This window comes from Lolium rigidum, chromosome 2, assembly GCF_022539505.1.
Source record: "Lolium rigidum isolate FL_2022 chromosome 2, APGP_CSIRO_Lrig_0.1, whole genome shotgun sequence".
Lineage (NCBI taxonomy): Eukaryota > Viridiplantae > Streptophyta > Magnoliopsida > Poales > Poaceae > Lolium > Lolium rigidum.
The window spans coordinates 245659433-245731521 of NC_061509.1; the positions used below are offsets into that span (position 1 = coordinate 245659433).

General features: G+C 42.5%; 2 protein-coding genes and 1 pseudogene across 3 annotated transcripts; 2 read left to right on the forward strand and 1 right to left on the reverse strand.

The window, feature by feature from the left end:
- Positions 1–24500: 24500 nt before the first annotated feature.
- On the forward strand, positions 24501–30640 carry LOC124688459 (DEAD-box ATP-dependent RNA helicase 52A-like). Of its 2 annotated transcripts, none has more exons than XM_047222138.1 (6): positions 24501–24886; positions 27434–27517; positions 27790–28035; positions 28364–28531; positions 28625–28744; positions 29426–30640. In XM_047222138.1, the coding sequence occupies exons 1-6, from the start codon at positions 24596–24598 to the stop codon at positions 30308–30310; spliced, it is 1794 nt and encodes a 597-aa protein (XP_047078094.1). In that variant the 5' UTR covers positions 24501–24595; the 3' UTR covers positions 30311–30640. The 2 variants fall into 2 exon arrangements, with proteins under 2 accessions (XP_047078094.1, XP_047078095.1); XM_047222139.1 differs by having other exon boundaries at positions 27793–28035.
- A 733-nt stretch (positions 30641–31373) lies between these two features.
- On the forward strand, positions 31374–39711 carry LOC124693217 (annotated as a pseudogene).
- On the reverse strand, positions 32386–35068 carry LOC124693215 (putative receptor protein kinase ZmPK1). The gene has a single exon (XM_047226681.1). The coding sequence runs from the start codon at positions 35053–35055 to the stop codon at positions 32614–32616; it is 2442 nt and encodes an 813-aa protein (XP_047082637.1). The 5' UTR covers positions 35056–35068; the 3' UTR covers positions 32386–32613.
- Positions 39712–72089: the final 32378 nt, after the last annotated feature.

Genomic DNA, 72089 nt, shown 5'->3' on the forward strand with positions numbered 1-72089 from the left:
GGTGGCGTCGATGGAGAAGCCTTCCGAGGGCACTTCCCCGTCCCGGCGGCGTGCCGGAACAGAGATTCTGTCCCCCGAAACGGAGTTTCGCGATGGCGGCGGCGCCCCTGGAGTCTTTCTGGAGTATGATTGATTGATATAGGGTTTTCGCGTCGCGAGAAATATATAGGCGAAAGGGCGGCGTCGGAGGGGTCCCGAGGGGCCCACCCCATACCTGGGCGCACCCCCCTCCTAGGCCGCGCCGCCAGGTGGTGTGGGGCCCCCTCGGCCCCTCTCCGTCTCTCCTTCGGTGTTCTGGGTCCGTCTCGGTAAAATAGGAGGTTTGGCTTTTGTTTCGTCGAATTCCGAGAATATTTCTCGAACAGCTTTTCTGGAACCAAAAACAGCAGAAAACACGAACTGGCACCTTGGCATCTCGTTAATAGGTTAGTGCCGGAAAATGCATAAAAATGATATAAAGTGTATATAAAACATGTGAGTATTTGATACGTCTCAAACGTATCTATAATTTCTTATGTTTCATGCTAGTTTTATGATAATACTCACATGTTTTATACACACTTCACATCATTTATACGCATTTTCCGGCACTAACCTATTAACGAGATGCCGAAGCGCCAGTTCCTGTTTTGTGCTGTTTTTGGTTTCAGAAATCCTACACAGGAAATATTCTCGGAATTGGACGAAACGAACGCCCAGGGTCTTATTTTTCCACGGAGCTTCCAGAAGACCGAAGAGGATACGAAGTGGGGCCACGAGGTGCCCTAACCATAGGGCGGCGTGATGGCGTTTAACTCACACGTTCGTTGGGAGATGAATCCCCTCTCCGGCAGGGTGCCGGAGGAGATCTCCAGAATCCCCCGAGATGGGATTGGCGGCGGCGGCGTCTCTGGAAGGTTTTCCGTATCGTGGTTTTTCGCCTCAGGGGTTTCGCGACGGAGGCTTTAAGTAGGCGGAAGGGCAACGTGGGGGGCCACACGGGGCCCCACACCACAGGTCGGCGCGGCCAAGGGCCGGGCCGCACCGCCTATGGTGGCAGCCCCTCGTGGCCCCACTTTGTATCCCTTTCGGTCTTCCGGAAGGTTCGTGGCAAAATAGGGCCCCGGGTCTTGATTTCGTCCAATTCGAGAATATTTCGTTACTAGAATTTCTGAAACCAAAAACAGCAGAAAACAGACAGCGGCACTTCGGCATCTTGTTAATAGGTTAGTTCCGGAAAATGCACGAATATGACATAAAGTGTGCATAAAACATGTAGGTATCATCAATAATATGGCATGGATCATAAGAAATTATCGATACGTCGGAGACGTATCAAGCATCCCCAAGCTTAGTTACTGCTCGTCCCGAGCGAGTAAAACGATAACAAAGATAATTTCTGAAGTGACATGCCATCATAAACTTGATCATACTATTTGTAAACATATGTAATGAATGCAGCGATCAAAACAATGGTAATGACATGAGTAAACAAGTGAATCATAAAGCAAAGACTTTTCATGAATAGTACTTCAAGACAAGCATCAATAAGTCTTGCATAAGAGTTAACTCATAAAGCAATAAATCAAAGTAAAGGTATTGAAGCAACACAAAGGAAGATTAAGTTTCAGCGGTTGCTTTCAACTTGTAACATGTATATCTCATGGATAATTGTCAACATAGAGTAATATAACAAGTACAATATGCAAGTATGTAGGAATCAATGCACAGTTCACACAAGTGTTTGCTTCTTGAGGTGGAGAGAGATAGGTGAACTGACTCAACATAAAAATAAAAGAATGGTCCTTCAAAGAGGAAAGCATCGATTGCTATATTTGTGCTAGAGCTTTTATTTTGAAAACATGAAACAATTTTATCAACGGTAGTAATAAAGCATATGAGTTATGTAAATTATATCTTACAAGTTACAAGCCTCATGCATAGTATACTAATAGTGCCCGCACCTTGTCCTAATTAGCTTGGACTACCGGATCTTTGCAATGCACATGTTTTAACCAAGTGTCACAATGGGGTACCTCCATGCCGCCTGTACAAAGGTCTAAGGAGAAAGCTCGCATTTTGGATTTCTCGCTTTTGATTATTCTCAACTTAGACATCCATACCGGGACAACATGGACAACGAGATAATGGACTCCTCTTTAATGCATAAGCATGTGGCAACAATTATTATTCTCATATGAGATTGAGGATATGTGTCCAAAACTGAAACTTCCACCATGATTCATGGCTTTAGTTAGCGGCCCAATGTTCTTCTCTAACAATATGCATGCTCCAACCATAAAGGTGGTAGATCTCTCTTACTTCAGACAAGACGGACATGCATAGCAACTCACATGATATTCAACAAAGAATAGTTGATGGCGTCCCCAGAAGCATGGTTATCGCACAACAAGCAACTTAATAATAGATAAAGTGCATAAGTACATATTCAATACCACAATAGTTTTTAAGCTATTTGTCCCATGAGCTATATATTGCAAAGGTGAATGATGGAATTTTAAAGGTAGCACTCAAGCAATTTACTTTGGAATGGCGGATAAATACCATGTAGTAGGTAGGTATGGTGGACACAAATGGCATAGTGGTTGGCTCAAGTATTTTGGATGCATGAGAAGTATTCCCTCTCGATACAAGGTTTAGGCTAGCAAGGTTATTTGAAACAAACACAAGGATGAACGGTGCAGCAAAACTCACATAAAAGACATATTGTAAACATTATAAGATTCTATACCGTCTTCCTTGTTGTTCAAAACTCAATACTAGATATTATCTAGACTCTAGAGAAACCAAATATGCAAACCAAATTAGCAAGCTCTAAGTGTTTCTTCATTAATGGGTGCAAAGTATATGATGCAAGAGCTTAAACATGAGCACAACAATTGCTAAGTATCAAATTATCCAAGACATTTTAGAATTACTACATGTAGTATTTTCCAATTCCAACCATATAACAATTTAACGAAGAAGAAACTTCGCCATGAATACTATGAGTAGAGCCTAAGGACATACTTGTCCATATGCTACAGCGGAGCGTGTCTCTCTCCCACAAAGTGAATGCTAGGATCCATTTTATTCAAACAAAACAAAAAACAAAAACAAACCGACGCTCCAAGCAAAGTGCATAAGATGTGACGGAATAAAAATATAGTTTCAGGGGAGGAACCTGATAATGTTGTCGATGAAGAAGGGGATGCCTTGGGCATCCCCAAGCTTAGACGCTTGAGTCTTCTTAGAATATGCAGGGGTGAACCACCGGGGCATCCCCAAGCTTAGAGCTTTCACTCTCCTTGATCATATTGCATCATACTCCTCTCTTGATCCTTGAAAACTTCCTCCACACCAAACTCGAAACAACTCATTAGAGGGTTAGTGCACAATAAAAATTCACATGTTCAGAGGTGATACAATCATTTTTAACACTTCTGGACATTGCATAAAGCTACTGGACATTAATGGATCAAAGAAATTCATCCAACATAGCAAAAGAGGCAATGCGAAATAAAAGGGCAGAATCTGTCAAAACAGAACAGTCCGTAAAGATGGATTTTATTAGGCCACCGGACTTGCTCAAATGAAAATGCTCAAATTGAATGAAAGTTGCGTACATATCTGAGGATCATGCACGTAAATTGGCTTAATTTTCTGATCTACCTACAGGGAGGTAGACCCAGATTCGTGACAGACAAAGAAATCTGGAACTGCGCAGTAATCCAAATCTAGTACTTACTTTACTATCAAAGACTTTACTTGGCACAACAAAACTCAAAACTAAGATAAGGAGAGGTTGCTACAGTAGTAAACAACTTCCAAGACTCAAATATAAAACAAAAAATACTGTAGTAAAAACATGGGTTGTCTCCCATAAGCGCTTTTCTTTAACGCCTTTCAGCTAGGCGCAGAATGTGTGTATCAAGTGTTATCGAAGGGTGGTGCACCTACAGCGGAGTTTGGAGTTTTCTCAATCATGCATAGTATATTGGATACATAAGTTTCAGCGTCTCCCTTTTCATTAGTCTTGGGCTTGCTACTCTCATCGAACAAATTTTCAGGAACAAGCCAAGCATAGTTATGTTCTAGTGCATCATTCATAGCTAGGAGTTTACATGGTATTGGTGCTTTGATCTCCCCACCATCATTAATATTATTAGTGTACCTTATTCTATCCATGTCCATTTTTTCAAAGAGACCAACAAAATTAGTATGAGAACCAAGCATATTAAATTTAGCAAAGACCTTTCTAGCCTCTCTTGCTAGACCACCAAATTCTCTAAGAAGGGTTTCTAAAACAAAATCTTTCTTTTCCCCCTCTTCCAAATCACCAAGTGTAAGAAACATGTGTTGGATTATAGGATTGAGATTAACAAATTTAGTTTCCAACATGGGAACTAAAGCAGCAGCAGCAATTTCATAAGTAGGAGCAAGTTCTACCAAGTGTCTATCTTCAAAATCTTCAACGGTACTAACATGACTAAAAAATTCTTCTATATTGTTTCTCCCAATTATAGACCCTTGTCCTACCGGTATGTTTTTTGTGGTAAAATTAAAGGGAAACATGATGAATCAAGTAAAGTAAATGCAAGTAACTAATTTTTTTGTGTTTTCGATATAGCAAACAAGATAGTAAATAAAGTAAAACTAGCAACTAATTTTTTTTGTGTTTTGATATAATGCAGCAAACAAAGTAGTAAATAAAATAAAGCAAGACAAAAACAAAGTAAAGAGATTGAGAAGTGGAGACTCCCCTTGCAGCGTGTCTTGATCTCCCAGGCAACGGCGCCAGAAAAAGAGCTTGATGGCGTGTAACTCACACGTTCGTTGGGAACCCCAAGAGGAAGGTATGATGCGCACAGCAGCAAGTTTTCCCTCAGAAAGAAACCAAGGTTTATCGAACCAGGAGGAGCCAAGAAGCACGTTGAAGGTTGATGGCGGCGGGATGTAGTGCGGCGCAACACCGGAGATTCCGGCGCCAACGTGGAACCTGCACAACACAACCAAAGTACTTTGCCCCAACGAAACAGTGAGGTTGTCAATCTCACCGGCTTGTTGTAACAAAGGATTAACGAGTATTGTGTGGAAGATGATTGTTTGCAAGAAAACGAGTAAAGAACAAGTATTGCGAGCAGATTTGTATTTCGAGTATTAAAGAATGGACCGGGGTCCACAGTTCACTAGAGGTGTCTCTCCCATAAGATAAAAGCATGTTGGGTGAACAAATTACAGGTCGGGCAATTGACAAATAGAGAGAGCATAACAATGCACATACATGACATGATAAGTATAGTGAGATTTAATTGGGCATTACGACAAAGTACATAGACCGCCATCCAACCGCATCTATGCCTAAAAAGTCCACCTTCAGGTTATCGTCCGAACCCCTTCCAGTATTAAGTTGCAAAGAAACAGGACAATTGCATTAAGTATGGTGCGTAATGTAATCAACAACTACATCCTCGGACATAGCGCCAATATTTTATCCCTAGTGGCAACGAGCACAACACAACCTTAGAACTTTCGTCACTCGTCCCGGGTGTCAATGCAGGCATGAACCCACTATCGAGCATAAATACTCCCTCTTGGAGTTAAGAACAAAAACTTGGCCGGAGCCTCTACTAATAACGGAGAGCATGCAAGATCATAAACAACACATATGTAATAACTTGATAATTAACATAACATGGTATTCTCTATCCATCGGATCCCGACAAACACAACATAGAGTATTACAGATAGATGATCTTGATCATGTTAGGCAGCTCACAAGATCCAACAATGAAGCACAATGAGGAGAAGACAACCATCTAGCTACTGCTATGGACCCATAGTCCGGGGGTGAACTACTCACTCATCACTCCGGAGGCGACCATGGCGGTGTAGAGTCCTCCGGGAGATGAATCCCCTCTCCGGCAGGGTGCCGGAGGAGATCTCCAGAATCACCCAAGATGGGATTGGCGGCGGCGGCGTCTCTGGAAGGTTTTCCGTATCGTGGTTTTTCGCCTCAGGGGTTTCGCGACGGAGGCTTTAAGTAGGCGGAAGGGCAACGTGGGGGGCCACACGGGGGCCCCACACCACAGGTCGGCGCGGCCAAGGGCTGGGCCGCGCCGCCCTATGGTGGCAGCCCCTCGTGGCCCCACTTCGTATCCCTTTCGGTCTTCTGGAAGGTTCGTGGCAAAATAGGGCCCTGGGTCTTGATTTCGTCCAATTCCGAGAATATTTCGTTACTAGGATTTCGAAACCAAAAACAGCAGAAAACAAAGAATCGGCACTTCGGCATCTTGTTAATAGGTTAGTTCCGAGAAAATGCACGAATATGACATAAAGTGTGCATAAAACATGTAGGTATCATCAATAATATGGCATGGATCATAAGAAATTATCGATACGTCGGAGACGTATCACGCGCGCGACCAGCATGGGGCCCGCGCCGGGCTATGGTGTGGGGCCCCCGTGCCTCCTCCGACTTTGCCCTTCCGCCTACTTATACTCTCCGTCGCGAAAACCCTATTACCGAGAGCCACGATACGGAAAAAGTTCCAGAGACGCCGCCGCCGCCAATCCCATCTCGGGGGATTCAGGAGATCGCCTCCGGCACCCTGTCGGAGAGGGGAATCATCACCCGGAGGACTCTACATCACCATGATCGCCTCCGGACTAATGTGTGAGTAGTTCATGCTTGGACTATGGGTCCATAGCAGTAGCTAGATGGTTGTCTTGTCCTCTTGTGCTATCATGTTTAGATCTTGTGAGCTGCCTATCATGATCAAGATCATCTATTTGTAATGCTACATGTTGTGTTTGTTGGGATCCGATGAATATGGAATACTATGTCAAGTTGATTATTGATGTCCCACAAGTATAGGGGATCATGTGTAGCCTTTTCGATAAGTAAGAGTGTCGAACCCAACGAGGAGCTAAAGGTAGGATAAGTATTCTCTCAAGTTCTATCAACCACTGATACAACTCTACGCGCACTACACGTTTGCATTATCTGGGAAATAAAACTACGGTAGCAATACGGGTATGAGAGATAGCTTTGCAAGATAATAAATACATGAAAGTAAATGTTAGTGCTGCAGCAATAAAGTACACTAAGTAACCATATACTAACAGTACCATGAGTGTGGAAAAGTGGTGGTAATTGTGGTGGCTTTGTCCAGGATTAATTAGTGAAGACATTTAGTTCATTGTCTTTGATGTAGTTTTCAATGTGGGAGAGGCTAAATATACAAGCGTTCCACTACTTGGGATTACAAGTACTATATGATTGGCTTGCTAGCAAACATCCGTAAATACTAGCAAGCATTAATGTTTCCCCAACCATAGCCTTAAGTAAATGGTCCTCTTACTCCCATACATGCAACTATCCGGTTCGCGTCCTTAGGTTTCTGTCACTCCGGCAGAACTTCCCCTTCTAGTATACAAGTACTACCAACCCTATGGTGCTTGATCCATGCGCGCACAAATATAATGGGCACCAAGGACGGTAACATATCAACATACAACTCTAATGAACCAAAGAGAAACAACCAATCAATCAAAGAACAAATAAACTATGGCAACATGACATAGATCATAGGATTATAACTTATAGCATCAAACACCATGTTTACATAGGGCGGTACAGAGGTTTGTGAGAGGATGGACCATTGAATACAATGAGGAGTTGGTGATGGAAATGGCGGTGAAGACGTTGGAGGGCTCAGCGAGGAGCGCCGGGAGGCGGAGGCGTGGGCGGCGGCGCGGGGGACTCCTTCCCCGCCGCCGGCATCATGGGGGAGCGCCGCCCCTTATCCTTATTCTTCCTTGAGTTGGTGCTGGTGTAGATGAGTGTTTCCCCCTCCTTGGCTGCTGCTGCCAAGGAGGAGGATTTTCGTGACAATGCTTGGGGGCCTCCAAAAATAGAGTTTTCCATCAATATATAGTGTTGGAGATGCAATCTAGGCCATGGGATGGATGCCCCTTTGATCCAAGGGCTCTTGGGCACCTCTAGAACCTTCCTAGGACTCCTATCTGTCCTTCATGAGCCTCACAACTCGTGGCTGGGCCGAAATATCCAGGTATAAAAAAAGTTTGTGTCAAATACGTCACCAACTTTCGGAGTCCCGAGACTGCACGAACCTCCGCAGTAATTCTGCTCTGCCGGATGCATCCGTTGTCCGTTCTGGACGAATAAGATGTCCAAATTATTCGGCTTGAAATTCTCTAGAACTTTGTAGTTTACGACTTTTCCATTGGACGTCGGTTTGATGGAGTTTCGAAGCGATCTTTGAAAAGTGTTCAGCAGGGACAGATTCCGGAAAATTCCAGATTTCACCATAATGAGCTATTTCCTTCCATATTTGCCTATTTCCTGCACAACAAAGTTGAAACCCAGAACTTGTGCACTTTTGCAACTATTAATAGGTTAGTCCCTTAAAACATATAGTAATTGGTGTAAAACAAGCATGGAACATCAAAAATTATAGATACGTTTGCGACGTATCAATTATCAATCTATCATATATGTGTTGTTTATGATCTTGCAAGCTCTCCGTTGCTAGTAGAGGTTCTGGCCAAGTTGATACTTGTGACTCCAAGAGGGAGTATTTATGCTCGATATTGGGTTCATGCCTCCATTGAATCTGGGACAGTGACAGAAAGTTCTAAGGTTGTGGATGTGCTGTTGCCACTAGGGATAAAACATCAATGCTTTGTCTAAGGATATTTGTGTTGATTACATTACGCACCATATTTAATGAAATTTTCTGTTGTTTGCAACTTAATACTGGAAGGGGTGCGGATGCTAACCCGAAGGTGGACTTTTTAGGCATAGATGCATGCTGGATAGCGGTCTATGTACTTTATCGTAATGCCCTAAGTAAATCTCATAGTAGTCATCATGATATGTATGTGCATTGTTATGCCCTCTATATTTGTCAATTGCTCAACTGTAATTTGTTCACCCAACATGCTATTTATCTTATTGGAGAGACACCACTAGTGAACTGTGGACCCCGGTCCATTCTTTTACATCTGAATACAATCTACTGCAATCATTGTTCTCTGCTGCTCATTGCAAACAAACATCATTTTCCACACCATACGTTTAATCCTTTGTTTACAGCAAGCCGGTGAGATTGACAACCTCACTGTTAAGTTGGGCAAAGTATTTTGATTGTGTTGTGCAGGTTCCACGTTGGCGCCGGAATCCCTGGTGTTGCGCCGCACTACACTCCTTCACCAACAACCTTCACGTGGCCTTCATCTCCTACTGGTTCGATAACCTTGGTTTCTTACTGAGGGAAAACTTGCTGCTGTACGCATCACACCTTCCTCTTGGGGTTCCCAACGGACGTGTGCTTCACGCGTTATCAAGACTGTTTTCTGGCGCCGTTGCCGGGGAGATCAAGACACGCTGCTAGGGGAGTCTCCCACATCCAATCTCTTTACTTTGTTATTGTCTTGCTTTGCTTTATTTTATTTTATTTTCTGTTTGGTTTGCTTTTCTTTACATCAAAAACACAAAAAAATTAGTTACTTGCTTTACTTTATTTCATTTGTCTTGTTTGCTTTCTCTATATCAAAAACACACAAAAATTAGTTACTAGTTTTACTTTATTTAATTTTGTTCTGCTTAGTTTATCTTTATTACTATTAAAATGAATACTCCTGAGAACACTAAGTTGTGTGACTTCACAAGCACAAATAATAATGATTTCTTATGCACACCTATTGCTCCACCTGCTACTACAGCAGAATTTTATGAAATTAAACCTGCTTTACTAAATCTTGTTATGAGAGAGCAATTTTCTGGTGTTGGTTCTGATGATGCTACTGCCCATCTTAATAATTTTGTTGAACTTTGTGAAATGCAAAAGTACAAGGATGTAGATGGTGACATTATAAAACTGAAATTGTTTCCTTTCTCCCTAAGAGGAAGAGCTAAAGATTGGTTGCTATCTTTGCCTAAAAATAGTATTGATTCATGAACTAACTGTAAGGATGCTTTCATTGGTAGATATTATCCTCCTGCTAAAATTATATCTTTGAGAAGTAGCATAATGAATTTTAAGCAATTGGATAATGAACATGTTGCCCAAGCATGGGAAAGAATGAAATCTTTGGTAAAGAATTGCCCTACCCATGGACTAACTACTTGGATGATCATCCAAACCTTCTATGCATGATTGAATTTTTCTTCACGGAACCTATTGGATTCAGCTGCTGGAGGTACTTTTATGTCCATCACTTTGGGGGCGGCAACAAAGCTTCTTGATGATATGATGATCAATTACTCTGAATGGCACACTGAAAGGACTCCACAAGGTAAGAAGGTAAATTCTGTTGAAGAAACCTCCTCCTTGAGCGATAAGATCGATGTTATTATGTCTATTCTTGTTAATGGTAGATCTAATGTTGATCCTAATAATATTCCTTTAGCTTCATTGGTTGCTCAAGAAGAGCATGTTGATGTGAACTTCATTAAAAATAATAATTTCAACAACAATGCTTATAGGAATAATTCTGGTAACAACTATAGGCCATATCCTGCTAGTGGTAATCCTTATGGTAATTCTTATGGCAGATCTGTTTTGCCTAATGAGGAAAAGATGCTAGAAATTGAAAGAGCTACTAAGATCTTTATGCAATCACAATATGAGCAAAATCAATTGTTTACTAAAACTATGAATGAACAATCTACCTTGTTGAAAAATATAGGGAATCAACTTGAAAATTTGAATATGGAGATTTCTGGTTTGCAAACTAAGCTTTCAAATGCTGAAAACCGAATCTCATACATGTCTGAGTCACAATCTTCTTCAATTAATAAAATGGCTGCTAAACCTTAGGATAATGATAACAAAATTGTTACTACAGCAAACGCTATACAAGTTCGAATTAATGAAAATATTAGATTGATGGCTGAATTGCATGCTAGGTGGGAAAGAGAAGAAAAATTTGCTAAAAAGAATAATGTAGCTAAAGTTTGGACTATTACCACCACTAGTAATGATGATGTTTCACATGTTGCTAAACCTCCTACTATCAATGGTAAAGTAATTGGTGTTGGCAATGTTTCTACTCCTAGTGCAAAGCGTGCAAAATTGCCTGAAACTGCTTGTGATAAAAGTGCTGAAATTTTTCAGAATATTGGGGACAATGATCCCATTGCTGTAGATCATAATGGTTTAGATTTTGATGATTGTCATATCTCTGAAGTTATTAAGTTCTTACAAAAACTTGCTAGAAGTCCTAATGCTAGTGCTATAAATTTGGCCTTTACAAAACATATTACAAATGCTCTCATAAAAGCTAGAGAAGATAAATTAAAACTTGAAACTTCTATTCCTAGGAAGTTAGAAGATGGTTGGGAGCCCATCATTAAGATGAAGGTCAATGATTTTGATTGTAATGCTTTATGTGATCTTGGTGCAAGTATTTCTGTTATGCCAAAGAAACTCTATGATATGCTTGACTTGCCACCATTGAAAAATTGTTATTTGGAAGTTAATCTCGCTGATAATTCTATAAAGAAACCTTTGGGGAGGATTGATAATGTTCGCATTACGGTTAACAATAACCTTGTCCCCGTTGATTTTGTTGTCTTGGATATTGAATGCAATGCATCTTGTCCCATTATTTTGGGAAGACCTTTTCTTCGAACTGTTGGTGCTATTATTGATATGAAGGAAGGGAATATTAAGTATCAATTTCCTCTCAACAAAGGTATGGAACACTTCCCTAGAAAGAGAATGAAGTTACCTTTTGATTCCATTATTAGAAAAAATTATGATGTTGATGCTTCATCTCTTGATAATACTTGATTCACACTTTCTGCGCCTAGCTGAAAGGCGTTAAAGAAAAGCGCTTATGGGAGACAACCCATTATTTTACTTCTGCACTTTTGTTTTATATTTGAGTCTTGGAAGTTTTTACTACTGTAGCAACCTCTCCTTATCTTTATTTTATTGCATTGTTGTGCCAAGTAAAGTCTTTGATAGTAAGGTTGATACTAGATTTGGGTTACTAGCGTGAAAACAGATTTCTTGCTGTCACGAATTTGAGTAGGCCTCTCTGTAGGTAACTCAGAAAAATCTGCGAATTTTCGTGTGTGGTCCTCAGATATGTACGCAACTTTCATTCAATTTAAGGTTTTTCATCTGAGCAAGTTAAGTGCCACTAAAAAATTCGTCTTTACGGACTGTTCTGTTTTGACAGATTCTGCCTTTTATTTTGTATTGCCTCTTTTGCTATGATGAATGGATTTCTTTGTTCCATTAACTTTCAGTAACTTTGGGCAATATCCAGAAGTGTTAAGAATGATTGTGTCACCTCTGAATATGTGAATTTTTGATTATGCACTAACCCTCTAATGAGTTTGTTTTGAGTTTGGTGTGGAGGAAGTTTTCAAGGATCAAGAGAGGAGGATGATACAATATCATCAAGAAGAGTGAAAAGTCTAAGCTTGGGGATGCCCCCGTGGTTCATCCCTGCATATTTCAAGAAGACTCAAGCATCTAAGCTTGGGGATGCCCAAGGCATCCCCTTCTTCATCGACAACTTATCAGGTCACCTCTAGTGAAACTATATTTTTATTCCGTCACATCTTATGTGCTTTACTTGGACCATCTGTATGTTTTTGTTTATGTTTTTGTTTGAATAAAATCGGATCCTAGCATTCTTTGTGTGGGAGAGAGACACGCTCCGCTCGTTCATATGAACACTGGTGTTCTTAGCTTTACTTTTAATGTTCATGGCGAAGGTGGAAACTGTTTCGTTCATTGTTATTTGGTTGGAAACAGAAAATGCTTCATGTGGTAATCGGTATATTGTCTTGAATAATTTGATACTTGGCAATTGTTTTGCTCAAATAGATCATGTTTAAGCTCTTGCATCATGTACTTTGCACCTATTAATGAAGAACTGCCATAGAGCTTGTTGAAATTTGGTTTGCATGATTGGTCTCTCTAAAGTCTAGATATTTTACGGTGAAGTGTTTGAACAACAAGGAAGACAAGTGTAGAGTCTTATAATGCTTGCAATATGTTCTTATGTAAGTTTTGCTGAAACGGTTCATACTTGTGTTTGCTTCAAACAACCTTGCTAGCCAAAGCCTTGTACTGAGAGGGAATGCTTCTCGTGCATCCAAATCCTTGAGCCAAAACCTATGCCATTTGTGTCCACCATACCTACCTACTATGTGGTATTTCTCTGTCATTCCAAAGTAAATTACTTGACTGCTACCTTTAAAAAAATTACATTCTTTGTCTTTGTGCTGGCGTGTAGTTGACACACGTCTGTTGGGAACCCCAAGAGGAAGGTGTGATGCGTATAGCAGCAAGTTTTCCCTCAGTAAGAAACCAAGGTTATCGAACCAGTAGGAGTCAAGGAACACGTGAAGGTTGTTGGTGGCGGAGTGTAGTGCGGCGCAACACCAGGGATTCCGGCGCCAACGTGGAACCTGCACAACACAATCACAATACTTTGCCCCAACTTAACAGTGAGGTTATCAATCTCACCGGCTTGCTGTAAATAAAGGATTAGATGTATAGTGTGGATGCTGATGGTTGTTTGCGAAGAACAGTAAAGAACAATTGCGATGAGATTGTATTTCAGATGTAAAGAATTGGACCGGGGTCCACAGTTCACTAGTGGTGTCTCTCCGATAAGAAATAGCATGTTGGGTGAACAAATTACAGTTGGGCAATTGAAAAATAAAGAAGGCATAACAATGCACATACATATATCATGATGAGTACTATGAGATTTAATCAGGGCATTACGACAAAGTAAATGCAAGTAACTAATTTTTTTGTGTTTTTGATATAAGGAAAGCAAACAAAATAGAAAATAAAATAAAGCAAGACAATAAACAAAGTAAAGAGATTGGATGTGAGAGACTCCCCTTGCAGCGTGTCTTGATCTCCCCGGTAGGGGATCGCAACAGTCTTCGAGGGAAGTAAAACCCAAATTTATTGATTCGACACAAGGGGAGACGAAGAATACTTATAAGTCTTAACAACTGAGTTGTCAATTCAGCTGCACCTGGAAAAGCACTAGTAACAGGGTGATGTGAAAGCAGCGAGTAATATGAGAGCAATAGTAATTGTAACACAACAAGCGATAGCAAGTAACACGCAGGCAATGGCACCGGAAAATAGTTGATACTACTTCTAATGGCATATAGGACCGAGTGAGTATTTGATGATGAAAGATGGACCGGGGTTCCCAGCTATCTACACTAGTGGTAACTCTCCAATAACAAGTGTTGGGTGAACAAATTACAGTTGGACAATTGATAGGATTGAAATAGCATTAAGACAGAACATCAAGTCTATTAATCATGTAGACATGTTTTCCATATATAGTCATACGTGCTCGCAATGATAAACTTGCATAACATCTTTTGTCCTACCAGCCGGTGGCAGCCGGGCCTCAAGGGAATCTACTGGTAATTAAGGTACTCCTTTTAATAGAGCACCTGGAGCAAAGCATTAACACTTGGTGAAAACATGTGATCCTCATATCTAAGCCTTCCCTCCAGCTTATCCCGATTCTTCTGTCACTCGGGGCCTCGGGTTCCGGACATAGACATGTGCAAACAACTTGTAGATACAATCTAAGCAATAATTATAGAGCTTAAATCTAAGATCATGCCACTCGTGCACTAGTGACAAGCATTAAATACAACAAGATTGCAGCAACAATAACTTCACAAACTTTATAGATAGACTGATCATAATGTAACAATTCATCGGATCCCAACAAACGCAACACCGATTACATCAGATGGATCTCAATCATGTAAGGCAGCTCATGAGATCATTGTATTGAAGTACATGGGAGAGAGAGTACCAACTAGCTATCGCTAGAACCCGTAGTCCATGGGGGAACTACTCACGGAGCATGATGGAGGCGGTGGCGTCGATGGAGAAGCCTTCCGGGGCACTTCCCCGTCCCGGCGGCGTGCCGGAACAGAGATTCTGTCCCCCGAAACGGAGTTTCGCGATGGCGGCGGCGCCCCTGGAGTCTTTCTGGAATCTAGAGTATGATTGATCGATATAGGGTTTTTGCGTCGCGAGGAATATATAGGCGAAAGGGCAGCGTCGGAGGGGTCCCGAGGGGCCCACCCCATACCTGGGCGCGCCCCCTCCTAGGTCGCGCCGCCAGGTGGTGTGGGGCCCCCTCGGCCCCTCTCCGTCTCTCCTTCGGTGTTCTGGGTCCGTCTCGGTAAAATAGGAGGTTTGGCTTTTGTTTCGTCGAATTCCGAGAATATTGCCCGAACAGCTTTTCTGGAACCAAAAACAGCAGAAAACAGGAACTGGCACCTTGGCATCTCGTTAATAGGTTAGTGCCGGAAAATGCATAAAAATGATATAAAGTGTATATAAAACATGTGAGTATTGTCATAAAACTAGCATGGAACATAAGAAATTATAGATACGTTTGAGACGTATCAACCACACATAGGTTCGAGTGACCTCGAAAGATAGACTAGGCAACATAACACAATATTGTGTGCAAGAGACAAAATCACATATAAATAATACTTTGGGTTAGAGATCATACCAATATGGTAAGGTTGTGTTGACATTGCACCTCGGTGGCAAAGTCGATGAAGATTTGTTGAGTCTCATCTTTCTTCTTGAGAAAATAAACCCAAGTATATCTTGAATAGTCATCAACAATCACCAAACAATGTTTCTTCGCACCAAAGAGATCCACATGAAGGAGCTCCAAGATCCTCTTGGAAAAGATAATAGTCTTGCTTGGATGCGGAGAGTCATGCATTTTGCCTTCAACACAAGCCCTACAAACATGATCTTTGGGAAAAGAAACACTGTCCATTAGTCCCACAATATGGTTCCCCAATTGAAGACTTTGCAAAGTTCTCATGTTGACATGGGCCAAGCGGCGATTCCACAACCAACCCACGTCCGCCTTTCCGAATAGGCACATCGCACTTGAAGTGGTGGCCCCCGAGAAGTCCACAACATACAAGTTGTTTTCGCGATACCCAACGAAAGCGAATTTTAGAGTCTTGCTCCACAAGAGGAACACAATATCTCTATCAATAAAGACGGTGAAACCCATCTTGCCAAGGGTGTAAACGGACAACAAATTATAACCAACGGTTTTGACAAGCATGACATCCACAAGAGTAATGTTTTGTGCAACCACAACCTTGCCAAAACCCAATACCTCGGATGTTGAATTATCGCCAAAGGAGATGGTGATATCATGAATGTTAGGCCTCAAATCCTTGACAAGATCCTTGCCGCCAGTCATATGACTTGTGCATCCACTATCAAGCACACGTTTTAAACCTCCGGCGACATAGTCCTCGGAAGATTTAGCCATGAAGAAATTTCTTCGTTCATGTGAATATCCTCATTGGGGGATTCAATTGGTGATGAAGAGGTGGTGGAGATGGATGCAAGAGAAACCAACCCAATAGAGGTTTCTTCTTCTTCTTCTTCATCCCCGGATGTGTATTCTTCTTGAGTTGAGAGCACAATAGATGTATCCAAGGAAAACCTTCCCATGAAGCAATGTGCATTCTTGATGTGAGGGTTCTCATTGGGGGATTCAAAGAGGGATGAAGATGGAGCAATGGTAGTGTAAATAGCCTCCAACTCCTTTGATGTTTCTTCATCACTATCACTATCGTTTTCATCGAAAGAATACTCCTCTTTAGTCATTAGCACAATCCTTGATGGCCTCTTGTTCTTCTTATTCTTGATGAAGAGTTTCTTGTTGGGAACCTTTGAATCTTTGCTCTTGTCCTTGGGAATGAGCCTTCCACCACGAGTTTCTCTATTCTCATATGGGCACTCGGCGATGAAGTGGAACTTGTCACCACAATTGAAGCAATATCTTGATCTTGGGCCCGAGCTCTTGAACCCGCTTGCTTTGTTTCTCTTGATGTTTCCTTCTTTTGCTTTGGATGGATCAACCCAACAGGTTCTTGCATGGAATGCCATATGGTCATGGTAGTGGTATATTCCAAATCCTCCGGATAGGACATGCTCCAAGAGGCTCTATATGGTTCTTGAGTGTCCACCTCTTCAACCGTATTGACATTCAAAGCAAGATTTGTACCTCTTGCCATCCCTATAGCACGATTCCGAGAATCTTGAGAATTTTGTTCGGCCACCTTTAGAGCTTGCATCTCGTGCACCACTTGATAGGAGGTTAGCTTAGGATAGCTTTCTCTTCCAAGGAGACTCTTGACATTAATGGGTTCATAAGGCATCATGCAATCAATATTCTTGTTCTTGATCCAAAAGTAATCAATATGTTGGGCACCCACATTACGAAAGGCATCGAAAATGAAGATAAGCCTTCTATACATCTCATGATGATCTTCATCTGGCAACCTCATGAACCCTTCGGCTTGGTTCCAAAGAGCACTATACTTGTTTCTCTTCATGATTTCACTTCTTCCATATTAGCTTCCAAGGAGGATCTCAAGGATGTTTCCATACACTTGAGATCTTCCATGGGAGCCGGATTTGCAGCCCCTTCTGAACTCTCATCTTCCGACATACTCTTAGGCGGTTAAGCCCGAAATAAGAGTTGAGGCTCTGATACCAATTGAAAGGATCGTATGCCGCACCTAGAGGGGGTGATTAGGTGCTACCCAATTTTTAGTTCCTTTTCAATTTAGGCTTGACACCAAGGTAAATTCTCTAGATATGCAACTATGTGAATTTACCTATATGACAAGATATACAACTAAGCAAGATATAGCTAGACAAGATATAATAGTGCAATCAAGGATGGAGGTAACCGAGAGTGGAGCACACGGAGACACGGAGATGATTCCCGTAGTTCCTTCCTTTTGAGGGGAAGTACGTCTATGTTTGGAGGGGTGTGGTCGCCACAAGGCCTAACAAATGCCACGAAGGCCTCACCCATGTCTCCTGTTAGCAACGCCACAAAGGCCTAGCCCACTTGTCCACTAAGGGATTTCCTCGAGGCGGAAACCGGGCCTTTACAAGGTTCTTGGGGCACACATCCACAACTGAATCGGAGGCTCCCAATAGTTGTAACAACACAACAACAACATATCAAATCAACCACAAACAACTAGGGTTTCCAAAAGGGAACACTAGCAAAGGGGCCCTCAAGAAAATGAGGGGCAAATGTAAATCGCTTCGGTGAATATGTAGATCGGTGTCTTCTCCTTCGATTCTCCAAAGATTAAGAGCTTTGGATGGTTGGAGGAGGAGATCAACTGAATCTTGTGTTTTCTTTGTGGCTCAACAATGGTGGATGAACTTGCGAGAAGAAGGGATTATTTATACCCCCCATCAAATATAGTCGTTGCAGAATGTTGGGCCGAAATTTCCGGTGTGAGTTGGGGCCAGAATTTCTGTCCCCACCCCCGGAATTTCCGGCCCTTCGACAGAAATGTCCGGCAAAATTTCCGGGGGGTGTACTGAGAGCCCGGACCTCAGGTCCTTAGAATTTTCGGCCTGGAATTTCCCAATTCCTACTTTTCTTCTTCCTTTTCATCAAATGATTATTCCGTTTTAATACTTCTCAGTTCAATCATACTATAGATCATATCTGCACACAAAGCTAGATTAGATCATCACACATTTTTTCATCAAACACACAAAACCATAATTACGGAGAGATGTTCTTTCACCATGTTTCCTATGGATACACTCGGAACAGGATTTAGTCGTAACAAGGCTGTTATTTTGGGCCTATTTGGAATATTTTACATGCAAATTCGGCTATTCGGTCATTCTAAGATCAAATTCTTAGCGGCATGTGAGGATTTTACTAGTGGTTGCATCTTTTTAATATTTTGTACTATTTTTAGTCTTGACATTGTTCACAAGAAATGGCCTACACATTCAACCTTGCACATGTACTATTGATTTCTTATAGAAACAGAACAACCATTTAGTTACTTCAGTGCAACAAGCCACAAATTAAAAGTTATTGAAGCAAAGGTTCATATCCACCCGAAGAGAGGCAACTTGTACCTCAACGGTAAAGTATGTCACCTTACTTATATTAAAGCTTGGAGAGGTAACCACTTCTCACACTCTCCATTGATTAGTGTATCTTTTTTTGTTTATCTACTAAAGTTTGGTTCTTGCAAAGCTTTAAGCTTGGGGAAGATAATTTTACATGTGTAGAATCTTGAGAAACAATCTTATCCGTTAAAGTTTCATGCAACCATGTATCCCACTGTTTCATGTTTCACTATACTTACTTTGATAAGTTTTGTTCCTAGTTATGTGAGGGATACTGTAACACCCCAACCACCCTCCGTGCCGGGTCTGTTACCCCTCACAGATCTCCAGGATATCTAGACTAGCCCCACACACCAACACAAGACTTTTATGTGCACTTTTTCCTCACTCGTGCGCACCCGGGAAGGAATTCTCGGTCGGTCACCCATCCTCAAATCACTCCATGCCAAGCATGATTAACCTCAGAGTTCTTTGGATACAAGCTTACGAAAAATAAGTTGCACATATGAGTATCCTATCAATCCTATTGAGCCATGTGCCAGGATGTCATAGTCATCTCTCTTAGAAGATCGATGTCCTCGTCGATCAACCCCAAGCCAGGAACTTCCCCTCTTGGCACATGTATGTGTGTCCAGTGATGGCACATGTTCCATGTCGTGTGCCACGAGGGGCCACACCAGCCATGCGCCACATGCCCGAACCCCTGACCCACACACACTCGTACGTGTAACCGCGAAGGTCGGCTCTAGTACCAAATGTAACACCCCGACCACCCCACGAGTCGGGCTTGTTACCCCTGGCATCTCTCTAGGACACACTCCCGTGTAACCGCGAAGGTCGGCTCAAATACCAAATGTGATACCCCGACCCCCCCTCGCGGGCCAGGACTTCTCGGTCGGTCATCCATCCTCAAATTGTCAAATTTCTCTAGGCAAAGCACTGTTAACCTCTGAGTTCTTTGAAGATGAGATTCCGGAAAACAAGTTGCAACATGTTGATATGAGTATTCTATCTCCTATTGAGTACTCGGCCAGGATGTCACATATACAATTATTCATGTTAGACCTCATGAGAGGAAATTTAGAACTTTGATGCACCATGTTTAACTTCTATCTAGCTTGTGATATCATTTATGATCCTCTTAGAAATATTTCCATGATCTCTACATTTGAAAAAAATACTAAAGTAGAACATGAGAAGAATCTCTTAATAATGACTACAATGTTGTATTGTTTTAAGAGTCTATCCTTAGAAGTAAACTCAACTCCATATGAATTAATGATTGACTTAGTTTTCGAAGTAAGTTTTTTGATTGAACCTTGCCTTACGCTGACTGGGATTCATGCCAAAATTCTTAAATTAGATAAGATATTGCTTTATGTGTGTCTTAACGCACTGGCATAACATCTGTAATAACAATGTCATGACGGGTAAAGTTCCTCATTGAGCATCTTTGCAAACAAATACAAATTGTCCTCATACGAGTGTTCTTAAATTCTTCTAAGCCAATTTACGGCTTTTTTCGCATGGTCTCGTTACTAATAAGTGTAAGTTTTCATGAAAGATAGTAAACTGAAGAAAATATTGAAAATCCATGACTTAATAAGTGGGAGTTCAATGGGTTTATCTAATGATATTCTTATATTGACATTTCCTCTCACTCTTAATGGTTTTAAGTCATAAATATAAAAAGGGGGAGACAAGTAAATGCAATAGGAGGATCACAAGTTTTCTTGCAAGATAGATTTGTTTTTGACATGAGGCATATAAGTCTTAATGAATCTCTATATATGCATATAACTGAGCTTGTGATATCATGTCTAAATATATGCAATCTTATCTTGAGCTTGCTGGAAAATATGGATAGCAGGCATCAATCTTCAATAGTAAGCTAGATGATAGCATTAAGTTATCAACTCTTTTTCTCGAGGACGAGCAACATTTAAGCTTGGGGGTGTTGATGAGTGCAAATATGACGCATATTTAAGAATACAAAACATTCATATTGCCACTCATATCATGCTCCATCTAGCTACAACTCTGCCTATTATGTATGATTACTTACTATGCATGATTACTAGTTCTCATTCATTTTCATATGAGTTTTGCACAACCAGTAGTTTATGTAGAATTATATCATTTTTCGTTGTCTTCGATATGTGTGTAGGTGTTACCGGGAGATTATGGATAAACAAAGGCAAGAGGAGAAAAGAGGGCATAATATGGAGGAGCTACATGCACCAGACTTAGCCATTTGAGGAGTGGAAAAGCCAAAATTTCCATCATCTCAAATTTAAGACAACAGTCTTGTAGTCCCCATCCATATGAGTCCAATGATCCAAAGAACACATCAGTCGGACTTCGTACGAGGAAATGACAGCCAAAATACTAAAGCAATTAGAGAGTTTGGTGACCATTGGGGTAGCGCCGCACCCCGGCCATACCGCAGCTACCAGCCGACGAAAACCTCGTGAACTTCCGCGTTACTTAACAGACTCTACCCATGATTATATTGTACTTGGACCTTCCCTATGTCATTGAGGCGGTATTCGGGGCTAAGGACGACCCTCCTATGCCTATATAAAGGAGTGGGAGACAAGGGGGAGAAGAAGATCCATCCGCGCCACCGCATCGGAGCCCTTGCACTCCACTGCCTCCATAGCCGCCTCCACGAAGATCTCCACCATCACCAGCCACACACAAAGTAGAAGGTACTAGGATCTTGAAGGCTTCCTCATGGATCTCCATCATCACCATCATCAACAATGTCTGCAACATTGATCCCCTACATCTACTTGGTTGCGGTCCAAAGTGTGGATCTCCACTTGTATTCAACTGTATACATTCATACCCTCCATTCGTATAATTTTAATGATGTTGATTGCCTTCATGTTTGAGTATTACCTTTGTTCTTGGGGAGATGGAGAAACCCTAGTTATGTATTTGACATGAAATAAAGATGTTTTATTTATGTCTTTATCATTGTGTATTAATTATCTCTCTTGATATTTTATGAAGTCAACCATGCAATATTTGCCTCTAAGGACGAGAGAGGCGATTACCCTGGACACATGTGGTAGAGAGGAGGCGCCAAGTGACACCCTCATGCTAATCCTCTATCACATGGTCAAGGGGGAATAAGAGAAGACTCATAGAGCATACATCCATAACCATGAGATCCTAGCGTAACCCTTAATAATAATGTACTGAGGTGGCTTGCCCTTTACATTGATGTTGTTTATGAGAGGTCGGTTGAACAGATGGATGGTCTTCTACCACCCTATGTGGAGCTTCTCCCATACACATGAATAAAGAATGGCTAGAACTATCCTAATTATTAATATTCCTAGATACTAGTGGTGGAACAACACTCCTAGAGAACCCCTTATCATACCGTTCACTCCACAACCACTTGCACACTCCTGTTCACTTTTAATCTTAGTCTACTTTACTCTTGTTTAGTTCCTTTACTTTTAGTACCAAACATTACCCTTCTAGCAACTTATAGAATAGGCTATTTCCAAATCACGGTTTGGGTGCGAACGTGACTGCGTCTGACAACACAGTTGCGTTATTGTGTGATTTCCATCCTGTAAAGCTTTAATGGAAGAACTTTATAATTAATATTTGCTGCTACAAGTACTGTAACAACCCTATTGTTGTTGCAAGAACCCAATTATCAGGTATTAAGGTTTGAGTAGAGTTAAGTTGCATGATTTGATACTATGCTAAGGTGACAATATTCAAGGTCAATAGTGTGGTTATCATCTAGGGGGTAACAGTGATGTCACAAAATTTATGGCTATTGTCTAATCTATCTTATTACCCCGACTCCACGTGTTGTGTAGGAACTCGGGGTGGACAATTGATCCGTGAAAACCGCAACATGTGGCATCACTACTAGAAAAGGCCTAGCCGCAATATACCTAGCAGTGATGCACCACTTCCAGGTGCTCCATTGCTAGGGAAGATACTAGTTACGCACAATGGGAACCATGCGCCATTGCTATATTTTTCATGATCACCCCATCCCCAGGCTTCTACTATTTGAGATAGCAGTAGCTCACCATGCCATGGTGCGCCACTAGTAAGTCTGTGCACGGGTTTAAAAATGTGCAAAATTGCACCCCACTTACCAATGGGGCACCATGAAAACTCGAAACATAAAATCATTCGAGATGTCCATGTGTTATATCATCTAGTTGTAAAGAAAATAACAAACATGAATTCGACTTTATTTGCAAAATGGTGTTATGTTTCGGTAAAATGACTTTTCTCGTTGCATATGACCTCTGATGAAAATGTATCTACCGATTTTTTTTGCAAATTTTACCGCCTACGGTCGTTTAGCGATTTTTTAGATTCCCCAAAATCGTAAAGGAAAACAAAGTTTTTTAGCTTCTAGATTTTGGGTAAAGATTTTTTTAAATATAGTATTGCACACCTCCACTTGGTACGCCACTACTAGGTGTGATTAGGCCGACCGACCACCCACCTCCCTTCATCCTTATCCTTCCTCCTCTCCTCCCTCATCCATCACTTCCCTTCATTCACTTACCCTTCCCTCCTTCTAACTCTCCTCCCTCTTCTCCTCCATGAAACCTCCTCCCTCCTCCATCCTCTCCTCCCTCTTCTCCTCCATGAAACCTCCTCCCCCTCCTTCCTCTCCTCCCTCTTCTCCCATGAACCATGACCTCCTCCTCCCTCCTTCCTCTGCTACATGAACCATCCTCCTCCACCCTCTCCTCCATGAAACCTCCTCCTCCTCCTCCTCCTCCTCCACACCGATGATCGAACCCGACGACGCCCGACATTGATGCCGACCTTCCTCGACCCTTGCACCGCCGCCGCCCTAACCCGCCCCGGCGTATTACTGCTCGACCTACAACACCCCAACTCGGAGAGCAACCGTCAGGAGCGGAACAAAAATTAGCCAGAAAAATTATTCAAAAAAACAAAAACCCGAGATCCAAAATTTAAAAATTTAACAGTGGTGCACCTAAAAAAATAGTAGTGGGGCACCTCACAAAAATAGTAGTGGCGCACCGAGCATCTAGGAGTGGCGCACCCCAAGGCCCACGATAGACAACCCCAGCTCAAACCCTAGCTTGAACTGTGCGGTAGCAGCGAATGGCGGTGCCATGGACACCAGAGTGGCACCACCAGAACCGTTCCTACTAGCACCGGCGCAGGCGACGACGACCTGCCCCAGGGACACGCCCCACCGTGTTTCTAGTGATTAACCGATTGAGTTGGGATTTCACAAAGCATGATGGAGCTTGGCCCTCCTAGGGGAACATACATTCATTCTCTTGATTCACTCTTTTGATCTTCTCTCTCAGATTTCCATTGCATTTTTTCTTTTTGATGCACCAAGCAAAAAATTGTGTTCATCTTTGGGATGGGTTTAGATTTGCAGAAGCAAAATCTCCAACCGGTGAACGGAGGCGGCCAGTGGACTGAATACCGAGTCTATATAAGCTGCCCACCCCACCCGTGGCTTGTCCCACAAAACAGCCAAACACTTTTCCGCTGCTCGCAGAAAATCCCCCGCTCCTTCCCCACTCCGCACGCGCGCCCCAAATCCAAAAAAAATCCCGCTCTTCTTCCTCAATGCCGAGATGGCTTCGGGCGTGCGCTCGATTCGCGATCCTCGTCCTCTTCCATCTTCTCGTGGAGCATCTGCTCGACGAATCCACCCACTACTGGCCATTGTCTCTGATTTTCCACCCAGTTCCACATATCTTCTGGCTAGAGTTTGCCCTAACTCTGGCGCTCACAGCACAAGAGCCTGTGGTGGAGCGTCTAGCCCACCTCCGGCGAGTGGCGGCGAGATTCGCGGCGGGTCGCGTGTAGGAAGCGGCGGCGGCCCCCTGGACGCCGACGAGCGTGCGTCTACGCTGCCAATTTCGGTGAGTTTTGCTCTCCCTACCTCCACTCCTCGACTCTCTAGGGTTTGATGCAAATCCGGGCGCGAGAAAATGGAGTTGGGGGAGGGCTTTGGGCGAGGCAGATTCGGGCATGGGTCGCAGATGTTTATGGGGGTTGTGGATTTGGGCATGGGCACGTCTACTACCACCAGTAGGGGTAAGTTTTATGCGATCAATTGTGTGACGGCAGACGATTTAAGTTGCGGTGAATTCTTCCGAGTTATTGCTGTTGCGTGAAGGAGATTTTCCTGGTTGGTCCAGGGAGCGCCCCAACGCGATTTGGGCGCAGGGGATTTGGGTTTGCAGGAGAATCAGGTGCGGGGAATTTGCCTGACATAATTACGTTTGTGGCCCAGGCTCTGGCAAAGTAAATGCCATTAAAAGGTTCACTGGAATTAAAAATTCGATGAATTTGATGTACTGATATTCCCTATCAATTTGTTATGCTGCATGCTACTCAGAAAACACATGGACAGTTGCCATCAATTTTGCAGTGTCTCCTGGAAGTGACAATAACACAACATTTTTGGCCCTACTAAATGTGCACTGCCCATAACGACATGGATCAAGTGACCCAGTAGTTTGTGAAGGGCTAAATCGTGCACTTGCAAGTAATACCGAGTGTATCTGTTATAGTATCTATAAGTAGGCAGAACTCTTCCCTATATATGTCCCTCCAAACAAAAAAAATCTTAGTGTCATCTGTGTGTAATTCTTCTACCATTGCACGTAGCTACGTTGGCAATGTGATGCATGTGAAGTTTTGAACCACTAAGTTATGGGGGATTCGGTGCACGCCTGCACAGTGCCCATTACCACTGCCTGCAATGTAAATTAGTTTGAAATAGTCCTCAATAAGTGGTGCCGTCAATTGAATTAGGAATATAGTACTGCTTAAGTAACTTCGTTGAAATAATCTGTCCAGATGTTGAATAGTTTGCACCTGCAGTGCGCAGGGTGTCAGGTGTATCACAAGTTTGTTGACAATCTTGGTCTAATTGTTGAGTATGACCTACGAGAAGAAAATGAGGTGAACACTTGTACTGAAGACTGAATTGTAATGTGTTATTATAAGCAATGTCATGCAAAGTTTGCTGTACAAACATTGGGTTTTAGTTTTGAGAGCATTGATTATTTGAACATTGTCGACTGCTTATATTGAACAGTATGTGTGCATTGAAAAAGCAACAGATAATCAGTTCATAACCAGTTCGTTCATGTTATGTTTTATTTGCACGTTGTACTAGTAACAATTGGTCTGTTATGTAGTAAATTTGTCTGTCCATTTACCAAATCAGTATACTCGGTGTGCTAGTGCTTCTTCAGTATCAATTTATTTTGCTCATCGTGTTAATTGGAGTACGGATTTGCTAAGATTTTGTCGTTTCATAGGACATTATGTTCATTCCCCCTTCTGTTTTTTTTTTCACGTTGCGTTTTATTAGCTGGGAGTAACTATTAGTCTGTTATGGAGTATTGTCTGACCATTTATAAATCAGAATGCTCGGTGGGCTAGCGCTTCTTCAGTAATGTGGATTTCATTACATTCTTGCCCAAACTTCCTTTACTAGTTGTATGTTGCAGAATACGGATGGACCTTTCACCTTTTTAAGGCATAACTTCAGATATTCCTGTGTTGCATTAATTTTCATCTTCATGGTATCCTACTTTGGTAGTTAATCCCAGGCATTGTGCTTCATTCTTCCTGATTGTTTCTGGGTGCCCTGGGTGGATTAGGTTTGGTCTGATTTATGTACAACTTCATGTTTTTGCTCTCCTTCATCTGGATAACTTAAGTTTTTTTTTCTATATTTGTACTTTATTTATGATCAGGTAACTACCTATGTCTCAGCATTTTTCCTTTCTCTATTTGACTTGCATTTCATGATATCAATCAAGGTAAGGGTAAGTTTTGTTATTTTGCTGGGAAGTAAAACTTGTGTACATCTGCATTCTTTGCTGCTGATGTAGAAGTTGGTAGCTCTTTTCTGATGTTATCCATCCTTGCTTTGCAACGTATATACAGAGTTGCTGTGTGGTAGTATTAGTATCAGTTAGCTCCAGGCCTCAACAAACTATACATTAGTTTCAGATATCTGGAGCTTTCTCCGTGTCTAATGACTAGCTTCTTGTTCGGCCAAACTAGCTTCTTGTTTCTGTTGGCTTGTTTGCTTTTGAAATGATTTTGAAATGAGACTGAGAGTACCCTGAAGTTTTGTCAATGAAAAACAAATAACTGTGGTTGCATTTGATTTTGCTTGTCGGGCTGGGTTCAAGTGGAAGTTGGCCTTTAATTATGTGAGCAAAATGTCTGTGGTGTTACGACTTACTAACTCAATTTAGTGTTTTGTGCATCATATCATCTGAAATACTACTGTTCATGTGTACTTCATTTTTATTATTCTGTCGAACGTGGAGTGTGTTAATATTTCTTGGTTTTGAGGGCATGTGAGGCGAAAAGATTTTGATTCATTAATGTCACTGTTACCTGTGCCATGACTTCATTGCTAATGATAGCACACTTTTTAGATTCACGAGGAGGCCAAGAAGTTCTCTCACCAAACTGGAATCAAAGTTAAGGTGGCATATGGAGGAACTTCAATGATTCAACAGGTGATTGCCGATTCTAGGCTTCTGTGCGTGATGTCTTATCTTAACTTTCAAGTAGCTTAGCTGTGCAGAAATTAGTTTAAATGTTGGAGTGGAAAATATAACGTGGAACTTTTATGTTGCATTTCTTAAATATAATTGATATGCTAGCACTCAGATGTTATACTGCATGTCTTTTGTTGCTTGGCCAATCAGTATAACTTTGATGTATGTTTATGTCATCTGTCTTTTTGCATTCCTCATCTAACATGCAGTTTCTGTGCCTGCTTGTTTAGCAGCTACGTGATATAGAAAGAGGTGTGGACATTCTTGTTGCTACACCCGGCCGCCTTGTGGACATGATTGAAAGAGCAAGGGTCTCTCTTGAGGCAATTAAGTACCTGGTAATGGACGAGGCTGACAGGATGCTGGATATGGGGTTTGAGCCTCAGATAAGAAAGATTGTTGATGGCATGGGTATGCCTCGAAAGTCCATGAGACAAACTATGCTTTTCAGTGCAACCTTTCCACCACAAATACAGGTAATGAATTGTTTATTTACTTCTCATGCATCAACATAAGTATGATTAAGAATAAAATAATTGAATGTTTTCATGTTTCTGTTTTCTGCAATAGCATAATGATGAGTCCTAAGTTCCTGTAACATACATTGCCACAAACATATGAGCAAGTGGATAGCACTTAGATTTTGTACGAAAAATTATGTGATTTGTTGATAAATTATACCTCCCCAGTGGATGACTGCATATTTATTAGCTTAGTGCTATCTAGTTGGAAATGATTGAACTGATGATATCCACTTGATTATGTCTGCTTTGATATATTTGGCTAATATTTGCTTTTATCCAGAGACTGGCTTCAGACTTTTTGTCGAAGTACATATTTATCACTGTTGGGAGGGTGGGTTCAAGTACCGATCTAATTACCCAGAAACTTGAGTTTGTCACTCATGATGAGAAAAAAACCTACCTGCTAAATCTCCTGCAGGAGCAATCTTTCTGTTCATCTGATGGCAAGGTATTATTTGTTCAATCTTGGATGCAACGATTGGACTAGTTGGATGTTTGTTCTGTGAGATATGTTCTTATGTTAGTTTTATTGTTTGTTTAGCCGCAGCAGCCTCTAACACTAGTTTTCGTGGAGACAAAACGCGATGCTGATTCATTGAGGTATTGGCTATACAACAAAGGTTTCCCCGCAACAGCGATCCATGGTGACAGAACACAAGAGGTAAAAAGCATGTGTATGAATTCTTCTGTGTTGGCCTAACCTTTTCCTTAGCAGCATTGTAAAACTGCAATGGCTGCACATTATAATCGAGAATACGGCTACACAATATAATCAACAATTTTAGTCTGAAATATCTGGCATGCTATGTCAACACTGATAGCTTAGGACCAAGATTAAATTTCCATGATTCTTGCTTGAGTTACAAATATCATTCTACCTCTTGAGGACATATCTAGCTTATGCATATGTGTGTACCTCTTGTCAGGCTTTATGTCTTTGCTGACAATTTAACTAGTGTTGTCTGCCTCTTGTGTTCACTTGTTTCATTTAGCTGTATAAATGGACAAATAATTTGTATCTGTCATTACAGTATCAATGTTGACTGTTTGTAGTTGCTCCAGAATGTGCTTCACTTTCTTTTTTACAAAGAGAGAACATCTTTGTCTTATATATCAGATACTTGAGAAAAATTGTCGGACCATATTTACATGCCACAGTAGCACATGTAACTAAGACATGTACTTTCCAGAGTGCTGCTAGTTGATTTCCTTGTAACCATGCAAATAGATTATGTGTGACATAGCACTTCTTTGTCATTTTTCTTTACTCTAGACCAGTAAATATGTTAAGCAGCTTATTTTTCTTATTATAGATTGATATTTGTATGCTTGTTATATGAAGGAGAGGGAAAGCGCATTGAGATCCTTCAAGTCTGGCTTGACTCCTATCATGGTCGCCACTGATGTAGTCGCGCGTGGCCTGGATGTCCCAAATGTTAGTCATGTGATCAACTACGACCTTCCCAAGAGCATCGAGGACTATGTCCACAGGATTGGAAGAACTGGGAGAGTTGGAAATGCTGGGTCTGCCACCGCCTTCTTCACTGAACAGAACCACCCCATTGCAAAGGGACTGCTGGAACTGATGACTGAGGCAAAACAGAACGTTCCTGGCTGGCTAGAGGATTACGCAGGGAGGCCATGCTATGGAGGAGATTATCGCAATGGTGGGGACTATTCTGGCTACTCTGGTGGTGGTGGCAGTGACAGCTACTCAGGTGGTGGTGGCCGTGGTGGCTACGGTGGTGGTGGTGGCCGTGGTGGCTACGGTGGTGGTGGCGGTGACAGCTACTCAGGTGGTGGTGGCCGTGGTGGCTACGGTGGTGGCGGTGGCCGTGGCGGCTACGGTGGTGGTGGTGGCAGGAGCTACTCGGGTGGTGGTGGTGACAGCTACTCAGGTGGTGGTGGCCGTGGTGGTTACGGTGGTGGTGGTGGCAGAAACTACTCGGGTGATGGCGGTGACAGCTACTCAGGTGGTCGTGGTGGTGGCGGCAGGAGCTACTCTGGTGATGGCGGTGGTGGTGGCAGGAGCTACTTGGGTGATGGCGGCGGCGGTGGTGGTGGCAGGAGCTACTCTGGTGATGGTGGCGTCAACAGCTACTCCCGTGATGGTGGTGGCAGATACTCCAGTGGAGGGGGCTCCTCCAGGGCAAATGATCCACCTCCGCGGTACTACCCTTCCTACCCCATGGGCACGACAAGCATCAGCGCCTCTGGCTGGGACTAGCTGCGGCGCACCCTCTCCTCTCGGTGCATATATCGTATATATTATTATCTAAAATACCTAGGTGAACCTAAACGTGTGTGGCACACCTGATCTATGCTTGGTGTCTGCTGGTCCTTTTGCCTTATCGATGGTGGTATTGATGGTGCACAGGGGGAGGTTACAAATGTTTTGCTGGGAAATGGGATTTGGTGGTGACATTGTGATGCTTAAAACTCTACTTGGTGCTAAAAACTTGCTGGCTGTTATTGTAAGCAGCAAAGTCTGGTTTACTGTTTATTGAGGTCTTTATGAATGACCCCCTTTTACGAGCTTTTGGTACTATGTTCTGCATCCTGAATTTTGTTGTGCTCAATGGCCGTTGGTATGGTATGCAACTATGAATGTTGTGTGGCGTGGTTTATGTACTTATGATGCTGGAACGTCTAATTGGCCGGCCTCCATTGCTTTAACTTTGCATTGTATCCGTTTGTTGAAGTGGGTTTTTTGTGCTGGAGCTTTGCTGTTTGTTTCCTGACGTCAGTTGTGCCTCTGCAGTTGTAAATGTTATGTAGTTCAGACCCAGCTGTTGTAACATTTGTTGAACCAACTTCTTTACAATCTAGAGTTAGAACATCTGAAGATGAGCCAAGCTCTGGGATGCCATCCTGATTCCTGAGAGCTCTGGTACCTATCAAATTAGTTCACTCGGTTGGGTCATCTTGACCAATCCCTTGTGCGACTTGTTAGCATTGGCTGATAGTGTCGATGTCTGCAAAGATTACAGCGCAGTGTGTTTCTGTGTGGATCTTTTGTATAGTAGTAATCTTTTTTATATTCATGGAATACACGGTTACTTAAAAAAGCAATCAATTTGACGTTCTGTTGTGAGTAGCAGCTTATCAGGGTTCAAACGAAGTGGCGCGGAACTCAATTCATTTGAAAAGAACAGGCTTTTATCTGCAGTCGTAGCCCATCATACAGCCCATACTAAGTGGCTGCGGCGACCCGCTAGGCCCAGTCTCTGCCTTGGCCCTCCGGTCCCCTCTCGTCGCCTCCGCCTCCACGAATCCCCGACCCACCGCCACCGGACCAGCGAGTTCTCTGCCGGATCCCATGAGTCCGACAGCCAAACCAGCGCTCCTCTTCCGCTCCACAGGTCAATCGCTCTCTCCTTCAATCGCCGTGCTGCATTCCTGTTTACGTAGCGAGTTCCGCTGATCCCATCTTTGGGGTAAACATCGGTTGATGCAAAGCTCCATACATTCTGGGGGCTTCAGATCGACTGGGAGCGGTAACATGCTTGCTTGACTTCGTGGATTTGTTCCTCTGTTGCCCTCGAAAGGCCTACGGTGTTAACCGACAATGTCTAAAATGTGAAACTGAAGGCATACATGGCAAAATGTCCAAGAGCTCAAAGTACTGATTGTTCTTACTAGACCAACACAACACCACATTATAGTTAGGAAAAAAAATTCCAATTTAAATAGACGTCATACTACTGGCTTGTAGAAAGAATCCCACTTGGGAAATATAAGCAACAAGTAATTTCATTACTGATCTTCATGCTATTCTTTTGGACGCGCTCTTGAAAAAATGCGTCACCATAATTACTTTCTTAATTGCTAGAGAATGAACTGGCACCAACTTGGGAAATAAACATGACAGTTTATTTCTGGTGTTCTGGAACAGTTCTCTGATTCCACAAGCGTAGCTGACGGCTCAGCGAGGTTCTTTACTTTTAACATTTTTTTTGCATCTCTGCGCATATCACTATATCAGCAATAGACAGATCAGATTGGATTGAAAGATGAATCAGATTTGTGCTTAAGAAACCCTTAGAGAAAATTGAGCACTGTTGTTGGTCCTGGTAAACATCATTAGATTCATAGCAAGTATTGCAAAATAATCGCCAGCAAAATCTTCCATGATAAGTCTAGTAGTTTCATCGATGAAGTCGTTCCAACTCTGAACTTCCTTTTGCCGCGATATGACTGAACTACGCATTGTTAGTTATACTTATAATGAACTTGCCTCCTGGATATAAGCAAAATTGGTATCACTGAACTTCCGTGCAGAACATGTTGTATTCTCAGAAAGGAAAAAAGCCACACGTCTATCTTGCATTAATGGTAAAGAAAAATTCTTACAATACATACAGCATAGGTTTTGCACAAATATTAGTGTTATGAAATATGAAATTTAATATTGCTATACAAGAGGCTCATGCAGTTCTTGGTTTACATAGGTACACATAATAGATATCTTGTTTTGGATCCAAGAATATGCATAGATTCTGCATACTATACAAAACATCAAACTCCTTTTTAGCTGGTAGAATACTGCTGAACTATGCCACTGGCCTCATCAACCGAAAGAAGCATCTGGACAACATTTTCCATGGTGGGCCTTTTCCTACTATCTTCTTCTACGCATGAAACAGCCAGCTTGACCATTGTTCTTGCTTGCACCTCATCGAACTTCCTGTCCAACCTGGAATCAATGAAGTCAGCGATCCATAACTGTTCGCCGCCATCCAGCATCAGATTTTCTGCAAGCATCCTAATAACCCTTCCGAGGACCATTTCCACGTCCTCGTCAGCATCTGATGCCCATTCTGAAACACGAGCCCCCTTCAGTAGTTCTAGGAGAACCACTCCGAAGCTGTAAGCGTCAACCTTTGCTGTTATTGGGGCACTAGAGACCCACTCAGGAGCTAGATAACCTCTAGTTCCATGGATCCGCGACACACTTTTATTGGATCCACCTCTATTCAGAAGTTTTGCAAGGCCAAAGTCGGTGATCTTTGGCTCCAATTTCTCATCCAACAAAATGTTCTCAGGCTTCAGGTCACAGTGGATAACCCACTCCAGGCACTCGTGATGAAGATAGGACAATCCTTTCGCAACCCCTAGAGCAATCTTAAATCTTTTGTTCCATTCAAGTAAGATATGTGAGCCCTTGCTACTGAATAGAGTTTTATCCAACGAGCCATTCTCAACGTACTCTAAAACCAATATCCTGTGTGGACCATCAGTACAGAATCCCCAAACCCTCACCAGATTCATATGATAGATCCTTCCAATCACACTCAGTTCATGTTGGAATTCTTCTTCCCCTTGGTTTATATCTGCCAGCCTTTTCACCGCTACTGCCCTCTTGTCTTTCAAGACCCCCTTGTATACAAAACCAGATGCCCCTCTCCCAATCTGATCCTTGAACTTTCGAGTAGCATTCTGCAACTCCGCGTATGTGTATCTGCGAAAATGGTTTGTTATCATTTCATAGCCAATCTCAGCTGGCCATACTCCTGTTAACTGCTTGCCCTCCCTTCTCAAAATAAACCAGTATCCTAGTGCCACAAATATTACTTCAACACAAAATATCACTGATAGGAATCCATAGAAGTACAAGTATTGTGGTCCACTCTGACTACTCTTTGGTTTATCCAGAAAATCTACAGTGAAATTGTTGTTCTTTGCACCACATTTAGGAACATATTTAGGACCATAAGGTTGCGAGTGAGGAATTGAGGACCTTGAAACCTGTAATGCCTTAGGAAGCTTGATATAGATAGAACCAGTTAACTGCGGGCTAGTTACACCACCACCAAGAAACGACTTCGGATAGCAGCTTCCGTCTCCATTCCAGTAAAAGAAACCTTTGCAATTGCAGTCCTCTAAACACATTTTCTTGCAAGTACGGAGGGAAACTACAGTATATTTACTTTGATCAAATCCCCTGAAGTCAGTGCTCGGTAGCTTCACAAATTTGATTTCCTGCCCATCACAACTGAGGTTGAATTTCGGCCTGCAACCTTTGCTCCGCTCACTTTGGTCGATGATCTCATGTCCAGGGGCACATGCACAAGCAGGTCTAGGTGTATACACACATATTCCATTCATACCACACAAACCACGTACAGAACAGGTCCGAAGAAATGCCATCCATGTGACAGACCATCTTCCGTTTGGCTTATGTAGACTGTATAATCTAAGGTTGCCATCATAATCCAATGTTAGCCTCCTCATAACCCCGAGACCCCAGTCAGTAGCATTAAAAGTTAAATTATCACTTCCAAGGAAATGCCCCCAACTATCAAAGACCCCGATTGTGGTGGTCTGAAATGAGTTTCTTTGTTTTGCCCATATATTAGTATTAGGATCTGGCCAATAGATAAAAGAGATATCCTTGCGATCATGAAACAGTGTAAGTAAATGTTCATCGTCAAAACGGAAGCTGTAGTTTCCACGAACAAGTAACCTATTAGCAGATACCAACTTTGTAGCAGCAGTAATGTTCTGATTGGGTAGCAACGTATCAGTAGGAGAATCAAAGCTTTGCCATAGAATGATATCACCTTGGCCCTTCACGATGAGGTTTCCTGTGTCCAATAACTGAGCTTGTTCGGCACTTGATGAGGAGTTCACATGGTTCTCCCACACGGGCTGGCCATTATAATCTTTTACAGCCAATCTGCCATCTGTATCTAAGATGACTTCAGATCCCCACGAGTAGACAGGGTGTAGGTGATTTGCGCTCCAGACGACAGTCTTTTCAGCTGTGCTGGTGTACCAAATAGAGAAGACGAAGGAATTATGGGAAATGTTGTTGAAGCCGCAGGTGAAAGCACCATTTGGTGAATTGAGTGTGTCGGAACTATCCTCTACAGAGAGAGAGGTGCCTGGTAAGAGGAATTCATGAGCCGAGATGCCGGAAAGCAGATGAATCAAGCTTAGTAGAAGGAGAGGGGTAAAGTGTGTACCCATATTTGTTGCAGGCTTGAGGCATTGAGTTGGGCTTTAAAATGATCACAAATGGTGCTATTATAGGAACCGGCTAGCAGTACACCTCCAGAGGAATCAATATGCTTCTATAATTCAATACAAAATTTTAATATGCTTGAGAATGACGGCTTGATTCCAAGGCATCATTCAGTCTGGGCCACTCGTGCTTGATAAACAACTGATAAGTGAAAAATACTCGATTATTTCAATTGTGCAGTGGCCACAATATACATGAGCAACTAATTTGCTATGTCCTACAGTGGTTGCTGGGTCCAATTTAAAATGGTCAACTTTGCAGCATGGATATTATGGTTGCACATAGCCTTCTCTCAGATACCTTGTCTTTTTCTTGAGTGGCAACTTGTTCTATTTAGTCAATAATTCAACTATTCTGGGAAGTGTTTGTCTTTCAAGTTTCAGCGTTGTAGAATCGGTCCTTGTTTCAGGCTTTCAGCTTGCTGATGTATACTTCTCAAATAAAACTCCAGGGGGTATGATTCAAGCCACTCATGCTTCGTTCAATCATCCATCATGCAACTGATAATAAGGGGAAATAAAGTCTCCACTTTGCCAGGTCTGCGTGGTCTATCATTCACGTGGTGTCCAATTTGTATCCACCACTTCCAACTTCCATGGTATTTGCACAAAGTTATGGCCCATGTCCTTGTTGGGGCGGATGCTCTTTGCTGGTCGATAGCTGTGTAGACATAATGTAGTCTTGTGCAATTTTTTCTTCTTCGCTGCTGGGTTCGCGCAGCTTGCCTGGTTTGCTTCCGGCGGCGGGGCGCTGCAAGATAAACAGTGACTATCTCTCAGATGGTTTTAAGCTCCTTGCCTTGCTTTCTTTTTCGAAACAGCATACTACATCCTGTTTTGTAGTAGACGTTACCAAACGCTGTATTCTAAATTCTAATAGACGTGTATTTCGTAATTTCTGTGAAGTACCGATGCGTACTACTCAAGTATAACCTTTTGATGGATTAGTACAATACAACTCGTAGCTAGATTTTTTAATTTTCCAGTTTGTGAGTTAATAGAAGGTTACAACCTATACAGCTTCTTGTTGTTATTGTGACGAATGAGTTAAGTAGTTAGTGGGCGTCGGCTCCAAACACACACAAGAGGCGGTGTATATGAGCACCCAAACCTCATTGCATATTCGTAAAATTCATGGTCTGTTAATTTGTATTTGTATTTACATCTCTTCCCATTTATAGTTCTTGGTAGTGAAAATCAGATTGCTAGTATGATCCAAGATAACATATATATGAGGGCATGTTGTAACGAGCTCGCCCTACTATGTGTCAACATATAGCGGTTTAAAGATGGATATTACTTCTTGAAGGCCGGGCTCAAATCAACATTCTTGCATTTTCAATGCAATATTAGAGATCGAGTTTGTAATCATATAAGCGGTTCGCTTCGAGTTTGGACATGCGGGCTTAAGGGTGCAAGGTGTAAACTAAACTATTGTATTGTAATAACATACGAAACTATTCAAGAGCTCATCACCACACTAAGTTTGGAAAAAGATATATGAAACTAATGTCGAACAAAAATCAACAAAAAAAAAAGATATATGAAACTTAAACAAAATCGCAATGCCACTAAATCATCCATGCAAGCTCGAAGTAAACTGGTGACATAACACCGGCCAGATCCCTATGTTGTTCTCCGAGAAAAACCAAGCAAGAGCACTACCTCACCTCCGTTACAAAAAAAAAAGACATAAATTTTGTCAAAAGTCAAATTTTAATAGGATAGGGCAAATGTACACGATTATATCAATATTTATAATATTAACTATATTATAAGATATATATTATGGATGATCTATAGATATTGATTTGGCACTGTAGATGTTCATACGCTAGAAATGTATTAATTTAAAACTAACAACTACATACAGCATGCAGATGCAGGCATGAGCTGGGCGGCCAGCTGCTCTTTCGAAATCTCCGATGCTACAGTTCCAGCAGCCAGTGTATAGCTTCGAGGCTCCTGCGTCTTCTCGAATCTCAATCTCGGCAGCGCGTATACGTTGATTCTTCGAATACTCCTTCAAATAATTTATGGCTTTACGAAGGGAGGCCTTAAAAGTAGCACTATCAATTGTATGATATCAAGGTTGAGGTTGTTGATGAGGAGAAGGAGGAAAAGGAAAAGAAGAAGAGGAAGATCAATGAAGTCTCACAGGACTGGTCCTTGGTCAACAAGCAGAAGCCTATCTGGATGAGGAAGCCAGAAAAGATCACCAAGGAACAGTATGCTGCTTTCTACAAGAGCCGGTATAATGACCAGGAGGAGCATTTGGCTGTCAAGCACTTCTCTGTGGAGGGTCAGCTTGAGTTCAAGGCTATCCTGTCTGTGCCCAAGAGGGGCTCCTTTGAGATCTGCGTGAATGATCAGAAGGATAAGCTGTGGCCTATGTTGAAGAAGCTTGGTATTACCATGAAGAATGATGAGAAGGACCTAATGGGCAAGCCTCTGATGAAGCGTGTCATGCAAACTTGGCTGCCTACCAATTGTGCTCTCCTTGAGATGATGGTATATCACCTTCCCTCTCCCTCGAAGGCTCAGAAGTGTGGTGTTGAGAACCTGCACGAGGGCCCCCTTCAGGATGTATCTGCAAATGCTATCAGAAACTGTGACCCGGACGGTCCTCTTAGGTTGTATGTTTCCAAGATGATTCCAGCATCTGACGAGGGTAGATTCTTTGCCTCTGGTTGTGTTTTTGCCGGGAAAGGTGCAACTGGCATGAAGGTCCGTATCATAGGTCCCAACTATGTTCTTGGCCAGAAGAATGATCTCTATATGAAGAGTGTCCAGCATACTCTTATATGGATAGGAAAGAAACAAGAGTCTGTTCAGGATGTTCCTTGTGGTAACACTGTTGCTTTGGTTTGTTTGGATCAGTTCATCCCGAAGAATGCAACCCTGACAGTCAAGAAGGAAACTGATGCCTGCCAAATCAGCACAATGAAGTTCTCTGTGTCCCCTGTTGTGCGTGTTGCTGTTCAGTGCAAGGTGGCCTCTCATATTTCTATGATTGTTGAAGGTTTGAAGTGGCTGACCAAGTCAGATCCTATGGTCCTCTGCTCTATTGAGGAGTCTGGTGAGCATATCATTGCTGGAGCTGGTGAGCATCATATTGAAATTTGCTTGAAGGATCTGCAGGATGACTTCATGGGTGGTGCTGAAATTATTGTTTCCCCTCCTGTTGTCTCCTTCCATGAGACTGTTCTGGACAAGTCATGCCGTACTGTTATGACCAAGTCCCGAAACAAGCACAACTGTCTTTACACGGAGGCCCTCCCGTTGGAGGAGGGATTGGCTGAGGCCATTGATGATAGATGCATTGGCCCACTCGAAGAGTTTGGGTGGGACAAGGATCTTACCAAGATTTGGTGCTTTGGTCCTGAGACAGCTGGGCAAAACATGGTTGTTGATATGTGTAAGGGAGTGCAGTATCTTAATGAGATCAAGGACTTTGTGGTGGCTGGCTTCTGGTGGGCATCAAAGGAAGGTGCACTGGCTGACGAGAACATGCGTGTCATCTGCTTTGAGGTCTGTGATGTTGTTCTCTGGACTGACGGCATTCACAGGGGTGGTGGTCAGGTTATCCCAACGTCCAGGAGGCTCATTTTTGCTTCCCAGCTCACTGCTAAGCCAAGGCTGCTGGAGCCTGTCTACCTGGTTGAGATCCATTCCCCGGACAATGCACTTGGTATCTATGGTGTTCTGAACCAGAAGAGAGGGCACATGCTTGAGGAGATGCAGAGACCAGGTACCCCACTGTACAACATCAAGGCTTACCTCCCTGCCATCGAGTGTTTTTGTTTCTCGGCCGCCACATCTGGCCAGGCTTTCCCTCAGTGCGTGTTTGACCATTGGTACGTCATGAATTCTGATTCTCTGAAGTCCGACTCGCCGTCTGCCAGCCTCGTCCAGGATATCCGCAAGAGGAAGGGGCAGATAGTTCCTCTGTCTGATTTCGAGGACAAGCTCAAGGTTGAGATGGTCATTGTATCTGATCCCGTTGTGGACTCCCTGTGCTACCTTGTGACAGGTGAGTATGGGTGGACCGTCAACATGCAGAGGAACATGAAGGCCCAGGCCCTGATGGACTCGAGCATTGCTGGCTACATGTCCAGCAAGAAGACCATGGAGATTAACCCTGAGAACGCCATGATGGACGAGCTCGGCAAGCGCACTGACGCCAACAAGAATGACAAGTCTGTCAAGGACCTGGTGATGCTGCTGTTGGAGACCTCCCTGCTCATCTCCGGCTTCGGCCTGGACTCCTGGAGGACCCTAACACCTTCGGCACCAGGATCCACGGCATGCTTAAGCTTGGCCTGAGCATTGATGATGGCGCGATGTTGGTGAGATGAAGATGGAGGAGGTCGACTAAGCGCCTTGGCATTCTTAATGCACTTGCACCATCGCCTAGTTTACATTAGCGTCTTTCTGGCTGCTGTTGGATGGTTTTGGTACCTGAGCTGTATCAGTTTTGTGTTTTGCCTTCCCAAACAGTAAGCGCGGTTAGATACTTTTTACCAGACATATAGTACTAGGAAGTACCAGAACTTGCGTCAGTACACATATGTTCTTCGCTTTGGTATGATCATTTTCGGTTTATCAACATATATAACTATAGAATGCAATCCCCTTGAGTTGCAGCACTTGTGGATTAGTATCAGTTTTCATCTTCAACATATAGCTGAATTAACTTGTTGCCTGAATTTAAGATTTTGACAAATAAAAGTTTCGCTGACTTCTTGTTGGGAGGCTTCAGATTTACTTTTTGCATATTAGGCTTGCTCAACTTGGCGAGGTTGATTTCGCTAGTGTATTAAGATTTATTTATAATCTTTTTTGTGACAACTCAGTGGGTTATTGAATGGTCGTTGTCCTGATTGATGATTCAGAAGGGAGAGATAGACTGATGATTCAGAAGAGCAGCATGATTGATGATTCACTAGGGCCAATATGCCTCTGGCGCGATGCGCCTCCAGCCTGCGACATGCTAGTCAAGCCGCTGGAACATACTGCCTTGGCCCTGGCGGCCGCCTGATGATTCAGTTCTAGAACGTGTTCCTCTTCGCGGGACAGACGTGCTGTGCAACTTACTGAACGGCCTGGGGGCCAGAGAGAAGACCCAAAAGAGGTCCTACAGTTTTATTACAAGGGAGGGAACAGAGAGTACAGGGTTTTGTTTTGCGGAGAAGTTGCAGAGTGGGCAGTCTGTCCTCGCTGACGCCGAGGCAGAGCAGCCAGCAGACCGCAGACGGCATCAACAAGCTCATGCTCAGCCGGTAGCCGCAAACGCCACAAGCGTGCGTCGTCAATTGGTCATCACCACAAAGCTCATGCTCAGCTAGTCCATGAAGGCCTTCAGCCGCTGGAACACCAATGCCGTCCAGCCTGTCTATGCTCGCGCCCTCACCATGACCGCTAGCATCGGCAGCGTCGGGCCACAGGAGTCCGGAGTCCGGACGCGGCGCGGTGGAATGGCCGTTCTCGTCCATGGTGCTCATCATCGGGGAGCTACAGAACTTCGCGCTGCAGATGCGGCACGCGAGATCTTGTAAGTTGTAAGAGCAGGACATACACATACAGAGCGCGCCTGCACGCCGAGATGGACGCCTCCTTTGTCCGTCTGTTCCAGCACCTCTTCGCCGCCACCCGAGCTCGCGCGCTGCGCCAACCACCAACGGCCGTGGCCTTCCTTCGCCGCTACCTGAGCCCTCTTCCGCCGGCTCGGCATCGACGCGGAGAGTACATGTAGCGCCGCAGATGGTCATCGCCTGCCACCCGTCGCCGTGGTGTCCTTCGGCGGCCCGAAGACCGGCGGCAACCGCGTGTTCGCGGACCGGCTGCAGCACGGGCAGTCCGCAGGCTCGCGATGCCGACGACGATCGCCGAGGTGTACACGCATGCGGGCCGCACAGACCGGAGGGCTGGAGAACCGTGAGTCCGTGACTGGCCGTTTAGGAACAAGAGTGAGAAGGGAAGGAACTAACGTTTAGTTCGTGACTGGCCGTTTAAGAACCGTGTGTTCGTGACTGGCCGTGGCTGGAAATCCCGAGTAGCCGTCAATGGGACTGTCACGGAAAGCTGACGCAATCTGCTGTTGCAAGCCAATGTCATTGGGAATCCAAATTCGGTCCTTGAAACGTAGCACACCATCCCGGAAAGTGCAGTGAGGTTTAGCCAGGGGATCATCAAGCAATTTTGTGATGATTTGTTGCACATAAGTCTATGTTTTATAAACCATCAACAACAACACCTAACCAAATTGGCTTAATAATAGAAAGGGTGAGCTTTCAACTCGCTTCCTTGATAAAGCATCAAGTGTGCCATTTAAATTGCCTTTCTCTTGTATTGAATGGTATACCGTAGGCCCATAAGTTTTGAATGGCAGATAGGGTCTTGTTCCTCGATCTGGGCTCAGGTGACAACCCTGGGGGAGGTGCCATTTTCGTGCCATTGCCCCCACCGCATTGGCGCGCTACGGCCATGTTCACGTGGACACACTGCCGCGATATCGCCAACATCGTTGGACGAAATGGATCAAGGGTGGCGGGCACGCGGCCAAGGCTTGATGACGCCTTATGGCCATTCATCCCGAACCACCGCTTCGGGCCCATGGCGAGTAGCTACGGGTTTGCGTTGGTGGGTGGGTGGCAGCAATGGAGTGAGAGTGGAGTGAGGGTAGGGTTCGTGGGGACGACGTGGCCCCTCAGTCCCATTTAATAGGACCATGACGTGCCAATGGGCCGCCTACATGTGGTCTCTCGGAGGGTAACACGGGGGGCACGGAGGGACACGCCGCATGTCTTTCTCCTGTCCGCATCCATGCAAAGCAGACCCAGATTTGAGTCAGCTTGGGGTCACGGTGGATAGCCACACGGACATACGTCTAGATGCGTCGTCGCGTTGGGCCGCATCTTCTATCCGCGGCGACCCATCTGGACGCGTGTGGACCAGATGTGTCACCGCGTTGGAGCTGGCCTAGGGTTTTGATAGGTTTCTGTGTTCGCGACGACGCAGCCAAGTTGCGCTCTCCTTTGTGTCGCGGGACATCGGCGGGCAGCCGTGACATGCCCCCGATGTAATCGACCGTTGAAAATGGCGAGGGGATTTAACCGAAGGGCGAGGGCTCACCTTCACGTGGAAGGTGGGGAACTTGCTCTGATGTTAGGTATATAATGACAGGGTTAATTTCTTGCGCGTTCTTGCGTGAGGTTTTCGGTTTGCGCCAAATTCACCCTTACATCTGGGGACACCCGGGTCATGCCCCCGGTGCTTTCGACCACGACGAAGGGTGTCGTGGGGAGTGGGTTCATGGGAAGGGCGAGGGAGCCACACCTGAGTCCAAATCAGCAGTGCCACCCAAATCTTGATACATTGAGGATTGGAGAAGCATTCCCTCTAATGTCCCGGCGAACTGGAGAATCACAAATCGCGATGAAATTGGAGAAGAGAGGTTTAGACTTGGAGAAGCAGGGGACTAGGATGATGAAGGGGATTAGGATTCAGATTTCGTATCTCATTCTCGATACCTTTAATTATCTGTGTCTTTCAATCTCGATAATTGTCGCATGTAATAGTTGCAATTGAATCTGATCTCCTTTTCCAAGTGGAATATTAATACATGTTTCTTTTCTGTGCAATTGTTCTCTTACTTACACTACATGCTAGTGTAGTTTCTTGTTGTGGTTAAATCTCAAGCTTCATTTTTTCTCTTATTGTTTTTCAGCGTGCAACTGTCCTAGATCTGGATCGTACCGGGTCGGCTTGCCATGGAGGTTTGATCTTCATATTATGTTGTTACAACAAATCGAAACATTTCAACTTGTTACATTGATACTGTCCTTGTTCGTTGGTACAGACATAACGTGAATTGCGAAAGTAATACTGGCGATGGACCACTGCGTTGAGTGTATCAGTTCTCTCTAGTGAACATTCTTATAGTTCCAGGTTCTTGTTCTCTTATATATACTTGTATAACAAATGGATTAGGAACTGATAGATATAATCCGTTTGTACTCATTATTTCTTGTCACTAAAGTAAAAAAGTCATACTCAAAATACCATTTTGTATTTATCTGCTCATGTTGGAGCAATTGTTTATATTGAGTGACTGGTTTATTGACTTGGAGGTCAAATGCTTCTAACATCTCATTGGTCATTTCACCTTGGCCATCACCTGTCATCTTCCCATAATGAAGTGTGACATTTTAAAGAATTATTTTTGGTCCGCGAGACAAAATATAATTATTTATACTAAAGTTATATAATTGTTTATAACTCATTTCTTGTCGATTCATGATCACCATATTTTATAATAAAATTTAGATTAGTTTTTTGTACATCGTGCCTTAGAAATATTTAAACCAAATTATGTCAAATGTGAGAAAATAAGAATAGACAAACCATATGTGTCCTCAGATGAATATGTGTCACTTGTTAATATAGTGTATATACGTGTGTGTATCCTTATCTATTTTGGTAGGGATGTCTAAATTGTATGCCATAAGACTATGGTGATAGAGTTTTCTAGTTTATAATTAGATCTACTCCAATAGAAATCAAAATATAATTATTTATACTAAAGTTATATAATTGTTTATAACTCATTTCTTGTCGATTCATGATCACCATATTTTATAATAAAATTTAGATTAGTTTTTTTACATCGTGCCTTAGAAATATTTAAACCAAATTATGTCAAATGTGAGAAAATAAGAATAGACAAACCATATGTGTCCTGAGATGAATATGTGTCACTTGTTAATATAGTGTATATACGTGTGTGTATCCTTATATATTTTGGTAGGGATGTCTAAATTGTATGCCATAAGACTATGGTGATGATAGAGTTTTCTAGTTTATAATTAGATCTACTCCAATAGAAATATCTAGAGTGTATTTGTTGTTTAAAAGGACATTGTTACCAAATCATTGGCAATCTATTTTCATTTATAGGACAAATGTGTCTTACATATAAGACTGCGTTCAATAATCCGTTGATGATATGCATCTTTTTTTTCTGAAATAAAGTTAAAAATGGTCCTTAGTACAACTTTTAGGACATTAAATGAAGAGACTCTCTGTCTAAGTGAACCACCCGATATTGCTGAGCTGACGATGGCAACTACTCCGTGTGTACGGATAACTCGTTGAGACTCCAAGTGCAGAGTGTTGTAGAAAGGGTCTTTTTCCCACAAGGGTCACTCGAGAGTTTATATCGAACTCCCGGGAAATGGGCTTAGAGCTATCTTTTGCTTCTCCTCTTCAAGCAACCTACACAACAATGTAATTTCCTTGTGTCCCCAACTTTACCGTGTGGTTATCAAGCACAAGGTTTCGTATTAATAAAACTGAAATAACTTGTAAATAAAGTAAAGTAAAACAACTAGGCAAGCAAAGTAAAAATAATAATAAGAAGGTATTTTGGGGTTTTGGTTTGTGTTTCCTAATAGTAAAAGTATTTTTCTATTTTTGAATTTAATTAATATGGGAAATATAAATGATAGCAATGGTGTTGGAAAATTGTTTCTTGTGATTAAAATTGGACGTAGGTTCATTGGTTCACTTGTCTACTCTTTCATAAAGGTGTAGTAGACATAAAACAATTCACAAACAATATAATATTGATGAAACTTTATTATATGTATGATTGGCATTCATATGGGCATTACGTCATATCATGGAGATGATGCAACACACCCCTCTTATACCCCTCTAGAAAGGGAAAACTCCAAGCAATCTAGAATTAAGAATAAGCAGAGCATAGACTTTGGTACTTTGACTTGATGTTTGAATTACAAATATTCTACCTTCATTAAACAAGATTATCGTAGCTGTCACTAGATAGTTATAGCACATGAATTCACTTAATCCCTAGTGAGTAAAAAAATATAGGTGTAAGGGTACATTGCCGGCCCCTAAGTGTGTTTTTGGTAATTAATGGCAATCCTCTATGGACTAATGTTTTCATTGTTTTCATATGAAGGAATATTCCATAGGTATTTCTTGAAGTCCATATGTTGGATTCAAGTGTGGATGTCATGAATATAATGTTATACCTTTGGGATCATCAATTTTAGGAGAATAATATGATATGATCAAGAAGAAGAAATGAAGATGAAGTTCTTGTGTGGAACTCAAGTTAGCCATGCTCTAGCTTATGTGTTAAGCAATGAATGATCAAGATATTATGATAGAGAATGAAGAGATACAAGGTTGACCAAGACTAGCTAAGAGTGAAGATTGAATTCAAGTTGGTCAACACATGAAGCATAAAAGATTGTACCACTTTCGATCATGTGATCTTGTTGGAGGTAAGCCCTATCAATTATGCTTCATGAGCTAACCCACTATATATGTGCATTTGTGTTGTCTATGTGGGTTAGGTATCTTGACATTGGCATGCATCAAGAGTATTATCTCATATAGCGCATGAGAGAATGGCATCAAGCTTGGATGTCATCAAGGTTGAGAAGGGCAAGTTCAAGATGAGCATATCGAAGATATCATGCTTGAAGCTTGCCGTCCATTTGGTTATAATTGACATGTGAAGATGTGCGTCAATGGAGCTATCCCATAATGTTGTGTATGTGGGAGCAATTGTGAGTCTTCACGAAGCAACAACGATCAAGTGAGGCATTTCGGCTTGAGTAGAGCTTGAAGTATCATCATCAAGATCAAGAGGGATGTGCAAGGGAAAAGGTATGGCCTTGCTAGTTTTCCTTTTACCGGTCTCAAGCTGGTTATTGGGAGACCAGATTATATGATATATAGCCGCACTATCAAGAGGGGCTTTCGACTGAGTAACTTAATCGCATCGTCTTACGGAGCTCAATCCTTTGCATACTTTGCATCCCTAAATTCTTGTTACTTCTTGGTGTTTCTTTGTGTGAGGCTCTTGAGCTTGTTGTTAGCTTTTCAACAAGCCCAAGTTCATCGAAAACGGAATCCGTATGTATCTTCTATTGCGTTTTCAAATTTGGATGTCTTTACCGTTCCTTGACGTTGGGAGGCTTGATGGTGCTGCCGTGGAAGTTGGCAATCTTGTTGGTAACCCCAAGAGGAAGGTGTGATGAGCACAACAGCAAGTTTTCCCTTAGTAAAAAATCAAGGTTTAATCGACCAGTAGGAGATATCCGTGACTTCTGAAGGTGTTGCTAGCTGACTATTGACAGGGTACACTACCGGCGTCAGCAACAACATGGAACCTGCACACAACACAACCAAAATACTTTGCCCCAACTTACAGTGAGGTTGTCAATCTCACCGGTTTTGCTGAACACAAAGGATTAAACGTATCGAGTGAAAAGAGATTTTTGCAGTAATTAAAGAGAACAGTGCTTGCAGAAAGTAAATAGAACATGATTACGGTAGATGAATTTATCAGTGTAAAGGAAAGGACCGGGGTCCACAGTTCACTAGAGGTGTCTCTCCATAAAGATAAATAACATGCTGGGTGAACACATTACAGCTGGACAATTGACAGAATATCGACCATACATGTCAAGATGATTACTATAAGATTTGTTTGAGCATTACAACATAATACATAGACCGTAATCCAACCACGTCTATGACTAATAATCCACCTGCCGGTTATCGTCCGAACCCCTTCCAGTATTAAGTTGCAAGCAACAGATTATCGCATTAAGCAATGTGTATAAAGTAAACAATAGAATTACCCTTGGATAAAATATTGTTGTTTTCTCCCTAGTAGAAACAACACATCTACAATCTTAGAAGTTATTGTCACTCTTCCAGAAAACTAGAGGCATGAACCTACTATCGAGCATAAATACTCTCTCTTGGAGTCACAAACATTTACTTGGCCAGAGTATCTACTAGCAATGGAGAGCATGCAAGATCACAAATAACATATGACAAGTATACATAATCGATCTCAACAGAGTATTCCATATTCATCGGATCCCAGCAAACACAACATGTAACATTACATAAGGATGATCTTGATCATGATAGGCAGCTCACAAGATCTAAACATGAGGAACAAATTGGAGAAGACAACCATCTAGCTACTGGTATGGACCCATAGTCCAGGGATGAACTACTCACGCATCACTTCGAAGGCAGGCATGGCGATGTAGAGGCCTCCGACGATGATCTCCTCTGATACGTCTCAAACGTATCTATAATTTCTTATGTTCCATGCTAGTTTTATGACAATACTCACATGTTTTACATACACTTTATACCATTTTGATGCATTTTCCGGCACTAACCTATTAACAAGATGCCGAAGCGCCAGTTCCTATTTTCGGCTGTTTTTGGTTTCAGAAATCCTACACAGGAAATATTCTCGGAATTGGACGAAATAAAAGCCCACGGTCTTATTTTCCACGGAGCCTTCCAGAAGTCCGAAGAGGAGACGAAGAGGGGCGACGAGGCGGCCACACCATAGGGGGGCGCGGCCCCACCCCTGGCCACGCCGCCTTATGGGGTGGGCCCCTCGAGCGTCCCCCGACTCTGCCCCTTCGCCTATATAATCTCTTCGTCGCGAAAACCCTAGTACCGAGAGCCACGATACGAGACAAGTTACTGAGATGCCGCCGCCGCCAATCCCATCTCGGGGGTTCTGAAGATCGCCTCCGGCACCCTGCCGGAGAGGGGAATCATCACTGGAGGGCTCTACATCACCATGCCCGCCTCCATACTGATGCGTGAGTAGTTCATCCTTGGACTATGGGTCCATAGCAGTAGCTAGATGGTTGTCTTCTCCTCTTGTGCTATCATGTTTAGATCTTGTGAGCTGCCTATCATGATCAAGATCATCTATTTGTAATGCTACATGTTGTGTTTGTTGGGATCCGATGAATATGGAATACTATGTCAAGTTGATTATCGATCTATCATATATGTGTTGTTTATGATCTTGCATGCTCTCCGTTGCTAGTAGAGGCTCGGCCAAGTTGATACTTGTGACTCCAAGAGGGAGTATTTATGCTCGATAGTGGGTTCATGCCTCCATTGAATGCGGGACGAGTGACGGAAAGTTCTAAGGTTGTGGATGTGCTTGTTGCCACTAGGGATAAAACATCAATGCTTTATCTAAGGATATTTGTATTGTTTACATTACGCACGGTACTTAATGCAATTGTCTCGTTGTTTGCAACTTAATACTTGGAAGGGGTGCGGATGCTAACCCGAAGGTGGACTTTTTAGGCATAGATGCATGCTGGATAGCGGTCTATGTTCTTTGTCGTAATGCCCTAAGTAAATCTCATAGTAGTCATCATGGTATGTATGTGCATTGTTATGCCCTCTCTATTTGTCAATTGCCCAACTGTAATTTGTTCACCCAACATGCTATTTATCTTATTGGAGAGACACCACTAGTGAACTGTGGACCCTGGTCCATTCTTTTACATCTGAAATACAACCTACTGCAATCATTGTTCTCTGTTGTTCTTTGCAAGCAAACATCATTCTCCACATCATACGTTTAATCCTTTGTTTACAGCAAGCCGGTGAGATTGACAACCTCACTGTTAAGTTGGGGCAAAGTATTTTGATTGTGTTGTGCAGGTTCCACATTGGCGTCGGAATCCCTGGTGTTGCGCCGCACTACACTCCTTCACCAACAACCTTCACGTGGCCTTCATCTCCTACTGGTTCGATAACCTTGGTTTCTTACTGAGGGAAAACTTGTTGCTGTACGCATCACACCTTCCTCTTGGGGTTCCCAACGGACGTGTGCTTCACGCGTTATCATCCTCCTCCGGCAGGGTGCCTGGAAGATCTTCAGAACCCTCCCGAGCTAGGGTATGCGATGACGACCGCGACGGAACTTTTCGTGGATGGAGGCTCGGGTGTTTAGGTTTTTCCCGAGATCATGAATAAATAGGCAAAAGGGCGAGGTCGGTGGAGGCCAGGGTGGCCCACACCGCCCCTTGGTGCAGGCCCAGTCCAGGTCGCGCCAAGGCATGGTCTGGCCGCCCTGCGTCTCTTCTTCGTCCCTCCTCTGGACTCTGTCTTCGTTACGGAAAAATATTGACTTCGGCTTTTGTTTCGTCCAATTCCGAGAATATATTTCCTGTGCAACTTTTCTGAAATACAAAACATCAGAAAATAGGGAACTGGAACTGTGACATCTTGTTAATCGGTTAGTGTCGGAAAATGTATAAAAGTCCAATGAAGTGTGAGCAAAACATATACAAATTGGTGTAAAACAAGCACGGAGCATAAAAAATTATAGATACATTTGCAACATATCAAGGCTCCCTCTCTAAAATCATCTAAATATTTTCTGTGAGGAGTCTCAATATTTCTGTTGGGGTTCTATTCGTCGTTATGTTTCCAACAAAATTGGTTTCATCTCAATCAGAGTTCGGGAACTTTGTCAAAGTTAAGTTCTTTCGTGAAAACTGCGTTTCAGGGGTTCTTGCGATTTCGACGCTGAAACCGGTGGTGCTGGATCTCATGTCGGAATATCTCGGTGAGCCGAAATTGTTCTCGCTGAAACACGTACCCCAGTACACTGTTTCAGCAAAACCGGTTTCGTTCCGGTGTGGGAACCGTGCCGGTTTCAGAATCGGTCCAGCCTCATGTGGTGGATATTTCAGGTGGTGGTTTTGGTCAGCCGGTTTGCTCGCCGGACCATTCCGGCGTGTGAACCGGCGGCGCCAGTTTTACTACCGGTACGGGTCACAGGAATTCCCCAAACGGCTAGTTTCCCCCCTTGGACTATAAATAGTCCCTCTTCGTCCTTGAGGAGAAGAGGTCAACCATTCTATTAGCTCTCTCTCCTACTCCATTGTTGAACCTCAAAAGCTTGCTTCCTCTACATTCCTCCTATGATTTTTGCATATTCTTGAGGGATTTTAAAGAGGAGATCTAGATCTACAACTCCACCAATCCATTCCCCCTCTTTGTGAGGGGAGCTATTGGGATCTAGATCTTGGAGTCAGTTGTTGATTTCCTCCATTTTTATTCCTCTCTAATTCCTCCCTAGCACTTATTGCTTTGGTGGGGTTTGAGTGTGAGGGATTTGAACACCTTTGGTGTTCTTGCTTTTGAATTCTTTCATAAGTGTTGAGCTCTCTATTACTATTACTTCGAGTGAGAGACCGTGAGTTTGTTACTCTTGGAGGGGTGACCTCCTAGTTGGCTTGACAGTTGGTGCTCCGGTGACCTCTTCGTGCAAGATTGTGAAGAAGCCCGGGCTTCTCCTTCGTGGAGCTTGTGAATAGGTTGTGGAGCTTGACATCTCCGGAGTGGAGGAAAAGCTAGCCTGAAGGGAAAGGCCTTTGTCCTTCGTGGTATTGGCTTGGAGAAGAAGGTGAGCCTTCGTGACCTTCGAGAGACCTTCGTGGTAGCCCACATCTCTCCAACGTGACGTACCCCACCTTGTGTGGGGGAACACGTGAATACATCTTCATCTCTGCGTGCCTCAGTTATCTCTATACCCAAGTTTTCTTTCCTTGTGATATCCATCATGCTTGAAGTACATATATCTTGCTATCACTTGTGCTACATATATGTTGCGCCTATCTTGCTTATCTAAGTTGTTGTTGTTGCACTTAGTTGAGCCTAACATATTTAGGTTTTGTTCTTGTAAAATGAACGTTAGTTTAATTCCGCATTCTTACAAGCCAAATTTGTACAAGTTTTTAAATTGCCTATTCACCCCCCTCTAGGCGACATCTCGTCCTTTCAATATGTAAACACTAGTAGATCTCAAATTTGTTATCACTACACATGTTCCCCACAAATGTTCTCTCATACAAGTTGGATCAAAACAAGCACTTAAGAACGGGGTACATGATATGCATATACTCATACGCCTTACACATAATAGGATTCCTATCTCAAATATCAACTCATAGAATAAAGATCCACCACATAGGAATTACATATATGACCTAATCATGTTGGGCAGCTCATATCGTACTAGATCAATGATAGAACAAGAGAGAAATAAAACAAGCTATTGACACAAACCCATAGTCTAGAGGTGGACTACTCCCTCTTCATCATGGTGATGACGGTGGCGATGTTGGAGAAGGTCGATATCCCTCCAACAACAGCTCTGGTGGAGTTCCCCCCTCCAATCTTCGTTGGTTCTGCCTCTGTGTTTGGTGTTTTGGTGTTTCTACGGGGCTCTCCTCCCGAGATGCGTAGGGGGCCCTTTTTATAGGAATTTTTGTAGGGATTCGTAGCATAGAAAACAAAATTTTTTGTACCGCAAGAACGAATAACAAGCCAAGATCTAATCTAGTAGATGGTAGCAACGAGATGTATGTGAGACTAACCCTCGAAGATACCAAAGCCTACGAGATTAGATCTCGTGGTTGATGTAGTCGATCACTTGCCGCTTTCAAAAGCGCGTAGAAGATCTTGATGGTATGTCATCTCTTGTGACCTAGTCACATGCTTGCAAGCTAATCAGACGACATTCCACCGAGAGGGCCCAGAGTATATCTATCCGTCATCGGGATGGACAAATCCCACTCTTGATCCATATGCCTCAACTCACACTTTCCGAATACTTAATCCCATCTTTATAACCACCCATTTACGAAATGGCGTTTGATGTAATCAAAGCATCCATCCAGTGTAAGTGATTTACATGATCTCATGATCGATGGACTAGGTAACTATGTATCGAAAGCTTATAGCAAGTTGAACTTAATGACTTGATCTCATGCTATGCTTACTATGGGTGTGTCCATCACATCATTCACCTAATGATATGATTTTGTTATTAATAACATCCTATGTTCATGATCATGAAGCCATGATCATCTATTAATCAACAAGCTAGTTAAATGAGAGGCTTACTAGGGACTCTGGTTGTTTAACACACATGTATCAATGTTTCCGGTTAATACAATTATAGCATGGAGTGTAAACATTTATCATGAACACTAAGATATAACAATAACTATTTTACTATTGCCTCTCGGGCATATCTCCAACAGTCTCCCACTTGCACTAGAGTCAATAATCTAGTTTACATTTGTAAAGATATAACACCTTGGCCTTCTGGTGCTTATCATGTTTTGCTCACGGGAGAGGTTTCGATCAACGGATCTGACACACTCAGAAACGTATGTATTTTGCAATTCATTTGCGTCTCAACGCATCAATCATTTTCCAAATGAGTCGGCATTAATCATATATGTTCAGTCTTCTGGTGGAACCTTAATTCCGCGGTTTGAAATATGTCATTAATATTGTCACACACAATATAGCTTCAAAGTTCTGACACTATCGGAACTACACCAAGTTCTCAAAAGAACTCCTCGACTTAAAAACCCTCAGTCATTGTCAAAACAATGACATACTCTGCCTTCGTTTGTACAATCCGTCACAATATTTAGAACTCATCTAAATCTAGCATAGACTTCTTCTTGCTCATTGTGCTACCTTTTAATTAACACTTAGCCTAATTGAGATTTTATATGTGACCAAACTAATATTGGTGCAACACCTTACAACGATTTGTTTGTCATTACCCCATACAAAACTATATATATCCTTGGTTCTTCTAAAACACTCAACGATATTCTTACTGTTGTCCAATGATCATTACATGAATCATTCTGGTATATGCTCATAACACTTTAGAGCACAGGACATCTGATTTTGTACATATTATTCGTGATCTAAAATCACTCATGTGTTTTTACTCATTGAGTGTCAAAAACACTCAATTCTTGTTAAACCTTCACATGGAAAAGAAAACCTTCTTAATATTTTTATATTGAACTACTTCAATATTCATTCTATGTACTTTAACTTTAACTTATTATGTGTTTCAATCTATCTTCATAGATCTTGACACTAAATATGTTTCAGTCCATATCCTTTCATTGAAGTTAATTCTCAATGAAACCTTTTTAATCACATCAAGCACATAATAACATCATTTATAATCAATGATATGTCATCCACATATAATATTATAACTATGTCTCAGCGCTCCCACTTAATTTCTTGCAAATGCAAGCATCTTCATCGTTTCTGATAAAATCAAAACTCTTTATTTATTTCATTCGTTGAAGATTCCAACTCCGTGATACTTACTTCATCAAGTGAAGTTTGTATACCTATCTAGTATTCCATGGACTAGCAAAACTCTTTGGCTTGTATCTAGTATACATCCTTCATACACACTTCTGGTAAGGAATGTATTTCTGCCATCCTAATATCATATCTCATAAAAGAAATATGTAGCGATTACTAGAATAATCCACATAGACTATAAGCATCGCTACGGAAGATCTAATCTTATCGTAGTCAACTCTTTGAACTTTGTCGTAAACAAATTTTCGACAAGTCGAGCTTCTTCAAGGATATTCCATCCAAGTCCATCAATTTTATAGATCCATTTACTTTCAAAAAGTATTCACTTATCTTGGATTTCATGGCGCATAGCCATTTTAACGGAGTCAGGGCCCATCATAGCTTGTTTGTATGTAGTTAGTGTATCATTGTTCAAAATCAATCCTTTGTTCACAAATCATTTATTTGATCACAAAGTAAATCATACCTACAAGGTTCAATAGGTACTTCGATCTCCATGACTATAACACTTTGTAGACATGGGAGCCATGATCATCGTGGCTGCTTCCGGAACCACTTCCGATGTTGCGATACTCTGATCATCATACTCAGGTTCATCAACCTTATCAAGTTCCATTGTCCTCCCACTCAAATACTTCACTAGAAACAATTTCTTGGAAATGAGAAAGTAACATCGACAAACACTTTTGTCTTTGACTTCATAGTGGAAAGAATTCCCAAATTGTTCTCTGGGATAACCAGGAAAGACATTCATCCAATTTTGGTTGTAAACTAATTTACTTATGCTATGCATACCAAAATTTAAGAAAGGACTATTAGGGTTTATACCCATGCCATAACTCATATGGTGTCATTTCAACGGATTTATGATGACGCTCTATTTAGTGTAAAAGCGGTAGTTTCTAAAGCATAATCTACAAAAATATAATGGCATCATTTATTTTATATCATCATTAATCCAACAAGGTTTGGATACGTCTTTCGAATAATCCATCATAACTATGGTGTTCCGAGAAACGTGAGTTGTGGAACAATTTCATAACTCTCTTAGATGTTCGCTAAAAATTGCAATTCAAATATTTTCACCATGATCCAATCATAGATATTTGACTTTTCTATTACGATGATTTCCACTTCATGCTGAAACTTATTTGAATCACTTCAAATGTTTCAAACTTCTTCCTCATCGAATAAATATATCCATATATATACACTCAATTCATTGTTGGAAGTTTTCATGAAGTAGAAGAATCTTCCGCTCACAACTATGCCCAATGAACCACATATATCATCATGTATGTTTGCACTAAGTTAGTTGCCCGTTCAACTCTTGGCCTATGAACGGTATTTCAGTCATTTTCTTTAGAAAAGATTTGCAAGTGCCAAACGATTCAAAAATCAAATGACTCCAAAAATCCATTTGCATGGAGTTTCTTCATGTGTTCCTTTCTAACATGACCAAAATGGTGGTTCCACAAATAAGTGGAATTCAAATCATTTGCCTTATGGCATTTTGGCGTCAGTGTTATGCATGTGTGTTTCACCATTAATATTTATAATAACTTATCCATCGTACATGGAGTACGGTCATAACTTTGAACAACTCATTGTTTTTATTTGACCAGAGCTAAATAACAATTATTAAGTTCATTATTATATATCTGAAGGGCTAGGTAGAATGCCAACGACGAACATAATAACACTTTATTTTGTCCAGACGTGCATTATTACCACATTCTTTATCAGTCACTTAGGCCACTATATTCTTGTATTGCATTGTTTTGTATGACACCTCATACCAACTACTATGGTACAAATACACAAGAATTTCATTGTGTGACCAAACAAGGAATACATTCATAACATGTATATCATCTATATACACCTGAGCTAGACTTTTTAGTCTTTTCCTTCTTTCTGCCAAAATCTTTTGTAGTTTCTCTTTTAGCTTTCCTCATTATCAGAAAACACTTCACCTTCAATAACTTCTAGGTCCATTGGTCAAATACTAATAACCATGGGGTTCTTACTTTGAAGTTGATCATCACATGACAAGTGTTCCAGATTTCACTATTAGTAACCTTTTAATGTGATGAACAATTTCACTCATAATTTTTAGGGATTTCTATTTTCGTGCCCTCAGTTCCTTAGTTGTGCTCAGTTTTCCCCAGCTACTTAGTTTTTCCTCAGTTTTCCCCAAGTGCTTGTTTGAAACCCGCAGAAGGCAGCTCAGACGGCAGGATTCCCGTTAAGTTGACCGCTCCGTGCCGACGTGTGGGGCCGCGTCGTGTGGGCCCGCGTCGCGTGGGGCTGGTAGAAAGGGACCGCGTGGGACAGGACGAGATAGCGTTTGGTTGCACGTGAGCAGGAGCCGGGTTTTGTCTCTCTCGGCCATTGGCATTTCCCTTTTGAGAGTACCTTTTCTCGCCTCCTTCTCTCTCGCCTTTTTTCACCTAATTAGTATCAAATCTAGAGAAGCTTGCATTCCTGTCTTTCTTCAATTATTATTTGTGCCTTTTGGCCCTCGTTGTTTGCCCAATATGGCAGCAAATCTAGTAGGGAGCCCAATCTAGTACTCCATCTAGTCCATATGTATGTAGTTAAATCTAGAAGCAAATCTACAGGGAATGTACGATAAATTCACAAGGTCATATAGTAGAATAGGGATAGATAATATAGATAATAAGCTGCATTCAGCGACCAAACATAGTAGGGTTCGAGGTTCTTCACAGCGAGTACAGTACCATCATACTAACAACATAACAACGAGGGATCCCTAGCTAACAACAAAGGGATCCCAACAACAAAATGGAGGAGGCAGCGGCAGCACACGTCCAGGACTCCGCCTACCCCATCCGCCTCTGCCTCCACTTGTTGCTCCCCTTGGGAGCCTTGGGCTTGAGCGGAGGCATGCGCCCGCCGGAGATCTCCACCCGGCTCGGATGCTGCGGAGGTGCATGCCGAGCGCCAAGTGCTTGGCGCGGAAGGAGTTGGGGTTCACCGACGCGCCGACCTTGGGGTTGGTGTGGCCGATGTTCTCGGCATGCGTGAGGACGCAGTTGAAGTCGGTGCCGCCGAGCCTCCTAGTGCGGAAGGGGCATGCCGTAGACACCCTTGGCGACGTCGAGGTAGGAGACGTGCTGGCCGACCTGCAGCCTCCGCAGCACACTGGCGAGTCTTGACGTCATGGTGCTCGTCGTCGCTGCCGACGTCGCTGCCAGACAGCTGATCCATATCAAACGGGAATTTATTAGTGAATGAGTTGCAAACGTGCATGATAACAAAGTTAGGAAAAACAGAGGCAGCCTCAGTTAGAGTGGACACGATTATATGTCTACATGGACGGTGTAAGCGAACCAAAGCTCATGCACAACAGATTTGTACACAGAAATGGTTCGCTGAACCCTCCCTGTAAAAATCTGTGCCCACCGATTCATCATAGGCAAAGAAACAGATTTCAGATCTGAACTTGAACACATTCCAGATTATTTGCAAATTAAACGGTTGATATCTTTTGATTCGTGCATAAAATAACTGATTGAGATCCTATGATTACTTGCATAAATTAACCGATTGAGATCCCATTATTACTTGCATAAATTAACCGAACGGCCGAACCCCAAATCTTAAACGAAATCAAGGAGGGATCAAAGCAAAATGGAATAAAATCGGCGCAAATATTAGCCCAATACTCATCCATCCACAGATCCATCTACACCAGCACAAATAGGGTTCAAAAAGGAATGGGGAACAAAAAAGGAAGCAAACCGTAGTTACCTCGTTCCATGGGTCCTCTATGGAGGTGTCGTAGCGGTTCGGGGGCGGGACGTACGGCACCGGCTCGTAGGGGTCCCATCCCGTTGAGGGGACGGCGGCGACGTCCGTTGAGGGGACGGCGTCGAAGAGGGAGGCGTCGCGCTTGGAGCCGACGGCGCCGTGGACGATGGGATTGGCATTCTCCTTGTCCATCTCGCCGGCAGAGGAGAGGGAGAGGGAGAGGGAGAGGGTTTTTTGCTTTGGAGAAGATGATGGGACGTGAGAGAGGCGGCGTTGCGTAGGCGAGTGAGAGTGACAGAGATAGTGAGAGGAGACGTCTATAAAGGCAAGGGGTGGTTAATGCGACCCGCGTCCTACGCGTCCACCACTGCACGTCTGCACGTCTTGGACTTCTGCAATGCGCCACGCGTCCACGATTGCACGTCTTCGACTTCTGCACCGCGACCGGCGTCTACGCGTCAACAATTGCACGTCTTTCATTTCTGCACCGCAACACGCGTCCTCGAGTCTAACCCTGGAAATTTAGATATACTCAGGTATAACCTCGAGCATTATACTAGCATTTTTTGTGTGCTCGGTTTTCCCCTTGAGTGCTAATACTGGCTAGTGCAATATGCTCGGTTTTACCCTCAAGTAGTTGGTCAACAGACTCGTCAACAAATGGGATTAACTAGTTAAATGAGTCATTTAATGTGCAAAAAATTCCGAAAAATAGTGGCACATACTCATGGAGTCTTTACCACAAATTGCCAGTTCTCAAAACATAGATAAGTCATAGATAAATCAAGTTTTACCACAAATTGCCACTTCTCAAAGGCCTTCTCAAATCACCTAGTAGCTATGAAGGTGCATGGTTTTCCACAATAAGCCCTTCCCAAAACAGCTTTCCCCAAAACATACTTTGTCTAAATGAGGCCACAATTCTCACACTCATGTATATTTGTATTGCAAATAGTTTGAGATAGGCCAAGATGGGTTTTATTGTACAAAACACGCATTTTCCATTTTTTAAATCTCATATTTGAATCCCTTAGTCTGTTTTTTACATAGGTGCCCTTGGTTTCTTGATACTACTCGGTTTTGCCCTCTCCCTCCACAAATTCTCTCACACGCGCAACATTGCCCCGATTGGTCTAGCTCATGTCACGCGGATCGTGCCCGCCGACCGTTGATCGTATGATCTAACGGGCGGGATAACCCCTCTCTCTCTCGTCGGCGGTTACCTTCCACTCTCTAAGTATGCTAAAGGGCGGTTTTACTGTATTTATTTTCACGCGCTAAAAATTATAAACTCTTTTAGGCATTACTTTTCACGCAAAAAATGATAAACCATCACCGATTTGTTGTAGCCATAAATTTTCACGCAAAAAATGATAAACCGTCACCGATTTGTTGTAGCCATTAATTTTCACGAAAATCCCAAATGATAAACCATCACCGATTTGTTGTAGCCATTAATTTTCACGCAAAAAATGATAAACCATCACCGATTTGTTGTATCCATTACTTTTCACGCAAAAATTGATAGACCATTACCGATTTCTTGTAGCCATTACTATTCACGGTAAAAATGATAAACGAACCAATCTATCTATCTCCGTATTTGAGGTTTTGACCTGAAAACAAATGGGTATTATAAAGGGAAATAAAAGTTCAAAAAAATGTAAAAACGAAACAATCTACCTATCTTTGTATAGAAGATCGTCCGTATGATTTTTGAGGTCATTTAGAGAAGGTAGAAAAAAATCCCTTTTGAGAAGGTCGAAAAAACCTAACTTGTTACAAAAGCTGGTTTCGGTGAGACCTAACCAAATTTGGCATATATTATGCCATATCTATAACAACAAGGAATATCTAAAAGGGAAAGTTTCACAAAATTTGAAATTTATGGCGAAAATGATGCCATACATGATGCTGTTTTTCGAGGTTTTGACCTGAAAATCAATTGGATATTATAAAGGGAAATAAAAAGTTCGAAAAATATAAAAACGAAACAATCTATCTATCTATGTATAGAAGATCAGCTGTATGAAATTTGAGGTCATTTAGAGGAGGTAGAATAAATCACCTTGTTAGAAAAGCTGGTTTCGAGTGAGACGAAACGGCATGCGTTTAAGCAAAGTGATTTTTTCGAACATCTCCAAATGATCCCAAATTTGCCATACATGATGCCATACGTGTAACAACAAGGAACCCTATCTAAAAAGTGTCAAAAAAGTTTGCCCAACCGTATAGCTCTATCAAAAAGAACCTCACCATGGCGCTAGTATAATTTTGGGCTTAGTTACAAACTTTCGTTACCTAACCTTCAACACGAAACTTGTTTCAAATCACTTTTGGCGTACAAGAAACAAATCCCTCTTTGATTCGAGCACCACAGCCTCCAAAATTTGCCGATGCCGATATCGGCATGGTCGAAACGGCTATGCTCGACGCCCTCTGCTAGGTCACCGTCGGGATGCACCCTCAATCCCGTCCCCTCATTCGATCACCGACACACCGGAGATACCGCCGAGGTCAATGCCGAACGTATATGCCGATGCCAATGCCGAACATGCATCCACGCCGACGTGGGCACGGCCACGCCGCCCCGCTATGCTTGGACTCCACGAGACCACCGCGAGGTCTTTCCCTTCGCCACCACACTCTTCTAGCACCCATCTATACACGCCGGAAAGGAGAGACACTAGTTTTCTCTACATTGCTCGCGTTCGTGTCGAACACGGTCGGTCAAAGTTTTGAGGTAGTCGTCGATGTCGTCGACCATTTCTTCTCTTCTTTGCATGGTTAAACGCGTCTAGTTCATATCTATCTAATGCGTCCGGTCTCGCCTCATGCGGTTCTTTGTGGACGTCGATCTCATCTCGGCACCCCGCAGGCCACCTCCTCCGTGCCATCGCTGTAGAGCTCCGTTTAAAAATCTATTCATACCCGTGTATTGCCCCTTGTATCAGCGCCATGGCCCACTTGTCATTCGATATACCGAAGCCCCACTCGTGCGTGTTTTGGTCAGGGATACAGCGATGCTTACGGTCAAACAAAGATGGATGGTCTGACGTGTCTTTGCGGGCTCTACGTGGCCCCACTAGTCGGAAGATAACGGTCAACCGTCGGGCAACCGGCCGTTATAGCATCCGTGATGGTTTCAGACAAGGTCTTGGGGAAAACTGAGGAAAAACTAAGGAGCTGGGGAAAACTGAGCACAACTAAGGAACCGAGGGCACGAAAATAGAAATCCCTAATTTTTATCCATCAAATCATGATGACTTTCCGAGACCATGTCTGTACATGCTAGGCTCGTAAAGTTAACCTTAGTACTCGTATGTGCAAATCTGGCTTGCACCCGTTGTATGCACACATAGAATCTATAACACCCGATCATCACGTGATGCTTCGAAACGACGAGTCTTAGCAACGGTGCATACTATGGACGATCACTTCATGGATATGCGAATATCGTTAGTGCCCAACTAGTTGGAGGATTGGGACGCCTAGCGTCTTCAACCTTCGTACATTCCCATAAAACTTATGAGTTTATGCAGTCTCACCAGATTATATTCTATCACCTTGCAATAAGGTCTTAGATATCACATATATTTCATACCTCGCTTATTTCTGAAAACAAAATTTTCAGCTTCTTACTTTTCAAACAGATTTGAACTTCAAGTTTCACGGAGACAATATGATTTTAGGTACTAATTGAAACCATTGCTCTTTGAATCAGCAATGTGAGGTTTACTAAAAGTTTGCAATAGGACTTAATCATTTCTTGATTCTTTAACAATACGGTACCAGTCCGTAAAGTTTCTTGTCAGACTTAATAGTATTTCTATCTCAATTATAAGACTAGCGCATGGTAGATAACGGATGCCAATTCTACAAATTTAATTCAAAATACTATTCAGACTATGTTCATGATAATTAGTTCATATTTTAATCTAATTACTAATGAACTCCCACTTAATACAACATTCCTCATAGTTGTTTAGTGGCACACGATCCATATCCACTACACCAAAACCGATCATCACGTGAGATGATGTAGCTTCAATGGTGAACATCAACATGTTGATCATATCATCCATATGACTCGTGTTCAACCTTTCGGTTTCCTGTGTTCCGAGGCCATGTATGTACATGCTAGGCTCGCCAAGCAAACCCAAGTATTTCCGCGTGTGCAACATGGCTTACACCCGTTGTATGTGAACGTAGAATCTATTACATCCGATCATCACGAGATGCTTCAAAACGACGAACTGTAGAAACGGTGCATACAAGGGGAGAACACTTTATTATCTTGATATTAATGTGAGGGATCATCTTATAATGCTACCGTCGCGATCTAAGCAAGATAAGATGCATAAAAGGATTAACATCACATGCAATTCATAATGTGATATGATATGGCCCTTTAGTCTTTGCGCCTTTGATCTCCATCTCCAAAGCACGGACATGATCTCCATCATCAACGGGCATGATCTCCATCATCGTCGGCGTAGCGTCAAGGTCCATGGCGCCGTCATCATGGTTGTTCACCACATGTAGCAACTATTACAACTACTTTGAAATAATACTACAACATGAAATATAAAGACAACCATAAGGCTCCTGTCGGTTGTCACAATACAATAATGATCATCTCATACATATTCATTATCACATCATGGCCATATCACATCACCAAACCCTGCAAAAAAAGTTAGACGCCTCTAATTTGGTTTGCATATTTTACGTGGTTTAGGGTTTTCGAGTAAGATCCAATCTACCTACGAACATGAACCACACCGCTGATACTAGTGTTGTCAATTGAAATAGTAAATTGAATCATAACTATGGTGACAGAGACAGACACCCGCAAAGCTACTTATGCAATACAAGTTGCATGTCGAGCGTGGAGCAAGTCTCATGAACGCGGTCATGTAAAGTTAGCCCGGGCCGCTTCATCCCACCATACCACAAGATGCAAAGTACATATAACAAGAGACAACAAAAGCATCAACGCCCACAAAACCATTGTGTTCTACTCGTGCAACCAATCTATGCATAAACACTGCTCTGATACCACTGTAGGGATTCGTAGCATAGAAAACAAAATTTTTCCTACCGCAAGAACGAATAACAAGCCAAGATCTAATCTAGTAGATGGTAGCAACGAGATGTATGTGAGACTAACCCTCAAAGATTCCAAAGCCTACGAGATTAGATCGCGTGGTTGATGTAGTCGATCACTTGCCGCTTTCAAAAGCGCGTAGAAGATCTTGACTGTGCCACAATCGGGCAGCACCTCCGCACTCGGTCACACGTACGGTGTTGATGACGACATCCTTCTCCCCGTTCCAGTGGGCAGCGGATGTAGTAGATCCTCCTCGGAATCCCGCCAGCATGACGGCGTGGTGACGGTGGTGATGGATATCTCCGGCAGCGCTTCGCCGTAAGCACCGTGGGAGAAGAAGGAGGAGGGAGTAGCTAGGGTTTGGGAGAGATGGGGGCTTGGGGCGCCGGCCAGGGAGCCCCTTGGTGGTGCGGCCAAGGTGTAGCCAGCCCTCTCCCTCTCCCTCTCTTTATATAGGTGGAACCCAAGGTTTGCCCAAAGATTCGAATAAGAGTCCAACTCAAAAACCTACCATATGGTGAAACCTAGGGGAAGTGGGACTCCTCCCTTTCCTTCCACTATGGCCGGCCATGGAGGTGGAGTCCACCTTGGACTCCACCTTCCCCTTTGGCTGGCCGGCTAGGGTTGGTGGATTCCATCCGGGACTCTGCTTGTGACGGTAAAGCACACGTCCGTTGGGAACCCCAAGAGGAAGGTATGATGAGTACAACAGCGAGTTTTCCCTCAGTAAGAAACCAAGGTTATCGAACCAGTAGGAGATGAAGATCACGTGAAGGTTGTTGGTGAAGGAGTGTAGTGCGGCGCAACACCAGGGATTCCGGTGCCAACGTGGAACCTACACAACACAATCAAAATACTTTGCCCCAACTTAACAGTGAGGTTGTCAATCTCACCGGCTTGCTGAAAACAAAGGATTAAACGTATGGTGTGGAGAATGATGTTTGCTTGCAAAGAACAACAGAGAACAATGATTGCAGTAGGTTGTATTTCAGATGTAAAAGAATGGACCAGGGTCCACAGTTCACTAGTGGTGTCTCTCCAATAAGATAAATAGCATGTTGGGTGAACAAATTACAGTTGGGCAATTGACAAATAGAGAGGGCATAACAATGCACATACATACCATGATGACTACTATGAGATTTACTTAGGGCATTACGACAAAGAACATAGATCGCTATCCAGCATGCATCTATGCCTAAAAAGTCCACCTTCGGGTTAGCATCCGCACCCCTTCCAGTATTAAGTTGCAAACAACAGACAATTGCATTAAGTACGGTGCGTAATGTAAACAATACAAATATCCTTAGACAAAGCATTGATGTTTTATCTCTAGTGGCAACAGACACATCCACAACCTTAGAACTTTCATCACATCGTCCCAGATTCAATGGAGGCATGAACCCACTATCTAGCATATATAAATACCCCCTCTTGGAGTTACAAGTATCAACTTGGCCAGAGCCTCTACTAGCAACGGAGAGCATGCAAGATCATAAATAACACATATATGATAGATCAATAATCAACTTGACATAGTATTCCATATTCATCGGATCCCAACAAACACAACATGTAGCATTACAAATAGATGATCTTGATCATGATAGGCAGCTCACAAGATCTAAACATGATGGCATAATTGGAGAAGACAACCATCTAGCTACCGCTATGGACCCATAGTCCAAGGATGAACTACTCACGCATCAATCCGGAGGCGGGCATGGTGATGTAGAGCCCTCCGGTGATGATTCCCCTCTCCGGCAGGGTGCCGGAGGAGATCTTCCGAACCCCCCCTCGAGATGGGGTTGACGGCGGCGACGTCTCTGGAACTGTTCTCGTAATTTGGCTCTCGGTACTAGGGTTTTCCGAGACGAAGGAATAAATAGGCGAAGGGGCAGCATCGGGGGAGCCAGGGGGCTCCCTCCCCACAGGTCGGCGCGGGGGCCCCACAGCCGCGCCGCCCTATGGTGTGGGCCCCCTGCTGCCCTTCCTCGACTCTTCTTCGGACTTCTGGAACACTCCGTGGAAAATAGGGACGTGGGCTTTTGTTTCGTCCAATTCCGAGAATATTTGTAAACCAACTTTTCTGAAATCAAAAACAGCAGAAAACAGGAACTGGCACTGTGGCATCTTGTTAATAGGTTAGTCTCAGAAAATGCATAAAAACATTATAAAGTGTGAATAAAACATGTAGGTATTGTCATAAAACTAGCATGGAACATAAGAAATTATAGATACGTTGGAGACGTATCAAGCATCCCCAAGCTTAGTTCCTACTCGCCCTCGAGTAGGTAAACGATAAAAAGAATAATTTCTGAAGTGACATGCTACCAACATAATCTTGATCAATACTATTGTAAGGCATATGAGATGAATGAAGTGACTCAAAGCAATGGTCTATAGTTTGCTAACAAAAAGATAATGACTAAACAACTGAATCATAAAGCAAAAACTTTTCATGAATAGTACTTTCAAGACAAGCATCAAAAAGTCTTGCATAAGAGTTAACTCATAAAGCAATAGATTCTTAATAAAATGTTTTGAAGCAACACAAAGGAAGATTTAAGTTTCAGCAATTGCTTTCAACTTTCAACATGTATATCTCATGGATAATTGTCAACACAAAGTAATATGATGAGTGCAATAAACAAGCATGTAAGAGTCAATGCACACAGTTGACACAAGTGTTTGCTTCTAAGATAGAAAGAAGTAGGTAAACTGACTCAACATAAAGTAAAAGAAAGTCCCTTCGCAGAGGGAAGCGGGGATTAAATTATGTGCTAGAGCTTTTCAAGTTTTGAAATCATATAGAGGGTATAAAAATAAAGTTTTGAGAGGTGTTTGTTGTTGTCAACAAATGGTAGTGGGCACTCTAACCCCCTTGTCAAACCGACTTTGAAAGAGCGGCTCCCATGAAGGACGTTATCTCTACCAGCAAGGTAGATCATCCCTCTTCTGTTTTTTTACACATGTATTTTAGTTTTATTTATAGATGACACTCCTCCCAAGCTTTTGCTTTCACAAGCCATGGCTAACCGAATCCTCGGGTGCCTTCCAACATTTCACATACCATGGAGGAGTGTCTATTGCAAAATTAAGTTGCTTATTGATAAATCAGGGCAAAACATGTGAAGAGAATTATTAATGAAAGTTAATTAATTGGGGCTGGGCACCCCGTTGCCAGCTCTTTTTGCAAAATTATTGGATAAGCGGATGATGCCACTAGTCCAGCGGTGAAAGTCTACCCAACAAGATTGAAAGATAAAACACCACATACTTCCTCATGAGCTATAAAACATTGACACAAATAAGGAGTAATACAGTTTTGAATTGTTTAAAGGTAGCACATGAAGTATTTACTTGGAATGGCAGAAAAATACCACATAGTAGGTAGTTATGGTGGACACAAATGGCATAGGTTTTGGCTCAAGGTTTTGGATGCACGAGAAGCATTCCCTCTCAGTACAAGGCTTTGGCTAGCAAGGTTGTTTGAAGCAAACACAAGTATAAACCGGTACAACAAAACTTACATAAGAACATATTGCAAGCATTATAAGACTCTACCATGTCTTCCTTATTGCTCAAACACTTTTACCAGAAAATATCTAGACCTTAGAGAGACCAATCATGCAAACCAAATTTCAACAAGCTCTACGGTAGTTCTCCACTAATAGGTTTAAACTACATGATGCAAGAGCTTAAACATGATCTACTTGAGAGCTCAAAACAATTGCCAAGTATCAAATTATTCAAGACAATATACCAATTACCACATGAAGCATTTTCTGTTTCCAACCAAATAGTAATAAGTGTAGCGGCTTTCAGCCTTTCCCATGAACATGAAAAATAAAACGAAGAACACCAGTGTTCAAATGAAAAAGCGGAGCATGTCTCTCTCCCACACAAGCATGCTAGGATCCGATTTATTCAGAGAATAAAAATAACAAAACGAAAATAAAAGCACACAGACGCTCCAAGTAAAGCATATAAGATGTGACAGAATTAAAATATAGTTTCACTAGAGGTGACCTGATAAGTTATTGATGAAGAAGGGGATGCCTTGGGCATCCCCAAGCTTAGACGCTTGAGTCTTCTTGAAATATGCAGGGATGAACCACGGGGCATCCCCAAGCTTAGACTTTTCACTCTTCTTGATCATATTATATCATCCTCCTCTCTTGATCCTTGAAAACTTCCTTCACACCAAACTCAAAGCAATCTCATTAGAGGGTTAGTGCATAATCAAAAATTCACATGTTCAGCAAGGACACAATCATTCCCAACACTTCTGGACATTACCCAAGGTTACTGAAATTTAATGGAGCAAAGAAACCCACTCAAACACAGTAAAAGAGGCAATGTGAAATAAAAGGCAGAATCTGTCAAAACAGAACAGTCCATAAAGACGAATTTTTTCGAGGCACTTAACATGCTCAGATGGAAAAGCTCCAGTTGAATGAAAGTTGCGTACATATCTAAGGATTACTCATGATTTTTTTCAGAATTTTTAGATTCTTCTACAGAGAGAAAAACTCAAATTCGTGACAGCTAAAAATCTGTTTCTGCGCAGAAATCCAAATCTAGTATCAACTTTCTATCAAAGACTTTACTTGGCACATCAATGCAAGAAAATAAAGATACAAAGGTATTGCTACAGTAGTAACAAGCACCTTGACTCAAATATAAAACAAAAATTGCAGAAATAAAATAATGGGTTGTCTCCCATAAGCGCTTTCTTTAACGCCTTTCGACTAGGCGCAGAAAGTGAAAATCAAGTAACATCAAGAGAAGAAGCATCAACATCATAATTTTCCTTAAAATCACAACTTGTCGCAAAAGGTATCTTAGATGCTCCATTATCTAAATTTCCCATAGTGGCACTAAGGGTTTCATCAATTTTAAGCTCATATTGATTCTTTGGCTTAGGCATCTTAGGGACATACATGAACCTTTGCTCCTTACCCACATAAGCTTTCTCCTTAAACTTAAGAGAAGAAAAAGTTGAACCCAAGGTTCCCATAGCTTCTTCAAGTTCACCAATCCTATGGGTTTGATTATCATGGATAGCACAAGTTTCTAAGACAACAATTCTTTCATTAATTCCTCCTAGAGATTTATCAAGTTTATCAGTATTATCAAGTAATATTCCCAATTTAGTCTCAACACTTGGAAGATTTTTCTCTATGGCCTCCAACTTTTTCATGACATCCTCAAGAGAGATTTCAATTTTAGCTTCATTAACAGGTGGTATTCCAACTAGACTCTCAATGATGTAACTAGCTTCTAAAGCAGGAGTACGTATGAAATTACCCCCTGTAAGAGTATCAAGAACATGCCTATTCCAGCTAGAGATACCAACATAAAAGTTCCTAAGGAGGATAATAGTGGAGTGTTTCTTAGTGCACCTATGATGAGCATCACTAATTCTATACCAAGCATCTTTAAAACTTTCTCCCCCTTGTTGCTTAAACGAACGAACTTCAACTTCAGGACTACTCATTTTGGCAATAATAAAAATAAATAAAGCAAAACCGAATTAAATAAAGTAAAACAAGTAACTACTTTTTTTGTGTTTTTGATATAAAGCAAACAAGACAGAAAATAAAATAAAGCAAGACAATAAACAAAGTAAAGAGATTGGGTGTGAGAGACTCCCCTTGCAGCGTGTCTTGATCTCCCCGACAACGGCGCCAGAAAAGTAGCTGTTTGTGACGGTAAAGCACACGTCCGTTGGGAACCCAAGAGGAAGGTATGATGAGTACAACATCACGTTTTCCCTCAGTAAGAAACCAAGGTTATCGAACCAGTAGGAGATGAAGATCACCTGAAGGTTGTTGGTGAAGGAGTGTAGTGCGGCGCAACACCAGGGATTCCGTGTGATGGCGTGTATTTCACACGTTCGTTGGGCAACCCCAAGAGGAAGGTATGATGCGCACAGCAGCAAGTTTTCCTCGAAAGAAACCAAGGTTTATCGAACTGGAGGAGCCAAGAAGCACGTTGAAGGTTGATGGCGCGGGATGTAGTGCGGCGCAACACCGAGATTCCGGCGCCAACGTGGAACTGCACAACACAACCAGAGTACTTTGCCCCAACGAAACAGTGAGGTTGTCAATCTCACCGGCTTGCTGTAACAAAGGATTAACCGTATTGTGTGGAAGATGATTGTTTGCAGAGAAAATAGTAAAAACAAGTATTGCAGTAGATTTGTATTTCAGTATTAAAAGAATGGACCGGGGTCCACAGTTCACTAGAGGTGTCTCTCCCATAAGATAAATAGCATGTTGGGTGAACAAATTACGGTCGGGCAATTGACAAATAGAGAGGGCATAACAATGCACATACATGATCATGATAAGTATAGTGAGATTTAATTAGGGCATTACGACAAAGTACATAGACCGCCATCCAACATGCATCTATGCCTAAAAGTCCACCTTCGGGTTAGCATCCGCACCCCTTCCAGTATTAAGTTGCAAACAACAGACAATTGCATTAAGTATGGTGCGTAATGTAATCAACAACAAACATCCTTAGACAAAGCATCGATGTTTTATCCCTAGTGGCAACAACACATCCACAACCTTAGAACTTTATGTCACTCGTCCCGATGTCAATGGAGGCATGAACCCACTATCTAGCATAAATACTCCCTCTTGGAGTTACAGAGTATCAACTTGGCCAGAGCCTCTACTAGCAACGGAGAGCATGCAAGATCATAAACAACACATATATGATAGACTCAATAATCAACTTGACATAGTATTCTCATATTCATCGGATCCCAACAAACACAACATGTAGCATTACAGATAGATGATCTTGATCATGATAGGCAGCTCACAAGATCCAAACAATGATAGCACAATGATGAGAAGACAACCATCTAGCTACTGCTATGGACCCATAATCCAGTGATGAACTACTCACGCATCAATCCGGAGGCGGGCATGGTGATGTAGAGTCCTCCGGTAGATGATTCCCCTCTCCGGCGAGGTGCCGGAGGAGATCTTCCGAATCCCCCGGAGATGGGATCGGCGGTGGCGTCTCTAGTAAGCTGTTCCGTAATTGTGGCTTTCGCACTAGGGTTTTCCGAGACGAAGGAATTAAATAGGCGGAAGGGGAGCAGTCGGGGCAGCCGAGGGGCCCCACCCACAGGTCGGCGCGGGGCCCCACGGCCGCGCCGCCCTATGGTGTGCGCCCCTCGCTGGCCCTTCCTCGTACTCTTGTTCGGACTTCCGGAACACTCCGTGGAAAAATAGGGCCGCTGGGTCTTTGTTTCGTCCAATTCCGATAATATTTGTAAACCAACTTTTCTGAAATCAAAAACAGCAGAAAACAGGAACTGGCACTATGGCATCTTGTTAATAGGTTAGTCCTAGAAAATGCATAAAAAGATTATAAAGTGTGAATAAAACATGTAGGTATTGTCATAAAACTAGCATGGAACATAAGAAATTATAGATACGTTGGAGACGTATCAGACTCCACCTTCCATGGTGATTTCTTCCGGAAGGTTCTAGAACATTCTAGCGCCTTCCATAAATGATCCGGATCATTTCCAAACTTGGAAAGTGACTTCCTATATATGAATCTTATTCTCCGGACCATTCCGGAACTCCTCGTGATGTCCCGGATCCCATCCGAGACTCCGAACAACATTCGAACTCCATTCCATATTCCATATCTACTTAAAACGACATCAAACCTTAAGTGTGTCACCCTACGGTTCGAGAACTATGTGGACATGATCGAGACTCCTCTCCGATAAATAACTAATAGTGGGACCTGGAGATCCATAATAGCTCCGACATATTCAATGATGACTTCATGATCGAAAGAACCATTTCCATACGATACCGATTTCCTTTGTCACGCGATAGTTTACTTGTCCGAGATTCGATCATCGGTATCTCCATACCTAGTTCAACCTCGTTACCGACAAGTACTCTTTACTCGTACCGTGGTATGTCATCTCTTGTGACCTAGTCACATGCTTGCAAGCTAATCATACGACATTCCACCGAGAGGGCCCAGAGTATATCTATCCGTCATCGGGATGGAAAAATCCCACTCTTGATCCATATGCCTCAACTCACACTTTCCGATTACTTAATCCCATCTTTATATCCACCCATTTACGCAATGGCATTTGATGTAATCAAAGCATCCTTCCGGTGTAAGTGATTTACATGATATCATGGTCGAAGGACTAGGTAACTATGTATCGAAATCTTATAGCAAGTTGAACTTAATGACTTGATCTCATTCTATGCTTACTATGGGTGTGTCCATCACATCATTCACCTAATGATATGATCTTGTTATTAATAACATCATATGTTCATGATCAGGAAACCGTGATCATCTATTAATCAACAAGCTAGTTAAATGAGAGGCTTACTAGGGACTCTTGTTGTTTACACAACACACATGTATCAATGTTTCCGGTTAATACAATTATAGCATGGAGTGTAAACATTTATCATGAACACGGAGATATAACAATAACTATTTTATTATTGCCTCTCGGGCATATCTCCAACAATTTTTAGGTCAAAAAATCGATTTGGAGATCAAGATGGACGACTAGCGATTCTCCAGGGGGAAAGAGCCTGGGTGGCGAGGCTAAGGCCTTGGCTGTGCCACATGGCCTCGTTCGGCCCTTAGGGCTCCCCTCATGAGGTTCTGATTCGTCCATTTTGCATCACTATTTTATATCATAATTTACTGTTATTCATTGATATATTTCATATTTAGAGATGATACTTATGTTATTTCACCTATTTTGCATGTTTCATGATTATTGGAGAATTACTCACCGGAGTCAGAATTCTGCTGGAAAAAGCACCGTCATGATACAATATTTTTGAAGATCAACAATTGACGGAAAATATACCGAAGCTCCTATTTTCCCACATGACGGAGCCAGCCAAAAGGGGAGGCTGAGGAGGGCCGCCATGGGCCCTCCCCATGGGCCGGCGCGGCCACCAAGGCCGGCGCGCCGCCACGTGGGGAGGGGGCCCACGACCCCCTCAGCCATCGCCCTTTCGCGTACTTTATCTCCCAGAAACCCTAAGGTGCGGGGGAACATCGTGGATAGTCATCACCGCCTCCTCGAGGCGGAAAACACCAGAGAGAAAAGAGCTCTCCGGCAGGCAGAAATCTGCCGGGGAAATTCCCTCCCGGAGGGGGGAAATCGTCGCCATCGTCACCGTCATCGAGCTGGACTTCATTGGGATCATCATCATCATCTCCACCACCGACACCGTCATCTCCACCGCTGCACCTCGTCTCCGCTGTAACATCTAGGGTTGAATCTTGAGTATTTCATAGGGGAAACTCTCCCGGTGTTGATTACTCCTTGTTATTGATGCTATTGAGTGAAACCGTTGAATCAAGGTTTATGTTCAGATTGTTATCCATCATCATATCACCTCTGATCATGTTCCATATGATGTCTTGTGAGTAGTTCGTTTAGTTCTTGAGGACATGGGTGAAGTCTAAATGTTAGTAGTGAACTATGTTGAGTAATATTTAATGGTTTGATATTTAAGTTGTGGTGTTATTCTTCTAGTGGTGTCATGTGAACGTCGACTACATGACACTTCACCTTTATGGGCCTAGGGGAATGCATCTTGTATTCGTTTGCTAATTGTGGGGTTGCCGGAGTGACAGCAACCTGAACCCCCGTTGGTATATCGATGCATGAGGGATAGCAGGATCTCAGAGTTTAAGGCTGTGGTTAAATTTATCTTAATTACGTTCTTGTATTTGCGGATGCTTGCAAGGGGTTTAATCACAAGTATGTATTAGTCCTAGGAAGGGCGGTGCATTAGCATAGGTTCACCCACACAACACTTATCAAAACAATGAAGATTAATCAACTATATGAAGCGAAAGCACTAGACTAAATTCCCGTGTGTCCTCAAGAACGTTTGGTCATCATAAGTAAACAAACCGGCTTGTCCTTTGTGCTAAAAAGGATTGGGCCACTTGCTGCAATTATTATTCTCGCATTTTACTTACTTGTATTTTATTT

Bases quoted from the DNA above. Each gene is read 5' to 3' on its own strand.
- LOC124688459 (XM_047222138.1), top strand. From the start codon at position 24,596: ATGGCTTCGGGCGTGCGCTCGATTCGCGATCCTCGTCCTCTTCCATCT. The intron at 27,518-27,789 runs GTGATTGCCGAT...CTGCTTGTTTAG, and splicing joins GAACTTCAATGATTCAACAG to CAGCTACGTGATATAGAAAG. The intron at 28,745-29,425 runs GTAAAAAGCATG...TGTTATATGAAG, and splicing joins ATGGTGACAGAACACAAGAG to GAGAGGGAAAGCGCATTGAG.
- LOC124693215 (XM_047226681.1), bottom strand. From the start codon at position 35,055: ATGGGTACACACTTTACCCCTCTCCTTCTACTAAGCTTGATTCATCTG.